Below are 72089 nucleotides of genomic sequence, written 5' to 3' on the forward strand. Positions count from 1 at the left end.
GCAGTCATACGTGGCCGAAGGCACCTTCCTTTCCCTCTTTCGTACACAGCCCTTTCTACAGAAATTTGTTTGCGAGTGTGCCATGAGAAATATGACATGTAACAAAGTTTGAGCATTCATTCATTGATAACACAATAATTAATGACAAGCAGTATTTCTGCTCTCTGTTTCGCTCCTGGCGCATAGTATTCAAAAGAACTTTTCAGATTCAGTGGAGAAATAAACAAAAACTTGCAATGCTAGGGAGGAGGATAAAGTGGCCGAGGACTCAGCTTGCTTCCCAAAAATCATTAGTTTTTCTTCTGTTCCTATGTAAAATATTACCGTAGGCTCACCCCCGCCCCGTCCTCCTAACAGCAAAGTTGTCAAGTGCAAACTGCATTTAGGTTATTTAAGCACTCGCAACATGGACTGATGCAATACGCAAACCATGAATGTCCTACAGACAAACGTGAGCTTATGATGTAAGTGTAATTACACTAAATCAAGGCCCGCCGACCTTGTTGTTACGTGCAGCTGAGCGCGAGGTGTAAATATTGCATTTTCTTGATAATGGACACAGATTAAATGCGCATAGAACGTGAACGTAGGAGTTTATCGTCACATCATGTCATATTAAAGCATCGAATATTTTTTGTCGTACTAGAAATAGCCTATAAGAAAAAGAGCTCTAAGGATTTGCATTCTGTTTTCAGCATAGACTGCTCAGCTTAATCTTTTTACTTGATGCATTTGCCACACAATAAAAATGGACCATTATATACGTTCTTCGCCGTCCCTCTATGAAGTAGAACGTTCTTGTGGCCTAGTTGGTTCATTGCAGAAAAGCACGAATGGGACAAGACAGGAGAACGAGGAACACAAACGACAACTCTATGAAGACGCACTCCGCACAAAATGCTGCACGAGCGCCCCGTCGTGGCACACGAGCAAACTATAGCCTTCCCGCTGTTTTAGGGGCATGAACGGACGCGTAGTTATCAACACTGGTAGAGAGTGTAAGTAGGGTGCAAGTTTTCTAAAAGGGGGTAAGTGATCGGGAGCGTGTTTTTAACGGGTGTAAAGTTACTCCTAGGGCCCTCTAAAGGGTGTAAAAGTCCATGCTATGCCCTTTTTACCCCTTTCTCACACCCTTTTTTCTAAGAGTGTATATATATATATATATATATATATATATATATATATATATATATATATATATATATATATATATATATATATATATATATATATATATATATATAAGCACACAAGGGAAGGGGAATGAGGGGCTCGTTATAAATATGAGAGAAGCCAACAGCCACAGAAACCAAGGAGCACAGGGGATTTTTTTTAAATTAATTTTTGTTTGTGGTGTTGATCAAGTAAGAATATTACTGACGCTTAAAGCCAATTGATTAGAAAAGCAGAAGAAAAAAATTACCGACGATTACGTTACTTCCTAATGCGAAATTTGAGCGCAGCAAAAAGCTGTTTCACCTTTTCGATAGATTGAGGCAAAGAAATCGAGCAACACATGTATGCGCTATCACAGAGTTTTTTTTTATTTTTCACACGTATTCCTTTAACAAAGATTCCACTAACAGTTCTTGACAGTCATGAAGGAAGCTTTGTGGTCGGAGAAATAGACTGATATATGTTCGACTTGGTACACCAATGCTTGATTCTCAAAGACGAGATCTATACAAGTGCCTCGCGAGGTTGTCACAGCCGTGGGACGCGTTACGAGCGAGAGGAACGGGATGTTCTCCCGCATAAGTGTTAGGAAATTGCTGTTTGTCTTTATGTCAACATTAAAGTCCCCCACTACTAACATCGGTGTGGATCGATGGACGGTTAATGCGAGTTGCAGGAAGTGCACGACGTCTTTCGTGAGTGCGGTAGGGGCGAAGTAGGCAGCTACTACCAGCAAGCCGTTGGGCAACTTTGCGGCGCACAGTTCGCTAAGTTCATGTGACGTGCCAAACATTTCGACTGGTATTGCAGAGAGACCTGTGCGCAAGTAGATAGCGACTCCCGCCGCTGTGTTGTGGTCTCTGCGAGCACCACAGCAGTATAGGAAATGTATGATTTCGAGATGCTCTTCGGGATCCATCCAGGTTTCAGCAAAGCAAAGTACAGAGGAATGGCGCAGAATGTGATCGTGGTGTACGTCCTTGGCATGTGCGGCAAGGGAGCGTACGTTAAGAATGTGGTTGTGAATGATGAATCAAGTGCTGCCAGCGAATGACGCGTCCATTGGCTGTCTGCGTGTGTTACTGATGTGTGGTTAACATGTTAAGCTTCGCCTGTAAGAGTGGAACGCGACAGCGTCTTGCAACGCTGCCAGGGAGTCCACAGAACGCCATCGCCAATTCGGCTGTACGCCTTGCTGGACGGTAAATTTATTTTTTGAGGAAAGGAAATGTATCTCTCTCGCATATCTGGGTGGACACCTGCACCTCGCCGAAAGGGGAAGGGGGAAGATGGGAGTGAACGAAGACGCCGTATTAGCTAGACGCGCCTTTGTTCATTCCAAACCATTCAGCTGGCATTACGGAGTGGCTAGCGTGCTCGTATCGCACTCCGGAGACCCTGGTTCGATTCCCCAACTCGACCAATTTCGTTCTCGGTTTTATAGATTTATGCGGTCTAACTAGAAAGGTTAATTAGGCTATTTCATATTTACATTATTGCATTTCTATCCATCGTGTTCTGTCATTAACCTGTCAATTGTTGGAACTGTCTAGGATGTTCGACACAACGTATATGAAACGAGCAACGTCTTACTGAGTGGGGAAGTGCGTGGTGGTGGAGGGAACGCGGCTTCGCACTTATCTGTTTTTTTTTCAGCAGCGTCTCCTTCCGCGGACGCTGTTGTCGCTGCGGCGCGCGTCTTTCTTTTCTTTTCTTCTGACCTCTTCCTTCTCCTCTATATTAATTAGGCTAATTGATTAATTAAGCAATTAACTAAACTTAGTCCAACTTAGTTGCAGCATCACTATACGATCCCTTTGATTGGTTGCATGGTTACTAGCCAAAGTACAATTGGCCCCATTTGAAATTCGCGCACTGTGACGTCACGAGCATTTCGACCAATTGAAAAGCATGACATTGGGGGCGGAGCTGGTTACGAGGCCGACGCCGACGCCGACGACGACGCGAAACCCAGGAACGGACGCCAAAGAGCTGCGCTCTAAAACAACCACATGCCGCCGGTGGGATCCGAACCCACGACCTCCGAATTACGCGTCCGGTGCTCTACCTCTGAGCTACGGCGACGGCTGTCAAACCTTCTGCTTTCGGGGGTATTTATGTTTACAAATAACCTAACCTTGAGAGTGTTCATCAGCGCCACCCACGTTCGTAAGCGGCGGACGTGGAACGTCCTGAGTTACCGCTGGTGTGACGTAGAACGCCATCGAACGGCGAGGGTGGAAGCTGTGTGAGAACCCTCTTATGCTTCCTATGGCATCAAGGCTGCCAGAACCGAGGCCCTCGCTAAGCAATTAAGCAAACAAGGGAAGGGGAATGAGGGGCTCGTTATAAATATGAGAGAAGCCAACAGCCACAGAAACCAAGGAGCACAGGGGATTTTTTAGAGCGCAGCTCTTTGGCGTCCGTTCCTGGGTTTCGCGTCGTCGTCGGCGTCGGCGTCGGCCTCGTAACCAGCTCCACCCCCAATGTCTCGCTTTTCAATTGGTCGAAATGCTCGTGACGTCACAGTGCGCGAAATTCAAATGGGGCCAATTGTACTTTGACTAGTAACCATGGAACCAATCAAAGGGATCGTATAGTGATGCTGCAGCTAAGTTGGACTGAGTTTAGTTAATTGCTTAATTAATCAATTAGCCTAATTAATATACAGGAGAATGAAGAGGTCAGAAGAAAAGACGCGCGCCGCAGCGACAACAGCGTCCGCGGAAGGAGACGCTGCTGAAAAAAAAACAGATAAGTACGAAGCCGCATTCCCTCCACCACCACGCACTTCCCCACTCAGTAAGACGTTGCTCGTTTCATATACGTTGTGTCGAACATCCTAGACAGTTCCAACAATTGACAGGTTAATGACAGAACACGATGGATAGAAATACAATAATATAAATATGAAATAGCCTAATTAACCTTTCTAGTTAGACCGCATAAATCAATAAAACCGAGAACGAAATTGGTCGAGTTGGGGAATCGAACCAGGGTCTCCGGAGTGCGATACGAGCACGCTAGCCACTCCGTAATGCCAGCTGAATGGTTTGGAATGAACAAAGGCGCGTCTATCTAATACGGCGTCTTCGTTCACTCCCATCTTCCCCCTTTTCCTTACGGCGAGGTGCAGGTGTCCACCCAGATATGCGAGAGAACATTTCCTTTCCTCAAAAAATAAATTTACCGTCCAGCAAGGCGTACAGCCGAATTGGCGATGGCGTTCTGTGGACTCCCTGGCAGCGTTGCAAGACGCTGTCGCGTTCCACTCTTACAGGCGAAGCTTAACATGTTAACCACACATCAGTAACACACGCAGACAGCCAATGGACGCGTCATTCGCTGGCAGCAATTGATTCATCATTCACAACCACATTCTTAACGTACGCTCCCTTGCCGCACATGCCAAGGACGTACACCACGATCACATTCTGCGCCATTCCTCTGTACTTTGCTTTGCTGAAACCTGGATGGATCCCGAAGAGCCTCTCGAAATCATAGATTTCCTATACTGCTGTGGTGCTCGCAGAGACCACAACAGAGCGGCGGGAGTCGCTATCTACTTGCGCACAGGTCTCTCTGCAATACCAGTCGAAATGTTTGTCACGTCACATGAAGTTGGCGAACTGTGCGCCGCAAAGTTGCCCAACGGCTTGCTGGTAGTAGCTGCCTACTTCGCCCCTACCGCACTCACGAAAGACGTCGTGCACTTCCTGCAACTCGCATTAACCGTCCATCGATCCACACCGATGTTAGTAGTGGGGGACTTTAAGGTTGACATAAAGACAAACAGCAATTTCCTAACACTTATGCGGGAGAACATCCCGTTCCTCTCGCTCGTAACGCATCCCACGGCTGTGACAACCTCGCGAGGCACTTGTATAGATCTCGTCTTTGAGAATCAAGCATTGGTGTACCAATTCGAACATATATCACTCTATTTCTCCGACCACAAAGCTTCCTTCATGACTGTCAAGAACTCTTAGTGCAGTCTTTGTTAAAGGAATACGTGTGAAAAATAAAAAAAAATTATCTGATAGCGCATACATGTGTTGCTCGATTCCTTTGCCTCAATCTATCGAAAAGGTGAAACAGCTTATTTGCTGCGCTCAAATTTCGCATTACGAAGTAACGTAATCGTCGGAAATTTTTAAATTAATTTTTGTTTGTGGTGTTGATCAAGTAAGAATATTACTGACGCTTAAAGCTAATTGATTAGAAAAGCAGAAGAAAAAACAACCACATGCCGCCGGTGGGATCCGAACCCACGACCTCCGAATTACGCGTCCGGTGCTCTACCTCTGAGCTACGGCAACGGCTGTCAAACCTTCTGCTTTCGGGGATATATATATATATATATATATATATATATATATATATATATATATATATATATATATATAGATATATATATATTACCCGTGAAACTCATTGTATTATGGCATCATCAGCCTTCATTCGCACTTCCCTTTTCCTCCTCTTCCCTTTCCCCTGTGTGGAGTAGCAGGCCAAGGGCCATGTTACCACCGGCCGACCTCTCCACCTTTCCCTCATTAAAATTCCTTTCTCTTCTCTCTTCTCTGTCGATTATAATTTTTAAACGAGAGTGTAGCACGGAATGTCTGGAAAGCTTTTGACGGAAATGAATGCACGAAAAATCAGCTTTCATAACAAAGTGTCACTTCGATTTCTGTAGCCTATTACAGCTGAGAGCCAGCATCTAGGGTTTCAGCGCGAAAATTCTCCGGCCGGCGGGTAGACCCCGCCGAAAAAATGCTTTACTGTGCCGACAGCCGGCAGAAAAAGCATCGTTGTTCGAAAATTAAGATTTCGATGTGCTCAAAACGGCCGAAATTTAGTAAAAAGAACGGTAATTGCCATCCAGATGCAGGCAATTGTTTCTATGTATAGTGATGGCTGCGTTCTCAAATATAGCCCGCGTCCTTTGGTCATGTGCTACCCGGTCTCAAAGTCGCCAGTCGATCCGTCAGCCTTTTCCGATTTGCGCTTTTTTTTGTTTTTGGGCTTGTAAGGGGTTAGTAGACTCCAAGTAAACTGCATTGCGCTTGATGTTTAATATGTATAGAGATTCCACGCTGAAATTTTGTCACGCTGGGGCACTGGTGGTGTGGCCCTGTTTTTGAACCTTTGATATTTTGAGTTCTGCTTGTCATCGACCAAGATTTCTTCATCCAGTGGATGAAGCAAGTGTGTGCCATTATGTTTTATGCTGTTCAATGAATAGCTTATATTAACTTTTTTTTCATGAACCAATATCTCTTGTAAGGTACTGTCGATGATTGCTTACCATAGAGGAATCGTAAGGCTACATGTTAGTTTGCGCTTTCCAACATGAAAACTAGCGAAAAACACAAAAAGACAGCATAGCCTGTATTCGTGCTGTTCCCTGCAGTAAGAGCAGCGTTCCTATTCATTAAAGTTAAATTCTAAGTTCGGTGCGCGTCTAACGTTCGATCCACCGAAATTATCGTCAAGAAATACTGTCAAGGGACTAATTGCTAACAAGTTAGGCTGTCGCAAGAAATGATTTTCCAGCCTGAATACCAATTACTCAATAAATGCTGATAAAAACCTTTTAGAAAGTCTTAACTGGTATGACTGAAAAGTCAGAGCTGTGCATGGTGACACCGAGACTGCTGGAATGTAACTGTTAAAAGAAATTGTTGAAAGCGCGCTGGGTTATCGTCTCCAGTAAAAGAAAACAGGACCCGGAAATTGGTTCCCTCTTCTTGTTTAGTGGGGCTGCATTGCATCAAAAGTGATGTTGGAAGAATACAAGCTGTTATGATTGCAAAAAGATCAGCCACCTTGTTGATTCCTTCCGCTCCCCCATCTCCGGCTGCTGAGTAAAAGCGAAAATTACTGGCATTGCTTTTGAATTTCTCAATTCATTGATCTTCGAATCGTACTACATTGTATCGATGCAGGCATCAGGTGACTGCAGTTGTGACGCGGCAGAGTGCATACAAAAACTGGAGCAGCAGATCGAATTTTTATAAGAGAGGCTTGCCTCCGCTGAGGATAACTACAGTAAGTCGCTTCACATCGTCCTTTCTTTGCGAGCTTTTCCGCTGAGCCTTGAAGTCTTCTGGCTCTCCACGAAGTTTTGTGTGTAGCTAACCAGAGCTGAAAATAAATTTAGACCACAATGACATTCAATTGATCAACTACGCATGATAAGCAGCTTTCATGCATCTGAGCGCAGAGGCTCATGCATGAATTTGTGCTTTGTTCCTGTGCAGATCTGTTCAAGATTATGGTTCCCACCGAGTTGTAGAATATTTTCGACTGCTAGTATATTTAAGCTTGCTCCTTTCCTATCCTAGGGGATGCAGTGCCTACATCACTGCCGGCAGCATCATCGAATGAAGAATTTTTTTAGCAGCCTAGGAAACATTGTAGGGATCTGGTACAGCCTTTGTCAAAAGTTTGGAGCCCAGGGGGTTTGCTTCTGAGCCACACTGTCTGGTTCGTAATGCATCTCCAGCGCTCCAAATTTGCTGAAGGTAAGATTTCTGGTCCTGCCTCCTCCAATGGGTAGGACTACCATGAATGTTACAGGATAGGTTTAGGTTTATGGGGTTTAACGTCCCAAAGCGACTAAGGCTATGAGAGACGCCGTAGTGGAGGGCTCCGGAAATTTGGACCACCTGGGGTTCTTTAACGTGCACTGACATCGCACAGTACACGGGCCTCTAGAATTTCTCCTCCAAAGAAATTCTAGCCGCCGCGGCCGGGATCGAACCCGCGTCTTTCGGGACAGCAGCCGAGCACCGTAACCGCTGAGCCACCGCGGCGGCGAATGTTACAGGAGTCCCACTGCGAGGCTTAGAAGCAAACACCCTGGGCTCTAAACTTTTGACAAAGACTGTACATTCCGCGCATTCCTTTCCAACATGATTACTGCCATGATTTGCAGTAGTACTGTTCAAGTGGCATAACGTCTACTGTTGAGTACTTTATCGAAATCCAGTCTTCCTAGGTCTGGTTAAGTCAAACGTTCTGGATATTGCCACGAACGAATCTTTGTAGCGTTTGTTTTTTGTGTTTATTTTTTCATGCTTCAAGGCTGCCGGCACGCCGCTTTATCGCTTCGTTTCTGACGCAAGACGCGCCTAGAATTATCTCGATTGATGGCATCCAGGCGGAACCGATTCTACTTTGTGCCAGAATGTTCTAGTAACTTCCACGCTTTATCTCGAAGGTTCGCTATCAGCTTTAAAAAGAGCACGGCCGGCAGCGGCGGCCATTCTGTTCGACGACCGCCGAGCACGCTTGTCGCTACGCCGCCGCCGAGTGATTCAGTTCTTTGCGGGCGCAAGTCAGCCCAAATAAAGAGTTCCGTTTCGAAGACACTCTCGGTTTTTCCTGTTCGCCGGACTGCAGTCACCACTGCGTGAGAATACGTTATTGCTGTTAGTTACTGTAATAAATCTGGTGTATTTAAGGCGCAAGCTAGTAATCCGCCGCAGTCCTTAGCCATTTCATGTCGCCCTCCTTATAAGATTTCAATTTTTCCATGCTGGGTACACTTTTGACCATGAAGTATTTAGTATTGGCGATTTTCACACCGTGGGCGTGCCCGTGTGGATACAATATGGCGAGGATGCAACAACCGAACTTCTTAGTCAAGCAGTCTTTTCTTGCAGAATAAAGTAAATAGAAGTCAGGAATCGCTGGTGTCCTTTTTAAACCATTTTCGTTGCATTTATTTACTTTTTCTTGCTTGTATTCATTGCCCAGAAAACATTTTAAAACTCTGCAACATATCGTGGTCTAATTTGCGCTGCGTATTGAAGGGCTTTATAGGCTGATTTATGAGACCTCCCAAAAGGATGTTTAATGATCGTTTCTCTTTTTGCAGAATCATACAAGGTGCTTAAAAAACAAGAAAAAATTCTGACGCAAAGAAGTGAGCCACATACTGTTGCGGTCCCAAAGGTAAATGGTTAATTTTTTTCTCGCATTGTGGGTCTAAGTCTATTGGAATATATATCTTAACGTCTTTTGAGATAATTTCATACTGCTTTGAAGTTAGAAGGGCCTACTTTACATGCTGTGTGCTGGGAGACTGCAATCCTTATGGACGAACGAACCAGCAGTGGGAGTTTTAGTAAGCAGTAAATTTAATGGCATATGGTATCTCGTGGTTTACCTAACAAAGCGACGTTTCCTATTAGGGACGTCGTAGTGGAGTACTCGGAATTAATTTCGACTACCGCTAGTAGCATAGACCTTAAAACGGTACACGGCATCCTGTATTCCACCACTGGCCAATCACAACAGTAAAAAAAATAAATTTTTTAATGTTTTACTGAATTAAACAAGCCTGGTATCAAAATTTCAGGCCTTACAATTTGTTTATTGTGATTAGCTTCTTGCTTCGGTAAAAGAAGAGCATTAAAGGGCTATAGACACCTAATTTTGGAGGCATGTTTTCTTCTCTGTAATGATGCGTATGACACTACTATGCATGTATCACCATGTGGTATTCGCCTAGGACCACTAAATAATTCATAATTGAATTTTTCTCTCATTCTGTTCCGGTTTCAACAGCCGAACGGTGGCTGTGACGAAAAAGTGTGGTTATAGGTCACCTGAGACATGAAAAAACTGCGATATAATCACTATTTCGTCACTTTAATTCACTGCAGTGCTGAAGCAAACCTTCTTCGGGCCTTAATGACAGCGTATGGAGAAGCACCGATTAAATTGCAGTTTTTCATGCCTCACGTGACCTATAACCTCTCTTTGAGGTGACAGCCGTCGTTCAGTTTTTAAACAGATACCGAAACAGCACGAGAAAGAAATTCGATTGCAAATTATTTATCGGTCGTGTTAGGATACTACGCGGTAATCCGGGTTTGTATAATAATTACCAAGAACTTACCAAGTATATAATAATTAATTACCAAGAAAAAAACACGCACCCAAAAGTGAGGTGTATACATTCCTTTGACTGTGGACTTTTTGTCGTAGACAAATTCTCTGGGGCGGTCCTCAATCTGGTCGGAGCTCCACTGCGACTTAAGTTGTATCCTCTATCAAAGCGCGGCCTCCGCGGCCCGAACCCGACCCCAAGTCCTCGGGCTGAGCAATATGCGGGTTCGATCCCGGCCGCGTTTCGATGAAGGCGAAGCCCAAGGCCTTACTGTTCTTTGCGGTGTCGTGCACGTTAAAGAATCTTATGTTAGGGAAATTTCGGAAACCTCCTGAACAACGTCTCTCATAGCGTGAAGTGACGAGAATTTCAGCAACGGCTGGTGGCCTGCAAGTAATAAGCTACAGGTAGCGTGACCTCCGATACTGCCCACGCTGGGTTGTTGCCGTGAGCGTAGAACATGGCTACTCTGTCTCACTGCTCTTCTTGGTACCTCTCCATAGTTTTCCTGTCACGAGAAGGAAGCACACATTTGCTCGTACCTCCAACTTGCTGAGCAAACAAGCACCTTTAATGATCGCTCTAAATAACAACCTAGCTGAAGGAACAAGGTTCACAATTCATGTCCCTTTTTGCAAGTATGCTGACTTGCTTATCAAGGTATTGTTTAAAACTTAATTTCGCAGTTGGAAATCGGCAGCGGTATTTGTGTGGAAAAAACGGTCATCGAGCGTGTGCTGGATCACTGCCCAGGCCAACCCTGCAAGTTTTCCCGCCACCTCCTGCGTAGTGTCTTCACAGTCGAAGAACTCCGTGGCAAATCACTGACTGGGAAAGGCAGCAAAGCCAACAAGGACGCAAAAAAAAGAAGCACTTGATTCGGACCGAGTTGACGCCATTATCGTTATGTCTGTGCATTTCATTATTTTAGCCTCGCGGCAGGAGCATTGCAAAGGAGACGCAGAGTTTACTCTTAAATAACGAAAATATGTATTAGGGCACCTTACTTACCTCTTAAAGGAATAAATTTAAGGAAGGTAAGTCAATGATACTTTGTAAGATTTCTTTGTATATAGAAGGTTCTCCATTTTGGCTTTTTGTTCGTCGAAGATTAAGTGATTAAATGAAACCACGCGAAATGTTACAACCTGCAGCATATTGTGCTGCATTTAGTGATAACCGGAACTTCAGAAAATCTCTACTGTGGAGCATGCAATACGAAGACAATTAATTCTTCTTTCATTCTGGAAGGCACGGAAAAGTTGTCAGGGAAGGATCCATATCGATTCAGGAAAAGTACGCACAATTCGTTTTAGAAACTTTAATTACGTTGAGAAAAAAGGATTCAAGGGAAAACAGGACACTAAACAACGTTTTGCCCTTCTGCGATAAATTAAAATGTCATCTCTTTGGTGCCGTGATTATTACGTGCAGTGAAATGCACTGTAACCAAATTAAGAATACTTAATTTTTTTCTTGGAACGTACGGCTACGTTTCGAGCAGTGCATGTTCTCTTATACTCGCCGAACGAAGACTGTAGATGCACAGGTGCCAGAGATATTCCCTCCTCTATAGAAGCAGTGAGCATCTTAGCGGTCCCACAGACCGATGTGCTACACTAATGATCTGATGAAGATGGGTCGATGCAGACACTTAATATTAATTTGGTTCTGCACTCGTCCTCCTCCCAGCGCTTTTTTATCAAATTAGGTTTGTATGTTTCCCTTGTGTTCTTCCTAAATGGATGAAATGTTAATGACGTGTAAAATGCACATTTTGCTTCTTCAACTTTTTTTATGATTACCTCATTCCATAAATGTTGCTTATGTCCTTGAACCACAATCAGAGTCCGATGCAAGGACATAATCCTTTGAAATTGAATTCAGAGCATGCGCATGATACAACTGCTCTACACTGTGTTTTTCTTTTATTTTTTAGGCTCGACATGCTCCAGAATTTCCACAAGCGGCGGCGCAGCAGATAAGGACTAGACTTTCATCAATGTTGTCGCGAGAAATAAAATGACAAGGCCATGGACAGTTGTTCTTAACAGTTGATGTTACCGTTTTGGAATAAATTAATACTTAAAAGTTATACCTGCTCAGTTTAAATGTTGCCTGAAGCATTCATCTATTTTTTGGTGTTTATATCGATGCATTCACGGAGTAATTTACTGCTGATGAGCCGCCGCGGTGGCTCAGTGGTTATGGTGCTCGGCTGCTGACCCGAAAGACGCGGGTTCGATCCCGGCCGCGGCGGTTGAATTTCTTTGGAGGAGAAATTCTAGAGGCCCGTGTACTGTGCGATGTCAGTGCACTTTAAAGAACCCCAGGTGGTCGAAATTCCCGGAGCCCTCCACTACGGCGTCTTTCATAGCCTTAGTCGCTTTGGGACGTAGTAGTGGTAGTAGTATGTTTATTTGGCCATATTATATACAATATGCCCTCGAGGTGAGGCTAAAGGAGGTAGACCAAGCATGCCTACTGACAAGGCCTACACCCCGATCACACATCATGGAAACGGGGGCCGAATGGACAAAAGATAAAAAACAATGAGCAAACATGATCACAATAGAAAATAGTTAATGATAGACAATAATAAATATCAATTAACAATAAACAAAACATTTCATAATATGCTCATTAAAAAAAAGCAGAACACAAATACACACTAAAAAAAACTAAGTATGCAGAATTAGCTAAATTTAACCGGGGGGGAAAAGAATTGTCAGTTTTTTCTTGAATACAGACACACTAACTTTCTAAAGCAATCTGAATAAGAGACTGGTAGGCATTACACAATGTTATAATTTGATAATCGGTTGTTTGTTTACCATAATTTGTTCTGGGTCTTGCAGTAGATAGGGCAACAGAACGCAGACCATACGCAACGTTTCTTGAATTATAAGTATTAGAAAAAGAGCTAAAGTCATGCTTGACTTTATAAAAAATGTGAAGAGCCAAACTAAAATTGTATGAATGAAAGAAATTGCGAACATGAAATGTTTCGAAAAGATTTGCTTCAACAGATGAACTTGAACTTAACAAACGTAGAGCTCTTTTCTGGAGAGAAAGCAATTTGTATGAATCAGTTTTGTTGCATGTACCCCAAACTAGGTTCCAGTACACCAGGTGAGAATGAACAAGAACAAAATATAACTGTTTTTTAACTTGTAGTGGGAGGAGATGTCTAACACGATAAATAACAAATAGATCTGGCCATTTTTAGTCTAATGTAGTTTATATGAGCAGTCCAACCCAAATCGCTACTAAAAAACACACCAAGGAACCGGCAACTATGAACTTGTTCGATGTTAAAGTCATTAAAAAATAGTTTGATGTGATGATCTAATGGTTTGTTTTTTGGATGGAAGAGCATAAACTTTGTTTTGTTTACGTTTAATTGAAGTTGATTAACATAGAGCCAAACCGTTAACTCCTCAAGCCAGACATTACATTGGTGTTCAATTACTTAAAGACTGGAGCCGGAAAAAAAGACATTAGTATCGTCGGCATACATCATGATATTAGGAGTTAATGGAATGTTTACAATGTCATTAATATAGAGAATAAATAAAAGTGGTCCCAAAATTGAACCCTGCGGGACACCGAATTTTATCATACCAAAACTGGATTTTAAATCATGAATCTGAGTGTATTGTATCCGTGCAGTTAGATAGCTTTCCAAAAGTGAATTTGCCACTCCACGGATCCCGTAAGTTTTTAATTTATGGAGCAGTATTGTATGTTGCACAGAATCGAAAGCTTTGCGCAGATCAAGAAAAATTCCAACAGAAAAAAGCTTAGTTTCAAAATTGTTTATTATAGACTTCTTAATATCTAACAGAGCAGATTCTGTTGATTTACCGGCCTGAAAGCCATACTGTTGGGGGCAGATAAGATGTTTAGCTTGTAAGAAATTGTTTAGTCGCCTATAGAGTACACGCTCACCTAGCTTCGAAAACAGAGGCAATACCGAAATACGACGGTAATTATTTGGGTCATTTTTGTTGCCTCCTTTGAATAAAACGGTAACGCGCGCGACTTTTAATTTGCTAGGGAATACACCAGAAAGTAGCATTCTGTTACAAATATGCGTAAGACGGCCAGCAATAATATTTACTGCACATTTGATAGGAAAAGCAGCAACTTCGTCATCTCCAGGTGAGCAGGTGTTCCTAAAAGAATTAATGATAGAAATAACTTCATCCACTGAAGTAGGGGACAAAAATATAGATTCAGTACTGCAAGAGGGTAAGTATGAGTCTACAGTCCGAGTTGAATGACAGCTAGCAGAGGGTCGGTATGCTCCGGCAGCTAAAAAGTGTTCATTCAGCATATTGGCAAGTGAAACTCCAGCATAATTCACCCCATTGACTTTCAGCTCAGAGGGAAGACAATCCTTCCTGTTCCCTATAATAACTTTAATACCTTGTCAAAGTAATTTAGGATTGTGTAAGATTGACGAAAACTTATTAATATAGAAAAAGGATTTAGCTTTCTTTAGATCTGAGTTTAATTTATTTCGAAACCTCTTAAACTTAACTAAATCATCCGGGCATCGCGTTTCCAAAAAACGAGAGAACATTTTGTTCTTTTCTTTAATTTGTTTCAAAAGTGCTCCTGTCATCCATTCTTTTCTAGCCTTTCTATGTTTTTTTATAGTTTGAGATGGGAACGCAGCGTAATAGCATTCAAGCAGCTTCTGAATAAATATATCATGAGCACGGGACGAGTCATTTTCACCATATACATCTACCCAATTAATTGTAGAAACAAGTGACAAAATCTGGAGATGCTCTTTTCATCATTAACTCCACGAGCGTGAACGGGTTTATTCAATTTGGTCGTATCAGGAAAAAGTGAAAAGAAAGGCAAGTGATCACTAATCCCGGAAGAAAAAACACCGGATATGAAACTCTGAGGTGGGAAATTAGTGAAGCACAAATCAATTAATGTTTCAATGTGCAAGGATATGCGAGTAGGCAATTCAATAGTATTGTCACAACCATTAGACAGCATTATTTCATTTAAATTCATCTTCAGAGCGTTATCCTCCAAAAAGTTAATATTGAAGTCACCTAGCACAATGATACGCCAGTTGTTTTGGTTTGCAAACTTCAGAAAACAATCAATGAAGCGAAAAAAATTGTCAGAATTTCCTTGAGGGGGCGATACACAACCATAATAGCAACTCTATGAAAAGCAATGCAGACAGTTTCAAAATCAGTACAAACAAGTGAATAATCCGACAAGACCTCAAAGCACAAGTGATTTTGCACATATAAAGATACACCACCACCACGCTTTCCATCTCGAAATACTGAAATGGGTTTGTAACCAGGAACCTCGCTGACATCTTGCATTTGAGGTAAACCATGTTTCAGTGAAGGCAATAAGGTCAAAATTAAAGTTCAGTTTAGTTAATTCAGCTTCTACTTCTTCTGATTTATTTTTTAGGCTTTGACAGTTCAAGTGGTAAAGAGATAGTGTGTTGCGAGGATTGTAAGCACCGTCCTTTAGAAAGGCGGTGAATGACTCGGCAGTAAAATAAGCCATTGTTGAGCAGGTTTACTGCGCAGTCTCGCAGCAACAGTGATTAAACCATCTTATCAATGTCCTCCTCACAAGCGATCCTGATGGCTCGTGCACCAGGTTGCTTTCGAGCGTAGATCTTTCCTTCCTTTGACCAGACGAAAGCGTAATTCATTTCCTTAGCCTTCATTTTATCTAGCCACAGTAAATTCCTGCTAGAAGCCGTCAGGTTATCAAAGAATCGAATGTCATCTTCGCAGTCTTTGCGCTTTGAAATCCAGTCTGTTTTTGTGGATCGGTTGGCAAAACGGATCAAAACCACAGGCACCTTGTCAGGTTGAGATGGAAGGCGCTGTAGCCCTTCAATGTCCTTTGCTACAAGTGTGGGCAAGTCAAGCTTCACAGCAAGGCTGTTTACTTTGCTCAGTAAATCTTCACCATCTGTAACAGGCATTCCATGTATTTCCATGTTTTGCCGCCTACTGTACTACCTCAGGTTGTTCAATTCCTGACGCAGTTTTCGAATTTGCTGCCCGTCCTGGTTTGCCTCAATGTCGTCAACTCTCTTACGCAGGAGCGCGATTTCCTTGTCATGCCTATTAGATACTTCGAGAAATTTGTCATACGTGTCAGACATATGTTGTACGGACAATTCAATGCTTGAAACGGTTTCTTTCAAAGATGTCAGATCATCCACTTTGGCCGTGAGATATGCCAAAGACTTACTAATCTCAGCAAGCTGTTTGCATAAGACAGCAGAAGATGCATTACTGCTGCTATCATGACTGCGAGACGCCGAAGATCGACATGTCAAGCATTGCAGGGCTTTTCTTAATTCAGAATTTTTTGCTCTGAAACTCCGCTCCCCAACCCCTGCACACTTTCCTATATGAAACCTTTGACAGCAATCCGCACAAGTCATAAATTCTTCACCATCTATAATGTCTTCGTAGCATGCAGAACAAGGATCAAAATTTTCAGATGACATTGCAAGCAAGACACTAGATCATGGGCAGCAGTGGCAGCAGTGGCGGCAGTGTGCACTGGCAGCTTAACAACAGTAAGAAAAGACAACTAACCTGCAAATTCAAAACAGTTGTTTGAGCACTCTTGTGAAGCAACGTGCCACCGCCACCGCTGCCCGATGTGTGAAGGCTCTCGACGACTTGCGCAACTTTATAGCCAGAAGTAAGGGGCGTATCTTCACGTGATGACAGCAACGATAGGCAGCCGCACACGGTGCGTCAACGAAGCCAGCAGAATGCAGATCGGGCTTGATACGGAAATTCTTGCAGACGGACAGCAGCGAAGGAACTCCAAATTCAAAACAGTTGTTTGAGCACTCTTGTGCAGCAACGTGCCACCGCCACCGCTGCCCGATGTGTCAAAACCCCATAAACGCGTTAAACCCCATAAACCAAACCAAACCACTGTTGATGAAAGGTACAGATCTGCACATGTACCGCCGTTATGCGCTTCTTGCTCGATAAAACCATATGGCGGCACTTTTTCTAAACTTATTTCTCATCGCTAATCTCATCAAAAAATCAGACATAACACCCACACTACAAAATTTGACATCACATCCGCATCAAAAAATCCGACATCACATCCAGATCAAAAACTCACATATCACGTCCATATCAGGAAATCAGGCATCGAACCACATCACAAAATCTAACATCACATCCACATCACAAAATCCGACATCTCATCCATATCACAAACTCAGACATCACGTCCTCATCGGGAAATCTGGCATCGCACCACAACTTGAAATCAAGCATTACATCCATATCACAAAATTAAGCTTCACATCCACATCCCAAAATGAGACATCACATCCACATCAGCAAATCGGACATCACATCCACATTATGAAATCAAGCATCGCACCCACATCAATAAATCAGACATCACATCCACGCCACAAAATCGGACATCACATTCACATCACAAACTCCATCACATCCACATCACAAAATCGGCATCATATTACCTTGATACCTGCCACCAAACATCATCATCAGAAATCCCTTAAAAGGATTCATCATATCCTCATCAGATATTTATTCACCACGCGCACAAGACAATCGGCGGCAAATTGTCTGGAAACATTCCACAAAACATCAACACAAGTCTTCACCATAAACCGGTCTCAGGATGCATCATATCCTCATCACACATTTATTCAACACATGCACATCAGACAACCGGCGGCGAATTTTCTGGAGGGCCTCGACAAGGGCTCTACACAAGCATCAACACGAACACCACAGAAAGTACGTTTAGTGTGATGCGATCGAGCAATAAAAATTCTGCAGAAGCACCTTAAATTTTTTTGTAAGAAATGCTTGCTGTGTACGAGACGGCAGAAGAATGGACATGGTCATAGGCGGCGTGACGAAGCGTCCAGCCCGTATGTGAGGGTACCAACAATCCTTAATCTGGCTCATTCTTTGCTTCGAGGGCTTTTGCAATTGCCATCCCCTTTTGTTCAGTTGGCGCATCAAGATGCGGACACAAGAGAGGCAGCTAAAAACTGAACAGAACCTGATGTCGCGGTAGCAAATTGAATTCAGCACCACGCCCCAGCGCTTTGATACGGCACTCGAAAAACTCTACCGTGGTCCACGATTTTTCCAGACTTTCCGAGCTACTGAATAGATGACCACAAAATGCGTGGCGAGCGGTTGATGGATGTTTGCTTTGTTTCTCATTTAATGCAACAAATACTCCGCTTTTATTTTTACCGTTGCGTCCTTTACAGCTACTAGGTCGAGGAAGAAAGAAGTGTGTAAATTCTACCTGCGAGGCAAAAATGAGTTCGAGACCCCTGGTCTACATCATTAACGTCATCGTGATTGGGCACTTACTTAGCAGCGACTAGGGAGTAGCGAGGTCCTCGCCAAGTTCAGTGCACTGCAGATCATGTGCATCATAATCGGGCCGGACAGTTATTCAGAACACTCACTTCACTGTTACAACAATATTAGAAGCACCGCATGGCCATGCGTCGTGTTTCCACTTAACATTCATCTCTGGTTGCCCGTCTCGGTCTCCCGCTACAGTTTATTTATTTATTTATTTATTTATTGTACCCTCAGGGCCCGAAGGCATTACAGTTGGTGTATTTGTAGGATAGTTTCAGAACGGGATGTGTAGATAAAACTGGGACATGCAGGACTATAACCTGCCTAAAATAGATTCAAATCTACAAAAATTACGCGGAGTGTAATACGCTTCTTATCTTTGCATGTGTAGCACATTTGCGACCGTGGTCTCAGGCTCCAGACGATTATTACATTGGAACCAGAAAAAAAAAGAAATAAGAGTCGCCGGCTGTATTATATTCGAGATTTTAAGAGAGCACTACTCTCTGAGAATCTGCATGCTTGCATTAACTCTCTTATGCTCCTGCATGAATAATGAAACCATTTGCTGCATTAGTGGCCCGCGACGCGATCATAACAATAGCGTGAAGAGTACGAACGGTGACTCCTTGGCAATACACTGCCATCAGTGTGTGTGTGCAGGCGTGAAGGATGTTCATTATTATTGTGTTGGCCGCAACAAACAACAGAGTGCATATTTTCTAATGTGTACATATTTTTCTTTTCAATGCAGTAAAAGATGCATCATCGAGGTCCGTGCAGGTGCATTTTGCTCAAGGCGGGCATTATGTCCGTGATAGAGTTCATTTAGAAGGCTGTTAATGAACTATAAATTCGATGCCGTCAACATCGACGGTAAACCTAGCCTTTAAAATTCTTTAAAAGTATCCAATGTCTTTAAAAAGATCCCATTCCGAAAGTCACTCGCGCAATGTGCCTGTAGTAGCACATCTCCACTTCACGCTGTGGGGACGAGTTAATGGCCGCAAAAACTAAACAGCAATCCTTAATCGCCGGGCCGGCCAGCCGGCCTCGTTTTTTTGCGCCACGAGAGATTTGGGGCTTTGGGGAGGCAAAGCAACTTGCATAGTGTCCATATACTGTCTAATGTGGGTAAGGGAATACTTACCCACATTAGACAGTATATGGCAGACGCGCCTGACAGAGTTCCTGGCAGAGAGACAGTTTACACAACAAATAAAAAACGCGATGGACCAAAAGAGCAGACGACGCGCTGGGTGTACCACAGTTGCCAGATTATTTTAAAGTCTTTGGCAAGGCTGCTGGAACCGGTTTTTCCTCCCAACCCGTGACTGTGCGGCTGAATGAAAGAAAAACTTGCGGGGGAACTGCGGGGAAAGTCCTGCAGAGTGGGTGCGGCTTTTTGTCCAATTCCTCAATAGCCTGGGCCGTCTTGCTAGCTGAGTTGCGAGAGCTAGTGCAGGCATCTTCGTGGGCCGCCGCTAATTGCCGCGAGGGGAGGGGCACCTGTGCTTCCTTGCTTGACCTGTCCGCGGGCCGACAGCGCGCTTCTCAATGTGGTGACCCATGAACACGTAATGTGCGGGCCGCGGACGAATCGCCCGTGAATCGGCCTTAAATGGTGGTCATAATCCACACTCATCAATGCGCCATATAGAGTCTGCAGCGGCGAAGCGCCGGAAGACTGCTGCCAATCGACGGCCAGACGCGCCGCGGTGCGTGGTTAGCGGTGTACTAACTACCATGGTTAGAAGTGCACTGGACCAAAGGAACAACTCTCCCCACCCTTGTTATCCGCCGCGGCCAGACGGGAGAGTGTGCTCAGGCACCTGTACTTCTATCAACAAATGGGCCCTTCGCCTTTTCTCCATCTGAAAGCATCTGAGAAACGGTGCTTTTAGAAATAAAGATCAAAACAAAATTATGTGTCCCGCTATTTCTACCCACTGTTCATCACCTACACTCCGAGCATTTTGTTAAGCAGCAGCGCTGCATGCAGCTTTAAAAATCATGTTCTTGGCGGTGATACTCTCCATGCAGTGGATGATATGCACTGCTTATTTCTCTTTTCAACAAGTGCTTCACTTTGGGTATTTGTCCAGGGATGCTCGTGGACTCAAAAAAATTGGTTCTGGGTTGTCTTTCTATCCTTGCATAGCGGCTAAAGCGGCGCAATGGGTTTAGAGAACTCGGGAGATAGTAAAGGCAAATAAGACTGACAAATCAAGCGATGACTGTGTTAACCAAACCTCCTCACTGCTTTCAAGAAAGCAAATTCGGTATTTGCAGAGTGGATCGTGGACTTTAGTCTTATTTTTTCTTGTCATAGTTTCGCGCTTTTTTCCTCGTTTTCCAGTGCATGTATCATCTAGGAGCATTGCAATAAAACCCTCTTGTTGTTTGTTACGGGTCCTCCTATTGTCTTCTCTTTATCTGCGATTTAATTTTTGACACCGCAGTATCCGAGATTGAAGGGGACGAGTACGCATGACTTCCAGTCTGTCTTAAGTGTATTTTTATCGGTTGTTATTTCCTTGCTGGCCGCCACTTTCTCTCCGTCAATCCATGATTCTGAAGGCCGTTCGGCAAATTCGTCTAACAATTGTATATGCGGAAAAATCCTCCCTGCTAGGGGGTCAAGGGTGCATCGTCCTTGGAATTCCACTGAGATCCCTCCAGCTGACACCAGACACCGGAACAGGAATCGAAAACACGTGTCCGGGTGTGGAGCGCTTTATGAGGAAGCGTCAGGAAACAAGCTTCAGTGAAAGCAGCCAGCCGAGTAAAGACTCGTGTCTGTGTACGCATTTTCCATGATTGTTTTTCACAACACAAAAAAATGAGAGGAGTCTGTAGCGCTGTTCTGTATTCTATCCCGTTGAAGCCGGCATGAAGAAATGGAATTCGTAGAAGGAAGAGGAATAAACATTATTTCAATGAGGGAAGGAAGCTTGCAACAATGCGACCATCATGGTGCAAAAGTAAACATCTCATCTAGAAAATTCGCCACGAAACTTGTGTTAAAGGAGCACTGTCAATACATGAAAGGTTACATTCCGTGTAGGTATTTCCTCTTAATCGAATAACATGAATATTTTAGGACGCATGTCTGGTAGCCTTTCGCCCCCTTCAAAACGCCGCCTCAATTGTAGGAATCGGACCCATAGTTTCCTGCTCAGCAACACAGCTCCTTAGCAAGTCTGCCATACTGGCGGATCAGCCAAAAAAAAGGGGGATACATGAAAGACTAACACACCCAAATATAAAGGAATGCGCAAGAACCACGAAAGATATTCCCTCTTAAGTACTTACACAGATGATAAATATTGCCACATATCATTGTAGTGTTTGTTCGTTCACGCTCAAGGCTGCAGGAAAGGGTCGTTATCACTTTTGTTCGTGACGCGAGAAGCGACCAGACTAATCTCGATTGATCGCAGCCATGAAAGGCTGCATCTAGGTTTTTCCAGATTACTGTAGAGGATCTTGACCTGTTATCTGGAAGTTTCCTTGCCGGCTTTAAATTGAGCGATGCCGCGAGCAGCGGGCATTCGTAGTTCGACGACCGACGAGCACGCTTGATGCTTACGCCGCCGCCGAGTGATTCAGTTCTTTTGCGGGCGCAAGTCAGCCCAAATAAAGAGTTTCGTTTCCAAGACTGGTTGGTGTCTTCCTGACCGCTGGACTGCCGTCACTACAACGTGATAATATACATACGGGCTCTATCAATTAACGAATGAAGAGTGCGACTGCCATATATTAATGCATCCGGAAGAAAGAACAGAATATTTTCAAGCTTTCTAATATTCATCTTTATTCTTTTTCGCGGGTGTCTAAAGAAGGCAATGTCAAGCCATATATTAATGCATCCGAAAAAAAACAGCATATTTTCAAGCGTGCTAATAGTCTGTATTCATCTTCGCGGGTGTTTAAAGAAGTTAATGTTAAAACCTAGGACGCGTACGAGGTCAGCCCATTTAAAGAGTTTTTCTTTAAAGCTTATAATTTCCAGTATACTGTATACTGGCTACGGAACAGCACAGCCAAACTGGTGCCAGCTAGAAAGTACTGATTTATAGCAAATGAATGTTGTGTTGATTGCTGAAACCGCATAGAAAGCTTTTGTGCTGAAATGCGAATCAAACTTTTTGACTGCCTGGTAACCAAAGTGTAAGACAGGGGTTTATTAAAGGCACTGGGACCATATTAAAGGAGCAGCGCAGCAACAGTCTGCGGTCAGCCAAAGCGAGCCCAAAGCACGCGCAGCGATGGCACTGCCGCCGCTGCACAGAATGTTCGTCTTCGTCTTTACAATTGTCCCCGCAGGGGGGCGTCTGCAGCATGCAGACGTTAGTGAGTGGCGACACCACGGGGTTAACCCGAGCATCCGCAGGGACATCTCCGCAGGGGGATGATGGTGAGCAATGCGTCACCACGGACCCGAGCATCCACGCTTAGCCGTGCGTGGCATCGCCGTGTCCGGGGAAAAGGGGATCCTGGTGGTTGAGCCGATGCCGAGCGTTTGAACCTTTAAGGCCCCTCGGCGGAGGCAACACACAACTTTGGCCCCAGTTTCCTGTAGACGGCACCTCCGGCCTGACCCGACCGGGGGAAATCGGCAGTCGCCTTTTCCTGTTCTTCTCTCCATCTTTCACTTTCCTATCTTCTTTCTTACAACTTTCCTGTATCCTCTTCCCTTCTTGGTTTTTTCCTTTTTTTCCTGGCGGCGAGGGTTAACCTTGTGTGACCAACTACCCTGGGTTGAGTCATATTGGGTTATAGTTGAGGTGTACAGCTGGCGTGGGTAGGACTTGCCCCAAGTTCCTGTCCCGCCCCCTTGTTGGGCTCCATGGTGGGTGGCTGGCATCATGACCGAAAAACCTCAATTTTTTACGGCTCCCCCCCCCCTTTCAAAACCTGATCGCTCTCTCAAGAGAGGGCGGAACGAAGCAGAGAACTTTTTTTCCAAAAAGAAACCAACATTTTCCAAATTTCATGTCGTCCACAGTGAAGTGCAAGATAAACAGGCCAGAATTCTATCTCCATTCATGGTATCGAAATGCTTAGCAGAAGCTTTGGGCCCCGGCTTCAAAGTATCCAAAATGGCCAGTGGCGATTTATTGCTGGAACTCCGAGACAATGTCCAAACCACCAAACTCTGTAACATAGTGTCTATTGGGGACACACCTGTCTCCATCACTGCAAACCGATCACTCAATACTGTCCGTGGCGTCATCTCAGAAAATGATTTTCTACACCTCACCGAGAAAGAAATGCTAGAAGGACTCTCCGATCAAAGTGTAATAGATGTCTACCGAATCAAAATCTGCAAGGACAACAAAGAAATAGATACCAAACACCTGGTCCTGACTTTTAACACACGCACATTGCCTGAAACCATCGACGTTGTATACCTCAAAGTAAATGTTAGACTCTATATCCCTAACCCCCCAAGATGCTTTAACTGTCAGAGGTTTGGCCACGGCTCACAGAGTTGCCGCGGCCGCAAAACTTGCGTGAAATGCGCGTCAAAGGACCACCATTCTGAGGAATGTGACGCAGTTCTACGCTGCGCTAACTGTGAAAGAGACCATGCTGCGTACTCCAGGGCATGTCCGTCCTGGAAGAAGGAGAAGGAAATAATCACCATAAAGACAAAGGAAAATATATCATTTCGGGGAGCAAGAAAGCGATTCAACCTCACGAACACTTTCTCTTTCACAGCAAAATCCAACTTCGCTGATGTGGTGCGCAGGGGCGGTGCACCACGCAGCACTCCGGCACCTGTCGAGGCTACTTTCACCGAGCCTAGGGCAGGGCCATCCACGCCCCAGGCAGGGATAGCGAAGGCTGCCCTGCCATCTTCAAAGCAGGGAGCGCCGGTCCATGGGTCGGCATCCCGCAGGGCTTCCCCCCGTCAGGGGGGACCTGAAACCCACACACCCGCGGCTTCACCGCGGTCTTCCAGCACCTCTGACGAGGTGATGGATCTAACCCCCAGCCCGCCTGCTTTACAGCGGCGGAACAGCTCTCTTGAGCGAAAGAAGGACAGGGCCCTCATAACTGGCCCAGAAAATAAGTAAACCCTTTATCGTTCCTACCCCAAACATAAACATGGCTTTTCTAGTTCAGTGGAACTGTAGAGGACTGTTGAGGAATTGCAATGATATAACAGATATTTTAGCGTCAATGTTGCCTGTAGTTTTATGTCTACAGGAAACAAATCTTGGTCCACAACACATGCATATCTTGAAACATAATAAAACATTTAGACGAGATCGCGAGCAGGCAAATAGACTGTCACGACGCGTCGCAATTGTCGTTCAAAGCGGCGTCCCTGCTCAAGAGATCAGACTCAAAACAAAACTACAGGCAGTTGCCGTCAGCATTGTCAGCTACAAAACCATAACAATCTGTTCTGTATATCTTCCTCCGCATATAACATTAAAACTCCGCGACCTACAGGAACTCATCGATGACCTGCCAGAACCATATCTAGTAGTAGGAGATTTTACCGCTCACTCCCCTTTTTGGTGAAGCGAACGCTGTGATGGTAGGGGTCAGATGATCGAAGATTTTATTCTCACAAATAATGTATGTCTTTTAAATACAAAAAAGGTCACGTACTATTCCCCATCGTCTGGAAAAATGAGCTGTTTAGACTTGTCTTTTAGCTCACCATCTGTTTTTAACGATTTTAAATGGGATGTCTTAGAAAACCCGTATGGGATTGATCACCTCCCTATTCTAATCACTTTATCATCTCCACTGGAAATAACCCCCACAAAGCCACGACGCTGGAAGCTGAATTTAGCAGACTCGGAACTTTTTAAAACAAAAGCCACCTTAGAAAATATAGCTTTAGATAATTTAAGCATTGACCAGATAAACGAATTGTTCACAAATTGTATTGTAACTGCCGCACAGTTAGCTATTCCTCAGTCTTCAGGAGTGGTGTCACAAAACCGCAAAGTGTGGTGGACAAAAGACTGCAAGGAAGCAAAGAAACAAGAAAATAGAGCTTGGGGTAAGTTTCGAAGGTATCCGACGCATGAGAACCTCTTAAATTTTAAAAAGGCGAGAGCTAAAGCTCGGTACGTGCGTCGTAGTGCTGAGAAAGCCTCATGGCAGAGATATGTTTCATCCATCAATAGTTCAATAACATAAAAAACGATGTGGGAACAGGTGCGTAAATTAGACGGCAAACTCTTTCCCTTTACAGTACCATTTCTAACAGCCACAGGAACACAAACAAGTATAGATGAACAGGCTGACATACTAGGACAACATTTCTCTGACGTTTCAAGCTCTTCACACTACACACAGTCATTCTTAAAACACAAAAACACAACTGAAAAGCAGAAACTTCCAACAAGTGGCAGTACAAACGAAACATACGTTATTTACAATTCAGGAGATCCAAAACGTACTTTCTTCCGGTAAACAGACAGCACCGGGCCCGGATGGTGTACATTATAAAATGCTTGCCCACCTGTCCGAAGCTGCTGTAGGGGCACTTTCGCAATTTTTTAACAAAATATGGGTATCCGGAAAGATGCCGGAGGCTTGGAAAAAAGCATTTATAGTACCGTTCTTAAAACCTGGAAAGCCGCCCACCTCCCCTAATAGTTATAGGCCCATAGCTCTTACAAGTTGTATCGCAAAATCATTTGAAAGTGTGCTTAACGTTAGGCTAATGTTCATTCTTGAATCACGTGAACTCCTTGACACCCACCAGAGCGGATTTAAAAAAGGATGTTCGACAACTGAACATCTCGTCCGATTAGAAAACACAGTCCCAGAGGCGTTCATACACCACCAACACTGTCTAGCAGTCTTCTTTGACATGGAGAAGGCGTACGATACCACATGGAGGTGTGGGATTCTACGCGACTTAGTAGATCTTGGCATCCGGGGTAGGATGTTGAACTGCCTGAAGGATTTCATGTCAGACCGGTCTTTTCAAGTGCGCCTGGGTGCAACCCTTTCGAAGAGCTTTGTCCAGGAGAATGGGGAACCGCAGGGCTGTATCCTAAGTACCACTCTTTTTGTCGTGAAAATGATTTCCATAGCGAAAATAATTCCCAACTCCATTATGTATTCCGTGTATGTCGATGACCTTCAGACTGCTTGCACGTCCTCCAGCCTGTCAACTTGTGAGAGGCAGGTACAAATCACATTAAATAAGCTAGCAGTCTGGGCCGACAAAAATGGGTTCAAGTTATCTCCACAGAAAACAGTGGCTGTTGTTTTCTCGCTTAAAAGAGGCTTGCAGACCGATCCGAACTTACACCTAAATGGAGCCACTCTTCCGGTAAAACAAGAACATAAATTTTTAGGAATAATATTTGATAAAAAACTTACATTTCTGCCGCACATAAACAACTTGAAAGTAAAGGCCTCCCGTGCAATGAATATCCTTAAAGTACTCTCAAGGAAACGCTGGGGATCTGACAGAGCATGCCTCCTTCATATCTACTGTTCTCTAGTGCGCTCATGTCTAGATTATGGGAGTATAGTGTACGGCTCTGCAAGGCCTTCATATATAAAAAGATTAGATCCAGTTCATAATCTAGATGTCCGCCTTTCTTGTGGAGCATACAGAACGTCTCCGGTAATGAGCCTTCATGTTGAAGCAAATGAGCCATCACTAGAAGATAGAAGAAAAGCCCTTACATGTGCATACATTCTTAGAATTAGGTCGCGAACAAAACACGTGTGTTATTCAATTGTCACAACATGCCCTTCTCGAACAATATTTACAAACAAGCCCCAAGCAACCAGGCCTTTGCTAATGAGGTTTGAGGAGATCTGCCGAGAACTTGACTGATCAGAAACACTACCAAATGTTGCAGAAAGTTGTGACGCATTCGCCCCTTGATACAGTTTTCCGTCGGTCTGTGATATGTCTTACACAGTACAACAAAAGACAAACTCCACCAAAACGTATCATACAAAAGTTCCTCACACTAAAGGAAAAATATGATAGCTACACCGAGTTCTACACAGACGGATCGAAAACTACAGGTTATGTTGGAAGCGCAGTAGTGGAAGGGAACTGGGAAAAAATAGTAAGGCTTCCTCAGTGTGCATCAGTTTTTACATCTGAGTGTTATGCTGTGTTTCTTGCTACGGAGAAAATAATAAGCAGGAAAATCGAAAACAGTATTATATACACAGACTCCCTCAGTGTACTGAAAGCACTACAGTACAGAAATGCAGTCATGCCATCATTAGGTAAGGTCATACATAACATAACAAGGATTGTAACACAAGGGCATAACATAAAATTATGTTGGGTTCCAAGCCATGTTGGAATTGATGGTAACGAGGCAGCGGATACATGTGCTGCTCAAGCCCACAACAAGGTAATACAGAAAATAAGAATGCCACATAATGATTGTATGAAGCTAGTTCAGAGCAGACTGAGGAACAAATGGCAGAGCACATGGAATAGTCAGATAAATAACAAGCTGCACTTAATAAAACCAATATTAGGAGAATGGAAATCATGCATACATCAGGAACGCTCTTTTGAAGTTAGTTTATGTCGTTTACGTATTGGACACACACACCTTACCCACAACTTTCTACTAACAAAACAAGACAAACCTACCTGTGAAAAATGCGGAGATGAACTGACAGTAACTCATATCTTAATCTCATGCACAGAACTTGAAACAGCCGCCGCGGTGGCTCAGTGGCTATGGTGCTCGGCTGCTGGCCCGAAAGACGCGGGTTCGATCCCGGCCGCGGCGGCTGAATTTCTTTGGAGGAGAAATTCGAGGCCCGTGTACTGTGCGATGTAAGTGCACGTAAAAGAACCCCATTTGGTCGAAATTTCCGGAGCCCTCCACTACGGCGTCTCTCATAGCCTTAGTCGCTTTGGGACGTTAAACCCCATAAACCAAACCAAACCAACTTGAAACACTCAGAAAAAAGTTTTTTTACCCCGTTTTACAACCGGCACATCCCTTTTCATCCGTCATTGATTTTAGGTGAAGAAGCTCTTATTGATAAGTCAAGCGTTTTTAACTTTTTAAAAGAAGCCAATGTACTCTCAAAACTCTGAATAATGGCCAGTTTTTACAACTTCCGAATTTTTTTTTAACCACACCTCAGCCACCCTCTCGTCGTGAGTAGAGGGCTGAGGTCACTATTCTATCGGTTGGGATCCTCGACATCCTTGCCCAGCCAAGGATGGACGCTGAGGCTACCTGACCTTTTTAATGTTTTTTCCTTTAGCCATTCCTAAATCTCTTTTTCTCTGTTATTAGTAGGTAGGTAAACTTTTGGGCCCTTTACACCACTGATCACTTTTCACAATTTTATTAAATCACGCAGAAATTTTTTTCTATACCTTGTTCTTGGCGCATGATGGCCTTAGTTGCCTAAGTGCCATTAAACCCAACACAACACAAACACTTTTTACAATTGCCCCCGGGGAGAAAAGGAGCCAACCTGGCGACTCAGGGTGCAGGCAGGACGGCTGGGTCGTAGAATGGCGTGAGGCGCTGGACGTGAACAGTCTCGCGTCCACGGCGGCGGCGATCAGAAGATGGGTTGAGAGGTTCTACAGTGTAATTAACAGGATATGTGCGCTGCAGTACGCGGTATGGGCCATGGTACTTGGCAAGAAATTTTAATGACAAGCCCGGAGTATTCGTCGGAATCCAGAGCCACACAAGGGAGCCGTTGTAGAAGTGTGGTGTTGTTTGACTGAGGTTGCGGCGGGATTTCTCTATGCTCTGGGTGTCAGTCGTGAGAGCACGGGCGATGCGGGGACAGTCTTCGGCGTGCCGGGCGGCTTCAGAAAGAGGTGGATACTCGGAAGCATCGGGTTGGTACGGGAGAATGATGTCGATAGTAGCAGAAGGGTGACGGCCGTAAAGGAGAAAGAAAGGAGAAAAGCCGGTAGTGGACTGCGTTGCGGTATTGTACGCGTAGGTTACATACGGAAGGACAAGATCCCAGTTTGACTGATCTGTAGAGACATACATAGACAACATGTCACCGAGGGTACGATTAAATCGCTCGGTGATACCGTTGGTTTGCGGATGATATGCGGAGGTGGTTCGATGAATTATATTGCACTTGGTGAGCAGTGCTTTCACAACATCCGACAGAAAGACGCGGCCTCTGTCGCTCAGCAGTTCGCGAGGGGCGCCGTGACGAAGGATGAATCGGTTTAAAATAAACGAGGCCACCTCTGAGGCTGTGGCGGCTGGAAGGGCTGCGGTTTCGGCATACCTTGTCAAATGGTCAACCGCGACGATAGCCCAACGGTTGCCGGCCGAAGTGTACGGGAGGGGACCGTATAAGTCAATGCCGACGCGGTCAAATGGGCGTGGCGGGCAAGGTAGCGGCTGCAGTTAGAATTTAAATTCTAAAGTGTTTTTAGGCCGCTACTAGAATCGACGGGTTGTGAGCGTTATTACAGCGCCGCTGATAATGGGGTGTTTGCCAGCAGAAGGTCGGTGTTGGTGCATGTAACAAGATCAGATGAATAGCCCGAGCGTTCCTCACGCGATCGTGTCCGCTTAGCCTTTATTGCTGCTTCAAGCCGAGGAATACCTAACATGCTAACTAACAATCTGGCTCGAATTGGAAGTGTTGGGATGGAACGTTGCACGACAGTTAGTGCAAATAAGCGTTCGTCACCGAAACAGCTTTTTTCGAAAATGAAGACATGCTTCAAGTCTTGCAAAAATAGTTGATCAATAAAAAGGAAAGGTAAAACATGTTCTGTGCCTTAATAAAATGTCCCAAATGTATCAACTAGCGAAAGAAAACACAAGAAAACTTTACCACTGAATGGTAGCAGTCATGCACAAGAGTTGGGCTTAATTTAAGTGAGAAATGATTGAACAAACAATTAATAACCCCGTCACACGGGCCCTTTCGATCCTCATGGAGTCAGTCAATGCTGATCGAACTCAATGCCGATCGACGGTTGTCACACGGCCGCTTTCAAGCGCAATCGAGCTCGATCCTGCTTGACCCGATGCCGACTCCTCAAGAGTGCTTGAGGTTCCAAGCACAATCGAAAGCACTCTCGCTCTCACGAAGCTATAAAAATAAACACTAGTTAACAAAACACAACCACAGTTGTTGTTATTGTAATTGATTTACATGCAAGACATAACATTTCTAGGCACTATGCCTGCTTATATGCAAACATATCTGTAAATAATCTCGACACCACGCCAACCACGCTGCAAGCTTCGCCGTCAGTGTAAACAAAGATGGCGTCCTCCTGCTCATCGACGCGCAAACTGTGGAGCGAGCCAGTGATAGCCGCTCACATCGACTGCTGGCAAGATCGCCTAGATGATTTGCGGCGCCAGAACAGAAACGCCGCAGTCAACGCAGAAATCGCGGAGGCCTTGCCGACCCTCGGGTTCCATCGCACAGCAGCAGAGCACAGGTGCGCCCATTTCCTCCATTGGTGCGCCACACGTCTGGATATGGATTTGGCTGCGGCTGCCCCCGACTGCACAGTGATGCCGGACATCACCATGTTCTGGCTGTTGGAGGAACATTTGGCGCCACCTGACACACATGAGGGAAGCTTTTCAAGAAGCATTGAAAATCCCCGTGTAGCACTACATGTTTCGAGCGCGCTCCAAAATCTCGGTGCAGATAGAGTTCAATGAGGACCGAAAGTGCCCTTGTGACAGGGGTATATGTTCTTTTAAGATAATAAGACGTTCCGAAACCTGCTCTGTTTCTCCATTAAGGTGTGACTGCGTGAGAGTTGCAGCTTGGCCTTTTACCCCACGTATTCTCAACTGCGGGGTCACTGAACGCTAAGTATGCTTGTAAGAAGAGGAAGGGCTTCCAGGGAGCGATTAACATTCTCATGCGTCTACTGAATTTGTCGTGACTCAAGCATCGAGCCTCCCGCACGATTTTGGCTCGGAGCGCTCGCTTAGCGCACTGCCTTCTCTGTGCGTTTGTCTACCGTGCGCTTCGTGCTGTTCCATCCCTTGCGTCGAATTCTGACTTTCCCCAACCAGCTCTGCATCTGGCGAGGGTGTAGTCGAAACTCCTCCTCTCTCTGGACTGTCGGAAACAGGTTCCGCCGAGTTCTATGCGACGTCGAGCACTCGGCGAAGGAGTTTTTGTGTACCACGGTTTGGGCTTTTGCTTTAGGATGCCCGTCTGTGGCGCGGGGGCCGAGGCGGGGGTTGTAGTTTTCGTCTTCTGAGTTCTTTGGTTTCCTTCTATGTCTCACTTTAATTAAATTTTGCATCCTTAAGCAGACAGATTTCTTTATAATGTTTTCCTGTAGTCAACAGCTGTTCTGTAGTAACGAAGTATTGAGTATGGCGTTCGTACCGCGAGTTTTTCTTTTTTATCGCAGCGGGAGTGAATTAAGGGCTTAAGAGAAATGTCCGATCCCAAATGGTTGAGTAGTTCACACGTGATTCAGGCATTACCAGATTTACTGGTGTAATGAACACACCCCTTGCCCTGGCTGTCAAAAAGTACTATTTTTCCTCTCGCGCGATGAAAGCACCTCTGTTTATTTTGCCGCGCAGCCTGCCAATAATGACACTGAATGCAAGTAAGTGCAATTTTTTTTTAACATCGAAACAACTACGCTGTAATATCAACCAGTACCTCTCGAATGTTAAGACTGCTATACCTCATTTTACAAAACGAATAGTTAATGGTGCTCCACTCCTCGACCGGCAAATTAACACTTAGGGCACTCAGAAAACGGTCGATCAAATACATCAGTAGTTTCAAGAAAGCAGATTTCACTAAGACCAGTTCCTAGCTAGAGAAGCTTTTTTAGTACTTCTGACTAACGTCTTCGTATCGAACATTGGAACGAAACTGACTGCTCTATAAAAACAAATCCCCGCAGGGAGGCGTCTGCAGCATGCAGACGTTGGTGAGTGGCGACACCACGGGGTTAACCCGAGCATCCGCAGGGACATCCCCGCAGGGGGATGATGGTGAACAATGCGTCACCACGGACCCGAGCATCCGCGCTTAGCCGTGCGTGGCATCGCCGTGTCCGGGGAAAAGGGGATCCTGGTGGTTGAGCCGGTGCCGAGCGTTTGGACCCTTAAAGGCCTACTTGACTGAAATTTTTCAAACCGTAAAAAGGTTGTTTTTTCATAGTACGCCCCCGTATTATGCTACCCACAAAACATTACGCTCCGGTTTCAAGCAGTTACGGTGAAAAAGGCACGCAAAAATCGGAGTTTTCAATACCGAAACTGGAAAACGGGCGCCATTGCCGCCCGCCGGAAGTGACGCATGTTTGAGACTACTCCGGACGGGTTCGGAGCGTCTGCTCGTTGCGGCTCGAGCAAAGCGCTGGTAGCGGTAGCGCGTGCAGCACTTAGTGCGATAAATACTGGTCATATGTGAAAACACACATCTTGAAACGGATGAAACGACCTAGAAAAAGTTTTAAACGTGTTTTATATGCTGTAGTAGACTAGAAAAGTCCTGGCTCAACCTCAGTGAAGATGATCGCGCCGCAATGCTCGAGCGCTGTTTGCCTGGCAGTATTCGATTACAGCTTGCGCAAAGTTCGGATATATAGCGGAGGAAGGAAGCATATTCAAATGGCGGCCAAGTAGAAGTGCTTGTATTATAAAGTCGGCTTTTTTGAGCGGGCACGCGCGTGCCAACAGCACATGTGCGCTCTGCTGTGCGTGCAATATGGTTGTCTTGATAAAAAAAAATGACCTGCCTTCTCCTTTTCCTTCTCATTTTTTCCCCCGTCGAAAGGTATTCCTGCCTGTGCACAGAAATTTGGAACAGGTGCTGTGAACGCCAGTTAAATCAATAAAAACAGATGGATGTGTAAAAAGAGAGCTTAAGAGAATTAAGTGCTGCGTTAAGCGAAAAAATATGCCAGAAGCAAAATTTGTGTTGCAAAATAAATATATATTTTTCTCTTCGAGGACCGTGGCATCAGTGCGGTGCCGATGGTGGGCTGGTTCATCTTTGCGCGTCTTGGTCGGGCAAGCCACTGCGCGTTGCGAAATACTTGTCGATTCAAATGAACAAAAACTTATGCGTTGCGTTCATTACAGTATTTACCTAGAACCACTTAAAGCCCGTGTACTGCAGGGACGGAAAGGTCTTTCTAGTCTTTTCAAACCACACAGCTGGGCAGAACGACGTGGTTGCCGAACCCCAGTCGACCGTATACGCCCACCGCGCAAATTACCGTAGGTGTCTCTAACCAAACATATAAATTTGATATTTATATGTTATGGTAGTTATATGTTATGGATCACCAACTAGCCCGCACCCTTACCCTACTGAATAAAATCAAAATTCTTTGAAAAGATTATCATTCAAATAACATGGGTGCAGTTCTCTGGGGTCTTGGAGACGCGTCTCGAATGGTAACGCTGAAGCTTCCTGTAATCGACCTCAAGTGTGAATGGCGTGAGGCAGTAAGAAAGTCGACGTTTTCAATAACGCTTGTGTGGCCTTCCAGGATTATCAGCCCGGCCTGCAAATCTTCGAGGCAGAAGATACACTCGGCGCACGACGGCATTATTGCGCATTGGGCAGAGCTGTACCTGCAATAAACGGGTGTGCATATGTTGATTCCTTTTCAGACGAAGCAGACCTCTCCTAGACTTCTGCCTGGTGTAAATAACGTGCCGTCAAAAGGGCGTTGCTCGATGAGCAAAGCCGTCCACTTTAACTTTTGGACCGGCTTAGCTAGCTTGTGACAAGCGGTTCCCCCCTCCTCTTTATTCTCCCGATTAGAGACGCCTCGAAGCCTTCGGTTCGTGGCATGCTTTGCCGATCAGGCCAGAAAGACGTAGGTGCTCTGATGCATGATGTAGACCGGGACCGGTCTATTGACAAAGCCCAATCCACAAAAGGGGTTAGCGCGAGGCAGAAGCGTCAGTCACCCACCATTATCTTTTTTGAAGAAGAGAGGGGAATTTACGTTAAAACCTGAGCTCCAGACAGCTCACACCAGCTTTCGAGATCGGGGGTGAAGGGTAGTGGCCGAGAGGTATACATGGTGCTTTCCGCATTCCTCGTATTCCCTTCCCCCGCCATGCACTTCGTCTACATGATGCCAGCAGTTTATTTTTCTTGGATACCATCGAGCTTCGCGGTGAAAACAGCCAGAAACGCGCCAGAAGAACAGCTTACAAGGGGCGCGCACTCACTTCAAAACGCCTGAAACTGGCGAGCCGGCGATGCCGGTGTCTCAAATGTGCGTCATTTCCGGTAAGGTTTGTTAGTTGTTCAGCACACCGCTAGGGGTCTGCGTCGTCTGCTACAGAGGTTTTTGAACGCTTCTAACTAAAATTCTAGACGCTTCACAGCCCTAATATTAAATATAGATATTGTTAATAACATGCACACTATATCGAGCGCAAAATTAGCCGAAGTAAAGTTTCGGTCAAGTAGGCCTTTAAGGCCCCTCGGCGGAGGCAACACACCACTTTGGCCCCAGCTTCCTGTAGACGGCACCTCCGGCCTGACCCAACAGGAGGAAATCGGCAGTCGCCTTTTCCTGTCTGCCCCTCTATCTTTCACTTTCCTATTTCCTTTCTTACAACTTTCCTGTATCCTCCTCTCTTCTTCGTTTTTTTTCACTTTTCATAGGCGGCGAGGGTTAACCGTGTGCGACCAACTACCCTGAGTTGAGTCATATTAGGTTATAGTTGGGGTGTACAGCTGGCGTGGGCAGGACCTCCTTGTAAGTTCCTGTCCCGTCCCCTCGTTGGGCTCCATGGTGGGTGGCTGGCACCATGACTGAAAAACATTAATTATTTATGGCTCCCCCTTTTTCCAAACCAGCTGGCTCTCTAAATAGAGGGCGGAACGAGGCAGATGATTTTTTTGAGAAAAGAAAGCTCTCTTTCCCAAAATTTCATGTTGTCCATAGCGAAGCAGAAGGAAAACAAGCAAGACCGATATCCCCGTTCCTAGTAGCAAAGTGCCTTACAGACACCTTGGGCCTTGGGTACAAGGTATCCAAAATGGACAGCGGTGACTTACTGCTCGAACTTCGCGACACTGTCCAACACTCTAAACTCTCAAACCTATCGTCCATTGGGGAAATCCCAGTCTCTGTCACTTCACATCGATCTTTGAACACTGTCCGAGGCGTCATATCTGAAATCGACTTTATCCACCTCTCTGAGAAAGAAATGCTTGATGGCCTTACTGACCAAGATGTCATAAATGTTCAGCGCATAAAGATCCGGAAGGATAACAAGGAAACAGACACGAAGCTCCTGATCCTCACTTTCAATACCAGCACACTGCCTGAAAGCATTGAAGCTGGTTACCTGAAAATAAATGTAAGACCATATATACCCAACCCACGAAGATGTTTTAACTGTCAGAGATTCGGCCATGGCTCACAGAGTTGTCGCGGCCGCAACACTTGCGCAAAATGCTCGTCAAAGGAACATCAATCTGAAGAATGTGTTGCTACACCGCGGTCTCCAAACTGTGAAGGAGACCATGCTGCCTACTCCAGAGCTTGTCCTTCTTGGAAGAAAGAAAAGGAAATAATTACTCTCAAGACTACGGCAAACATTTCTTTCAAGGAAGCAAGAAGGCGATATGCTCAAACGAACACATTCTCTTTCAGTGCAAAAACAAACTTCGCTGATGTGGTGCGTGGGCGCGGCACACCACACCAGGCTTCGGCAACCGTCCAGGCCACACACAGTGTGCCTGTGGCGGGGCCACCCGCGCCCCCGTGTGGAGTAGCTAGCGCTACTCCGCAAACCCCAAAGGAGGCAACGCAGACCCCCGGGTCGGCGGGCCTCAAGAACTCTTCCCACAGGTCGAGGTCAAACTCGAAAATCAACATACCTCCTGCACGGTCGTCCAGCGCCTCCACAGAGGCGATGGACACGACCCAGGACAGCTCCGTGCCGTCCACGTCGGACGGTCGGCAGAGCTCCCTGGATCGGTCAAAAAAAGACTGGCCCCGAGTCACGGGGCCATCGACAACTTGATCTACCTTTTCACCCTATAGAAGCACAAAATTAAGATGGCTTTCATAATACAATGGAACTGTAGAGGACTTCTAAACAACTACAGTGATATAAAAGACATACTAGGAGCGCACGCTCCTGTTGCCTTATGTCTACAAGAGACAAATTTAGGTCCCCAAAAAAAATAACTTTCTTAAGAATTATACTGTTTTCCGCCGCGATCGAGAGCAGGCGAGCAGGCTGTCTGGAGGCGTAGCCATCATAGTGAAAAACGGTGTCCCAGCTCGAGAGCTTAACTAAAAACAAGACTCGAAGCTGTTGCGGTCAGTGTCGTCAGCCATAAAACAATTTCTATCTGTTCTGCATATATTCCTTCACACTTTACATTACAGTCCACGATTTACAGGAACTTGTCAATGAACTTCCAGAGCCGTATCTAGTAGTTGGGGACTTTAACGCTCACTCCCCTTTTTGTGGAAGCGAGCACTGTGACTCTAGGGGTCAAATAATTGAAGATTTTATCCTCACAAATATTGTATGTCTTTTAAATACAGAAAAAGCCACATACTGCTCCCCTACCTCAGGGAAAATAACCTTTTTAGATTTATCGTTTAGTTCACCTTCTGTTTTTAACGATTTTAACTGGGACGTTATTGACAATCCATATGGCAGCGATCACCTCCCTGTACTAATCACTTTAACATCCACACCGGAAATAATCCCCACAAGGCCACGGAGCTGGAAGCTTCACCTCGCCGACTGGTCACTTTTTAGAGCAAAGGCAACTTTAGAAGATATAGTTTTAGGAAATCTTACCGTTGACCAGATAAACGAAAAGTTCACTAATTGTATCATAACTGCCGCACTCACAGCTATTCCTCAGTCGTCAGGAGTGGCGCGACAAAACCATAAAATATGGTGGACAAAAGACTGTAAAGAAGCGAAAAAACAACAAAACAGAGCTTGGGGTAAATTCCGTAGGTATCCGACGAATTAAAATTTCCTAAATTTTAAAAAGGCGAAAGCTAAAGCTCGGTATGTCCGTCGCAGTGCCGAAAAAGCTTCATGGCAGAATTACGTTTCAAATATCAACAGTCAGATCCCATCTAAAAAAATATGGGAGCAGGTTCGGAAAATAAACGGCAACTTTTCACCATTCACAATTCCTTTTTTAACAACACCCGGAACACAAACAAGCATAGAGGAACAGGCAGACATATTGGGGGAACATTTCACTGCAGTTTCAAGTTCATCACACTACACGCAGTCCTTTTTAAAATACAAAAATACAGCTGAAAAACAGAGGCTCCCAACAACTGGAGGTGCAAATGAAAAATACAATAGTCTAATTACCCGCCAAGAAATAAACAGAGTACTGTCTGCCGGAAAAAAAACTGCTCCAGGACCCGACCATATACATTATGAAATGCTTGCACATCTTTCTGAGCCTGCCATAGAAGCACTTTTGAGATTTTTTAACACAGTTTGGATGTCAGGGAAAATACCTGAAGCCTGGAAGAAAGCTATTATTGTCCCGTTTCTTAAACCTAGTAAACCCCCAACCTCTCCTAGCAGTTATAGACCCATAGCCTTAACCAGTTGCCTCGCCAAATCCTTCGAAAGTGTCCTAAATATGACTAACCTTTGTTCTGCAATCCTGTGAACTGCTTGATATCCATCAGTGTGGATTTAAAAAAGGATGCTCCACTACAGATCACCTAGTCCGTCTCGAAAATACAGTCAGAGAAGCTTTTATACACAAACAACACTGTCTTAGCGTCTTCTTTGATTTAGAAAAAGCATATGATACAACCTGGAGGTTCGGGATCCTCCAGGACTTAGCTGAGCTCGGCATCCGTGGCACAATGCTGAACTCCATTAAAGACTTTTTGTCTAACCGCTCGTTTAATGTCCGCCTAGGCTCGACCCTTTCGAGGGACTTCATTCAGGAAAATGGAGTTCCTCAAAGGTGCATTTTAAGCACAACTCTCTTCGTTGTAAAAATGAATTCTATTAGAAAAATAATCCCAAGGTCCATTATGTATTCCATGTATGTTGATGATCTTCAGATAGCGTGCACATCTTCCAATATATCCACATGCGAACGACAAGTACAGCTTACAATCAACAAAATGGCAACATGGGCAGACAAGAATGGTTTCCAGTTCTCACCACAAAAAACAGTGGCCTTACTTTTTTCACTCAAACGAGGCTTGCACACAAATCCAACATTACACCTAAACCAAACCGAGCTGCCTTTAAAAAAGGAACACCAATTTCTAGGCATCACTTTCGACAAAAAACTTACTTTCCTGCCTCACATAAACGCACTGAAAAAGAAGGTGTCGCTAGCACTGAACATACTGAAAGTCCTTTCACGCAAACACTGGGGTTCTGATCGGGTGTGCCTTCTACAGATTTATCGCTCTGTAGTACGTTCTATTCTAGATTATGGTTGCATAGTGTATGGATCAGCAAGGCCATCATACTTGAAGCGACTGGATCCTGTGCACAATTTGGGATTGCGTCTTTCAACTGGTGCATACAGGACGTCACCCATAAAAAGCCTTTACGTGTAAACCAATGAACCACCAATTTCAGACAGAAGAACAACGCTCACATGCTCATATATTTTAAAGAACCGTTCCCAGCCTAAACACATATGTTACCCACTTGCTACAAAGTGCCCATCCCGAACACTATTTACCAACAGACCCCTCGCAATCAGGCCATTTCTCCGCTTTGAAGAGAAATGCCAAGAACTAGACATAATGAACATATTACCTAATATTGCCTGCAAACCTGATCCACTCCCGCCTTGGTACTGCCTACCATCTGTGTGCGACTTCACATTAACACAATTTCAGAAGAAACATACACCACATGAACAGATATTATAAGAGTATTTAGCACTAAACGAAAAATACGGAGAATACGAAGCATTTTATACTGATGGATCAAAATCAGCACAATATGTCGGAAGTGCTGTGGTTCAGACTAATTGGGAAAAAGTAGTACGCCTGCCTGAGTGCGCATCCATTTTCACCGCCGAGTGTTACGCAGTCTCGGTGGCTGTAGAAAAAATAATAAATGAGAACATTCAAAACAGTATCATTTACACTGATTCTCTGAGCATACTAACCTCACTTCACCATAGAAATGCAGTGACACCACTAATTGGTGACATCATACACAACATAACAAGAGCCACAATACAGGGACAAGACATAAAATTTTGCTGGGTTCCCAGTCACATTGGAATCACTGGCAATGAGAAGGCAGATGAATGTGCTGGAAAAGCTCGGAACAAAGAAATAAAGAAAGTGTACATTCCCTACAAAGATGGTATGAAGTTGGTACAGTACAAATTAAGAAATAAATGGCAGTCGCAATGGAATATCGAAAGAAATAATAAGCTGCATTTAGTAAAACCCATTCTAGACGTATGGAAATCATGCTCACGCCAAAAACGATTCATCGAAGTTATTTTATGCCGTCTCCGTTTTGGACACACACATCTCACCCACAACTTCCTGCTAACAAAGACAAACCTGTTTGCGAGCAATGCGGACATGAACTTACTGTAAACCACATACTACTATCATGCACAAAACTTGAATCATTAAGGAAAAAATATTTTGCTACATTTTACAAAGAACATATCCCATTTCATCCAGCGTTGATTTTAGCTGAACATGCACCGTTAGTATACTTGATGTTTTTAGCTTTTTAAGGGAAGCCGGTGTTCTTCAAAACCTGTAATGTTCTGACCCTGTGCTTCTCTACTTAGAACGAGACACCTCAGCCACTTTCTCAGTCCTGAGAGGGAGGCTGAGGTTTTTATGAGTAGTTGGGGGCCTCGAGATCTTTGGCAAGCCAAGGATGTCCACGGAGGTTAACCAACTTTTAAGAGCTTCTGCAAACAGCCATTTCTAAAAAGTTTGTATTTAATCAGCCAGGTAATAAAAATAACTTTTAGGCCCTTTACACCACCGTTTTTATCAACTTTGCTTTCACACTCTGCTCAAGCCAATTTTTCCATACCTTGTTCTTGGCGCATGATAGCCTTAGCTGCTTATGCGCCAATAAACACAACACAACACAACAACTATAAAAACAAAATACTCTCACTCGTTTACGCGCATGTTCCCCTCATCCGTATTTGCGGTGAAGCTGGAAGACCGTGGTTCTAACGCGCTATCCTCGCAAAAATTTTTACCAAATTTTAATTAGCCGCTTATTCACTTCTGGCAATAAATTTTTTCATATTCAATTAACAGCTTATATACTTTTTGTGTCGAGTTTCGGTTTAAAATTGGCCACCGTATTCGAATTAGCTGTTTATTAACACAAGTCGATAGACCGACAATTCATATTTGTCGCATGTTTATGAACTTTCAGTTCACATTTAGTTATGTTTGTTAACTCTTAATTCATATTTATTTGATATACGGTTCACACTTAATTGACGGCTTATTGATAATGTAAATGCATGCAATCGAGAGTTTATTAACTCTCAGTTCTCATTTTGTTGCATGTTTATTAGTTCTGAATTGATACGTCATTGATGTTCAGTTCACACTTTACTGACTGTTTATTCTTAATGTAAATGCGTGCGGTCTAGAGTTTATTACCTCTCAGTTGACATTTTGTTGGGCACGTATTAGTTCTGAAATCATATTTAATTGATCTGTATTTCACACTTAATTGACTGTTTATTGATATATGCAAATGCATGCAGTTGAGGGTTTACGAGTATTAACTCTCAGTTCACATTTTGTTGCACGTTTGTTACCTCTCAATTCATATTTAATTTCCTGGAAGTTAACATTTAGCCTAAGTTGCTTCGGGACGTTAAACCCCAATAAACCAACCAACCTAGTTAACATTTAATCGCCTCTTTATTACTTTCCATTCTTATTCAATTGACCTGAAGTTCACAGTTAAATGACTGCTTATTGATAGATCTAAATACATCTAGTCGAAAGTTCATTAGCTGTTTATAAATTGTTCTGAGTTACAAAGTGCATCCCTTATATGCATGTGCTGTGCTCAAAATCGCAATAGAGTGGTACTTTTGCAAAAAAGAAAATTCGTAAAATTTGTTGGTCTTATGTCCACACCTCTGCTCAAGATCACTTGCTGTGCAAATTTCGCACAGCATTCATGCCCATAAGGCTTTTTTTCCCGCGACTATACACTTGCTGATTGAGCACATTTTACAAGAATAGCGAGTGAAATCTAGAAAGGTAAACAAGAAACATTACAACAGACTGCATCTCTAATAAATTAATAAAAAGTCTCCATAGAGGCAAACAAAGAATACAAGGAAGGGACAAAATTGTAAAGGAAAATTACGTATCAGATAGCAGCCACAACCATACAAGCATTTTTTATAGAACTCTGCAATATCCCTCTCACAAATAAGTGGAACAAAAAAGGAACGTGACTCTTCATGTTCTACCATATTTAGTGAAAATTTCGGGCAGCAAAAGCCATTCTTCACAACGAAGTGCACATGTGGTAACATTTCAAATCTGAAAGGTGCGAGGGAAATCATTTGCACATACCATGACAACACAAACAGCACACGATTTTGAAGAATGTCCACAGTGTATGACGTTTAAGACGTGTTCACGATATTGGGTACCGTAAGTTATATGGCAATTTAATGTAGGATGCAATTTATAAATCTAGCTCACATTTATACCTTAACCCTGTTGAGAACGGAGGGGTCCTGGAGGAGACTGACTCGTTCAGCCCCGCAGGTCCCGGCTCCGAATGACGGTGTCGGACTGCGTTATCGAGGAAGGTTTATTTTACATATTTGCAGTCGAGATGGGAGTGCTCGGCCACCAAACAACATCCTCTTAAATACCCTTCGTAATCCCCATATCCTTGATTCGGGAATAAAGTTCAGATATCAATGTCCAATCAGGTGCACAGTTGTGGGCACTGGCGTCCCACCCATGTTAGAGGGCGGTGCTGGTCTCTCCCGCTGTCTTGCGGCTCGGTCGGTGGGAAGGGGAAAAGCCAGCAGACCCCGAACACTCTCGTGTCGAATTGCCAGGTGCAGCGCCATCCTGGGAAAGGATTGCCATGCTGTTTCCCAGCCGGTGGACAGGGGGGGAGACGTCATCGAAGGCTGTCGCGTCGACTTCAGCACTGTGTTGAGATCGGTGCCTCCGTGGGAAAGGAACTGCACTGCGTCTCCCAGCAGGTGAATGAAGAGCCTTGTACGCCCCCGCCTGATGTCCGAAACGCGGGAACTCTGTCAATGTCGCAGTCACCTTTCAGGTAAAGTCCACAGCGTGACCTTTCACCGCGTCACTCTGTCCAGCGACCCGAGGCAGATTCGGCCTTCTGACGCCGCCGCCCTCGCTGCTGTTTCGGTCGTCCGCAGTTCGCGCCGCATCTTTGTTGCACGACTCGTATTCTTGGAATTACGCCCGGCCCGTGTTCGCCGAACTCAACAGCTCCTCCGCGGCCCGAAAAATCTCGAATGACCAGTGTTCACGACCGCTGGGCAGGAAGAGATGAGTCTGGAACGGGCCTGAAGGGTTGGTCTCCAGAAATTTCATCCAAGCTCGAACAATAAACAAAGGAAGGCATCAGTGAACTGCTTTCCGCGAGAGGGCACTGACCCACAAGCAACCGCTCGGAATTTGCCAAATACCCACCAGGCTTTCTGCAATGACAACAAGTGTTTACTAAAACATGACTGAATTTTGGCGTAAATTTTGTGCCGAGAAAGCCCAAAATATCCCCTTTGAATTCGCCAAAGACGGACTGCTTCAACCAAGGTTTAAAAAAAAGAAAACACAGTAGGTTGTCCTACCAAGTACTCCTGTATACAACAATCGACTGAATCCATCAGCACTTCTGTGCGATTTTCCCTTCCTGAAACGCACCGAGAAATTGAGCTTTTGGAGAGGACTCCTTCTAAGCAAGCCACCATTTTTGGCGGACAACTGTCATAACCACGTCGGAGACAATGGTCAGTCTCAAAGGCGAACCTCGCCCTATACAGGTAACCCTGGTAACCCGAAAACTTCTATGCCGCCCAAACCAATCACGCGCATTCTTTCCTGACGAATGCGCGTCCTGACTATACAGGTCAGCTTGCGGCTGACGTGTTGAATCGGGTGACTTCGTGGCCGTCACCAACATGGCTTAAAACCGCACCCAGTTGTCAATCATTGACCCCACACTTGACTAAAAACTCTTTAACCTAATCAGTGGCCCGAGCAAGAATCGGACCACGATAGCTTCCTTCAGGCTCTTAGGTCCTCCCAGTGTACGTCAGTGAGGCTCCCTTTTGTAAGGTGTTAGTCTAGGAACGAACGCTCCGTCTACGCGACGCTAAGCGTAGTTCTACGCGAGGCGCACTCCAGTGAGTGCCCTCATCGCTTGGTAGCATGGGAAATCGACACCTGTGATTTCTAACTCAGTGACGCCATAGCCTTTGTCTAAGCTAGGAGAAAAAAACAGTAACCTCCAATCAACTCGTTTTAACTGCTATCAAAGTAGCCTTTTTTCTCCCAAAATTTCATACACCCACAAAAACAAAGAGAAATAAAAAAACAGCTACTTCGAATCGCCATGCCTGGGGCGTTAAAGCTGACTCACCGCCGCCGCGCCCGCCGGGGTCGCGCTCTGACTGGTTGTGCTGCTGCCAACTCCTGACAAAAGGCTACAGAAAAAACATCCCCGACTCCCACTTTCGTCGCTGCGCCCCCTCGAAGCTCTCAGAAAGCCTTGGCACTGCATACAATGTCGATAACCGACTGGGGTTGACGAGCAGCGGCCAGTGCGGGAAGCTGCTGTTTGTTTTCGCCCCAAGCACGAAGCTCGGCTATCCTTCCGCCCTGCGCGCTTCCTAGAATGCACTGCTGAAGGTGAAGGACGAATCCTTCTCAAGTGCACCCGCTGAACACGCCTGCATGCGTGGCCTCTGTTCGACCCCCGCGCTCGCATGCGTTTAGTGTCGTGCAACCTGGCGCCTTCGGTTTTGTCGGGCTGCCTGTTCTGGTCGGAAAACGCTCTCTTCGCTTACCGTCGCTGCGTTAGACCCACCTGTGCGTGCCGCCTGACCAGTAACTGCAGCTGCAAGTTTACGAGGTGCAACGCGGGTAGGTTTCGCCTTTCCTTCTACCGCGTTCCCTTCTTTCGCAGCGGTCCGCGCTTTAAATTTGATGCGTTTTCACTTGGCCCTTTTCCTTCTCCGCCTAGACTTTTTCGTGTGCGCCTCTGGATCCCAACTAGCTCTCTCTAGTTTTTCCGTCACCCGTCGGAAACGTTCCGCTAAATAAAAACTGGCCTCTTCGGCTTTGCAGCAGTGTCAGGGTCATACAGCTAGCTGCTCCCGAGTTCCCCGCCTCATTCCTTTGGGCGCTCTCCTCTACCGCTTGCCTGTAGCTTTGCGCGCCATTTTCTGTACTGCAGTGCTCAGCTACAACTCAACCCGCCTGGCTGTCGCTCTGCGCGCCATTCTCTGTACTGAAGTGCTCAGCCACAATTGAGTCCGCTTCTCTGCAAGCTTGGCTTTTATGGCTATCCTTTTCCTCCGCAGCCTCGCACTCTTCTTGTGCCAGTATTACCAAGGTAGCCTCTCCCGAGCCTTTGTCACTGAAGCCACTGTGGCATCCCAACTCGCTCTTACCGCGGTTACTACTCTCAAAAGGGGTTTCCGCTGTTTCTACCTCGAAACCTTTTCCGATAGGAAAATCTTTCTTTTCGTGGTCCTGCCGATTTGACGCCTGTAACGACTATACTGAAAGGGTCCCGCTCTTGACAGCCCTGACAAAGGTATTCGTTGCCACTCTTACCTCACTTGGAGGAGAATCCTCGCACTCGTGTCGTTTAGACGCTATCTCGGAATGCTCTCTCTTAGCATTACGTCTAACCACTCCGGACACGGTCTCGGATTCTGCGGCTTTCCTTGGACCACCGTACCGGTTGCACACGCTCTCTGCCACTTCCCTCGTGTTGTCGCGATTTACAAACTCGGCTACGGCCAGAGACTTTGCGGACCTATTTCATAAGCATCGCGTGCTCCTTCAGGAGTTCTGGCTCTCACACTACCGCCCTCTTTTCGTATTTCGTTTTCAAGTTCTAAAATCTTTAGTTTCCTGATTTCATTTTCAGCCTTCCACTTTTGCCGTTGCCGTTCCTTCATTTTCCCACTCCCGATCAGCTGCCTTCTTACGTGCTTTTTTCTCCCGATCGGCTTTCTCTTTAGTCTCCTGGTCGGGTTTTCCTTTGCGGGCTTTTCCCCCCTGTACCAGGTTCCACATATCTACCAGCAGACGATCGTTATTCTTGACTTGTTTAAGAATGAATTCGCAGAGTTCAATTTTGCTTACTTTACTGGGTACTTAAACCGACAGTTCCTCGCATATCAACAGCAAGTCCGACTTCAACAATTTCATGGGGTCCATCATGACGCTTTCGCTGCTTTGGCTCTGCTGACTGAACAATGCCCCTCTCAAATGACAAAGCCCTGATTCCCAGTCAAGATTATTCTCTGAATCTAAAAGCCTGGCGAATCCCATAGCAAAAGCCAAAACGCTCACCCGTGGAGAAAGTACGATGTCGCACGGTCCATCCCAGCTGCTGCCAACCAGTGCTGAAAACGGAGGGGTCCTGGAGAAGACTGACTCGTTCAGCCCCGCAGGTCCCGGCTCCGAATGACGGTGTCGGACTGCGTTATCGAGGAAGGTTTATTTTACATATTTACTGTCGAGATGGGAGTGCTCGGTCACCAAACAACATCCCGTTAAATACCCTTCGTAATCCCCAGATCCTTGACTAGGGTCTAGGGATTAAAGTTCAGAGATCAATGTCCAATCAGGTGGACAGTTGTGGGCACTGGCGTCCCACCCACGTCAGAGGGCGTTGCTGGTCTCTCCCGCTATCTTGCGGCTCGGTCGATGGGAAGGGGAAAAGCCAGCAGTCCCCGAACACTGTCGTGTCGAACTGCCAGGTGCAGCGCCATGGTGGGAAAGGGATGCCATGCCGTTTCCCAGCCGGTGGACAGAGGGGGGGGGGACGTCATCGAAGGCTGTCGCGTCGACTTCAGCACTGTGTTGAGATCGGTGCCTCCGTGGGAAAGAAACTGCACTGCGTTTCCCAGCAGGTGAATGAAGAGCCTTGTACGCCCCCGCCTGGTGTCCGAAACGCGGGTCCTCTGTCAATAGAGAGTTTTAGTATAGCGTACGTAGACATACGCAAAGGCGTAGCATACGCTATAAAAAAGCGTCAGTCGTACTGCGCATGCGCCAAACGCTATTTCAAACCGATGTCTTACGTACGTTCGCGTTACGTACGCTATTTTTCGAATTTAGCGTGCGTGCTCTTGCGTACGCCAGGAAAAATAGCGTTTTCAACATGGCGGCGCCCACGTCGCCCGCTTCAGACAGAAAATGTCAAGTTATTGGGTTTTTAGGCATATTCATTGCCCTTAAATGGAACGTGTGATATTCGCTTTGTCTCCTCTCGCCGTTAGCAGAACGAATAAGTGATAAACTTGCCCTGTTTTAGAATCTGTGTAACGATTCGGCCGTTGCTAACCCTAACAAAACACCGCCGACTATGGATTGGCTTGATTTGGATATTTATACCAAGGTAGTCATAGCCTTGCCAAAAGTAGCCGTTTCTGCTGTAGCGCAGTACGGGCCCGAAAGAATGCTAGTATGTACCATGACGTTCTTAAAAAACCTTGCTCGGTTCGGTTACCTAAAAAAATAGTTTAAAAAAGCTAGGCCCTGGCTCGACTGCGCAGTGGGCGACTCATCGGGGACGCCATGCAACCGGCTATCTACGTGATTCGACTTGGATCGGCTTGGCCAATGCCTTAGCTAAGCGTGAAAAATACGGCACAAAATGTTTTTACATTATAACACCAGATGGCGCCACTGCGGCCTTAGCTATCGTTGCGTTCGGGCGGTTGTACGGTAAACTAAAAGTGCTCTTGCGACTTCCACAGTAACCTCCCGCTAAATGCTTGCGTATAGCGTACGTAAGTGCTCATACGCTATACTAAAACTCTCTTATGTCGTAGTCGCCTCTGAGGTAAATCCACAGCGTGACCTTTCACCGCGTCACTCTGTCCAGCGACCCGAGGCAGATTCGGCCACCTGACTCCGCCGCCGTCGCTGCTGTTTCGGTCGTCCCCAGTTCGCGCCGCACCTTTGTTGCACGACTCAAGTCTTCTTGGAATTACGCCCCGGTCCGTGTTCGCCGAACTCAACACCCCCAAATGTATCACTATATTAGGTTGGAGCATTTGTACATCATTTTTCTTCATGAAAAATCACACGAGCATCAGAATGCACAGAGGTATATGCAAAGAGAATGCAACTGTTATACCACATTCATCAGTTTCTTCCCCACACAATTAGGTATCACCAAAAGACAGATCAAAGCACTTCGCGGTTGTTATTCCAACAGATGGGTGATATCACACAGGCAGCTAGCGCCGTGAAGGTAAAGGAAGTGGCCTGACACAAAATTTGTGCCTGAAAACATTCACTTTAGTCATTTACTTGACTTCCCTGGCCAGCAGCGTTGCAATACTGGTCTTCAGGCGAGCAGAATCGCAGCCCTTGTACTCCCTTGCTTTGAAGCCTAAAAAAAAGGTTGACAGCCAATTTCAAACCAATCCGTGCCCTCCAGAAACGCCACAGTACACTGTTTGTATGAGTTTGATGCACAAGAATAAATTATATATGCAGCAGATTAGTTTTAACATCACGACTGGATAATCCAACAGCGTGGTGTAAATGCCACAAATGTATAATTTAGGTAATTTTAACACAAATGCTATATCAACAGTACGAATGCTTTCTTTCCTGAAAACAAAATAAATGGAACCACCAAGTCATGTAACTATTAACACCTACACATGCCCAACAAGTGCTCCATAAGCGCTGCAATGATAGTAGCTAAGGACAGTGATTAGTCAGTGGCAGCGCCACCGCCAAAAAGTGAATACGTCTGAAACAAACTGATTTGTCAAAGAAAACAAGCACTCGCCATTGGTGCACAGAAAACAAAATGAATTTACGTTTCGTTTCAGCGCCCGTACGGGTTGCTTGATCAAAATGAAGCGAAGGACGGGAAGGAGAGCTTATACATGGTCTGTTCTGAAAGTGGTAGGACTGATTTTTAAAACAAATTAATTGAAGAGGATAGTACAAACGATTACAATTTTTCAAGGCAGCACCCTTCCGCACCTACACGATGCTGCCAACGAGTTTTACAGTTTTCGTACGCCTCCAGGAACGCCTGGACCGGAATGCTGTTTAGCTCCCTCATCTCAGCCTGTTGAACCACCTGTACCGATCCGTGATGTTTCCCCTCAAGCGTTGATTTTATTCTCGGGAATAGAAAAAAGTCTGGCGGGGCCAAGTCGAGGCTGTAGGGGGGCTGGGCTGAGGCAGCGTTGCCGCCTTGTGCTGGGCAAAAAATTGGGGTCCTCATTCACATGATGAAGAATATCCTACCGCTGGGCCTTTTCCTCCTCTGACAACACTCCCGGCACCAACTTCGCGCACGCTTTCCTCATGGATAAGTTTTCTGTCACGATCTCAAAAACTTGGGTTTGAGGAATGCTCAAGTCATCAGCAATCATTCTGATACTCATTCTACGATCACTGTTAAGTAAATGTTTTACTCGCTCTACATTTTCGTTGGTCATGCTGGTCGAAGGGCGTCTGGAGCAGTCGTCTTCCTCCACTCTTTCCTTACCTTCGCGGAAAAGCTTGTGACACGCAAAAAACACTTGATCTACTCATGGAAGCGCCACCGTAGGCCTCCTTAATCATGTTGTGAGTCGCTTTGCCCGTTTTACCAAGATTTACTCAAAATTTGATCGCGTATCGTTGATCCAGTAAACGCTCGACGATTCTGCGAGACGAGACGTTTCGACAGGGGTTCACAGTTCAAGCGACCTCCTCTCTTCAATGGCCGAGAGCCGACTGCCGATTTTCCCCAGAATTCCCAATATCCCCCTTCAACGATCGTGCACGCGCAGACCACCTCTCGTCCGCCCGTTCACCCAGGAAAAGACCAGTCCTACTACTTTCACAAGAGACCCTGTATGTTCGGTTTTTCGAAGGGTGCGCAGGTATATCTGTGGGAGATTTCCACGGGTCCGGTTAATCGTGTGTGGCGTTGATTCACTATGCAATGATTCTATCAGAAGGCTTTTTGGTAATGATATTTCCTTTGCAATCACCGGTACTGCGTCCCAGTCGATGGTATGGCCAGTTTCCTGATGGTGTTGCGCTAAACCGTTTGAGTTAGTTTTCCCTCTGGCGACGTCATTTCGGTGCTGCTTGAGCCTTGTCTTGAATTTTCCTGTTTCTCCGATATAGGAAGCGTCACAATCACGACAGGGTATCTTGTAGATCACACCTGGATGGATATCAAGGTCAAGAGGGTCCTTGACTCGCAAGAGTCGTTGCCGAAGTTTGCATGAAGGAACGTGGGCCACTTGAACGTCATAATCTGAAGAGATGCGAGCAAGGTTCTCACTTACTCATGTAGGCATACGGAATCGGCACCCGCTTCTATGCGCATGCCACGGTTCGGATTGTCGGAGCAGAGGCGCGTCGTTCCTGTGATTGTAGTATTTAGGCTGGATAACCGTTCCGTATCAGGTCTTGCCTGACCTGTTTTACTTTTGCTCCTCTACGCTTAGGACTTCAGCATATTCTAAAAGCGCGGTTGACATCGCCAAAAGAAAAACTAACTCAAAAGCTTTAGCGCAACGCCATCAGGAAACTGGCCATACCATCGACTGGGACGCAGCATATGTGCTTGCAAAGGAAAAATCATTACCAAAATGCCTTCTGATAGAATCATTGTACATTCAATCAACGCCACACACGATTAACCGGACCCGTGGCAATCTCCCAGAGATATGCAGTTTATCAAAGGCCACACAAACCTTGTCACCTTCTTTTTTACTGATTTGGCGTACTTCAGCAGTTGGTTGCGTTTCTCACGAACCGTTTTCGAGCAATCTCGCGAAATGCTAAAATCGGTATTTTTGAGTCTATAGCCCCTACTCATAAGCGTTTCGACTTCTTTTTCGTTGAAAAGCTTTGCAATAATGGGTCTCTTTTTTTTCCTGAAAAAACGGCCTTACGGTGAGCAGGGGCTAAGGAAGACACAGTGATACAAAGTTTGCTAGAACAAAATTCATTCACAAGACGCCCAGAGCCTTCCCAAGTTTCAGACTCATCAGTGTCCTGAACACCATGAAAAACAATGTTAGACCGGCGGCAACGGTTTTCCAGGTCGTCAAGTTGTACACACATCGTGTGTACAACTCGTGGGAGATACTGTGCTAGGCACTGACTGTTTTTTAAGTTCCAGTTCCTGCCTACGGGTAGCTAAACACTGTAAGTCACTTTTGAAGAACTGGAATAGACTCGAATTTAAAGGGACACTGAGGAGAAACTGAAGTTGGCTTGTATCGATAAATTACCCGCTCCTGATTACAAAACCACCACTCATACTGACAACAAAGCTCTCGTAACGTAGAAAAGAGCAAGAACCAAAATACAGGTATCGCCGCCACAGGACAAGCTCGCAAGTACAAGCGTGATGACGTCATAGGACAAGACAGTGTTGGTAGAACCAATGGTTCTAGCAACACTGGGACACGAGAAGCCACGAATCACCGAGGCTGACAAACGAAGGTTGCGCGATTGAATACGGAAGAAAGGTTAGTTTGAAGCCAATAGTGCGCTTTTATCACGCAAGGAAGACCGACAAAAGACAACCTGAACGTTGTAAACCAAGAAAATCAATACTTAGCGGCGACACAGGCGACCACATGAGTTTCGGTATCTCATGGCGCTTCGCGTCTATGCGCTCTGTATGCCCGCGTGGTTTTGACGCGCATCGATTTACAAGCGCGGAACAGCAGAGGAATTCCAAGTGACGCTCCAAATCCTAGTTTAATATTGAAGGAGCCTGTTAAGGTTGGTCAGATGATCGCGACGGTCGATGAAAAACTATGTTGGCACGATTTTTGGTGATCGTACAAGGTAGTTTGCAGTGTAAAGAGCACCTTGAGTCTTCGTACGCTCGCCCGGCGAAACGCTCCCGGTTGTGCCAGTCAACTTCCAACTACTTGACGCTCTGTGGGGCTGAGGTCGCTGAAGTGCAGGCCGAAGTTATTAGACACTTTTAGCATACTGTGTACCGTGTTGCCGTTACCGGTACCTGAGTTCCGGGAGCCCGCGCGCAGCCAACCCAGGTAGCACCGAAACATTGCGATAATGTTACATTTTTGTTATGCTCCAATGTTATTTCAATGTACTTAATGTCCTTTTTTTCTAACGTTTTTGTAATGTTACATATAAATGTTCGAATACCCTTCCCCGAACATTCATGAAACATGTAAACAACATAAATGGAACTTTCTCAAAAATAGTGAAGCAGCCCCGCACAAGCATGCAGGCCCGCCAGTGGTGACGGCAAACAACTTACAACACTTTGCAAGAACCAACAAGAGCGACACCTTCTCCACTACACTACAGCACAACATGCAACTTTTATTCCCTCACCTCCAAACGGATATCGTGCCGTCGAGCTTATGTACCCTCTACTGCGGGATGTCCCATGAGTGATAGTGGAGAATGGGCAATAACTAAAGTTTTGTGACAAAATAATGGGGCTCTTCATATAATCTATGGCGAGTATTATCAAGAGATGTGGTTACAAGGTACTGTTAGTTGAAAAACATCTTTACTCTAAGAATGTTGTATTATAGTTGCGTCTCTAACATTATAATAAACTTTAGATGATTATATTAAAACAATATTTGTTTACAACGTGAAAGTTGGTTGGTTTATGGGGTTTAACGTCCCAAAGCGACTGAGGCTATGAGAGACGCCGTAGTGAAGGGCTCCGGAAATTTCGACCACCTGGGGTTCTTTAACGTGCACTGACATCGCACTAGAATTTCTCCTGCAAAGAAATTCCAGCCGCCGCGGCCGGGATCGAACCCGCGTCTTTCGGGTCAGCAACCGAGCACCATTGGCACTGAGCCACCGCGGCGGCGCACAACGTGAAAGTAACGTTTCCTATTAACTTATAACGTTATGTGTTAATTTTTAATGTTGATGTAAACTTACAATGCAATATGTAACATTTCTCCAACTCACATAACATTTTTATAACACTATTCTTATGTTCGGTGCTGCCTGGGAATGCATGCGCGAATGTCCTTGACGTCGCCAGATGGCGCCACGTACCCGGCAGCTACGCGCGCGCCTGCATCATCGGGACCAATCAGCGCCAGCTCACCGGCGGTAGGCGGGCTCCCCGTACTAACGGTAACAAGGTCCACGGTATGCTGAAGGTGTCTATTTGCGAGAGCTGACGACTTCGAGAACGGGTTCCATCGTAACGCTGGCAAAACGCCGATGCAAACGTAAACGAAGCGACGGTAGCGACGGCCGCAATAGCCGATAGATGCCTTCAACGTGCGGCCCGCGGTAGCTTCATCTCGGCTGCTGCTAGGCCGCACTGCTAGCCGCCAGAAATCACAGAGTCTGCGTTACGTCATGTGCACGTCATGTTTCACGTCACTTAGTCCTGTGTCTTCATAAGAGAGTCTCAGGTTTGAATCAACGGCGGGAAAAACTTTTTAAACTTCGAATCCAAATTTCTTAGAAATAAATGCATCTTTCGCTGCCGGCCAAGTGGCAACAAGGCCATGACATGACGAACTATCGGATTTTGCTTTATAAAAAAATTAATAGAGCTCTCCTCACTGTACCTTTAAGTTCAAGTTCATGCGCATACGATCAGTTAAAGTCTCCTTTCATTTTGCAAGCCAGAATCTTGTTAACACTATCGAGGATGTTCGTGCGGTTCGTCTCCAGTCTATGAACAGTTTCATAGACCAGTTCGAGCTTTTCCTCTTGGCCCTTCATCATAGGGGCTGGGTTTGTTTCAACGTCACATCCCCAGGACCAAAATGCGCCAAATGTACACTGCCGCCGTGCGGAAACGTTTCGGGATATGGGGTAGCCACGACACTGCTACAAGACGGACAACATCATCTCGGTAACAAGAACACTTGTAATAACCTACCTGGAACAACAGGGACGATGAGTGACTAGGCAATTCGTGAGCACTGCCGTGGCCCAAGGGGGCGGTAAAATCCGGGCGCTTTAGGTAGGTGTCCTCGTCAGCTGATAATGTAGCACGTTGCCAGGCCCGAAGGTCGATTGTGTCCGAAATCGGCAGGGGTGCGCACATATAATCTCATGAGCAGCCGCAGCCGTCCAGAAACCAGGTAGCGCCGCAAGATTGCGGAACCGGTCGGCAAGTCGGTGAAACAGGCAGGTGATAGCCGGTGAGCAGCAGCACCTGGACCGACAGGAACGGTGAGTTTCGAGGCATTTCGTGAGCAAGGCCGTGGCCCCAATACTGGGGCCATGAGCAAAAGGTCTGTATACAGACCTTTTGCTCATGGCTGTACGATCACATCACAGAGTTGCAGAATATTTTTCACGGCCGGCCTGTTCACACTGGTCCAAAAGTCCGGCGAGCGAAGCGGATTCGGCCGCTTTTGACGCCGAGCGAGGCGGAAAGCGGCGTAGCGAGGGCGATCGGGCTGGACCGGCGCCCTTCGAAGCCGGACCCCTCGCTTCGGAGTGAATTCTCGTTGTTGCTGCCTTTATCAGTGTGTTCAGTGGCAATAAACGGGGCACCGGTTTTTGGCTTCGTCTCACCCTGCCTATAAGATAACGTATAAGTGATCAATTTGCTTTATTTTTTATATTCGGAATGACGATTCTGCCGCTTCTAGGCTTAAGAGGAGAGTGGGCTTGTTGACAGTAATGGTTCCCATCCTGACAACTAGATGGCGCCACTACTGGCTGGGTTTGTTTTTGCGTCTGTGCTAGCATGCGCTGAAGTAAAACTTGGAATGCGCCAGAGTTTAACGTACGTAAGCATGCATACGCTTATGGTACGTAGTTAGCGTACATTTATGCTCTTTTCTCACTCTACCTGTGCATGCCGCCAGCAGCGATGTGGTGTGGAAAAGCGAGAAACAGCAGCAAAACTGGGACCTGTTTCCATCTGTTGACGCCCGGGCGAGGCGGAATCGCCGCGCCGCTGCTGTTTCTCGCTTTTGCACACCACGTCGCCGCTCGCGGAACACATTGATACAGCATTACACACAGATACACTAATTTGTTTTTGTTTCATGTGCGTAGTTTAGTTCCGCAAATAGTGCATTTTTGATGCTAACGTACCCCCTTCCCCAACCCCGGCTATCGGGTGCCCCCCCCCCCCCCGCAAAAAATTCAGGGGGCACTTTGACTGTCTAAAGTGGGTAGAGGCGGAAGCGTTTTCCGCACCACCTTCGCTGTTTCTGTGACACCGGTGGCGTCACATATAATTGAGTACTAATTACTAAGTGATAACAAATCACTAATTAATGGTTAATTACTGATTAATGCCTGGATACTAATTAGCTGCTAATTAATGAGGCTTAAGCTTCGCCTTTAGGAGTGGAACGCGACAGCGCGTTGTAGCGCTGCCAGGGAGTCCACGGAACACCACCCGTTCAGCGCGATGCCTTGCCCTTTGAACGCAACGCTTTTTCAGGAAAGGAAATGGCGCAGTAATTCTCTGTCATCTCGGTGGACACCTGAACCGCACCGTAGAGGAAGGGAGGAAGTGGAAGTGAAAGAAGATAGATAAAGAGGAGCCGTAATGAATAAAATGAAAATTGTATTTGAGGAAAGGAAATTACGCAGTAACTGTCTCACAAAATTCAGGGGGGGCGCTTTTTTGACCTAAAGTGTGGTCACTGATGCCCCTAAGAGTGGAACGCGACAGCGTCTTGCAACGCTGCCAAGGAGTTCATAGAACGCCATCGCCCATTCGGTTCTACGCCTCCCTCGTCAGTAAATTGGTTTTTGAGGAAAGGAAATGTATCTGTCTCTCATTTGTCGGTGGACACCTAAACCTCGCGGGAAGGGAATGGAGGAGGATGAGAGTGAGTGAAGACACCGTATTCTCTAGACGCGCCTTTGTTCATTCCAAACCATCGAGCAGGCATGGCGGAGTGGGTAGCATGCTCGTCTCTCACGCCGAAGACCGGGGTTCGATTCCTGATCTCTACCAATTTCTTAATCGGTTTTATTTATTTATATGGCCTGACTAGTAAAGCTAATTAGGCTAATTGGGTAATTAATCAATTAACTAAGCTTAGTCCCACTTACTTAAAGCATCACTATACGATCCCTTCAATTGGTTGCATGGTTACTAGCCAAAGTACAATTGGCCCGGTTTGAAATTCGCGCACTGTGACGTCACGACCGTTTCGACCAATTGAAAAGCGTGACATTTTCTGTCGACAACTGCTGCTTACAACGATGAGACATTAAAGGCTTCCGCCTTAAAACTTCTTCGTACGCCCTTGGCCCCAGAATAAATGGCCATCGAGCTGACACAGTAGTGAATCCACAGAAGCAGTGGTGGAATATTTTAATCAACGTGGTCACAAGTTCGATGAACTTAATCTATTCATTCATCAATAAAGCTTCAAATCTGCAAGGGACAGAAAATAAAGAGGCATTTCTGATTCACAAGTTTAAGACCTTACAACCAGCAGTGGTTAACATATCTAGAGGAAACTTAGAATTTCTCAAATACATTTACTGGCGTAAATGTTTAAACAGGTCTAGCACACGGTCACAGCATTTACCAGTGCTTCATACCACCTCATAATCGTTTAGAAGAATGTCAATTTGGGCTAGATGGTGCATTATTTGAGACAGAAAAGGAAAATAGCGCTGCAAAAAGACGTACACAAGAAAGACTGACACAGGACTTGCGCTAACTTCATCTGATTTTATTTACTGCAAAGCCAGCAAATATATAGAAAATTCAAGGCATGCGCAATAGAAACACCGGTAAAACAGCATCAACTATTTTCCTTTTCAGTCTCATAATCGTTTCTTTCACCCTACCCTTCCGCCAGGACCCGGCCTTTACACCCTCAATGGCAATTTTTTATATTTTTTATCTCTTCTTTTTCATTTTACCGTTATCTTGTTCTCGGCTTCTCTTGCCATCACTTCGAAGGAACAATTGTGTCCCACGTTCCCTTCCACCCCCTCCCTTTCTTTTCATGCTTTCTCTGTTTGCTCTCTTTTTATTTAAATACTTTTCCCGGTATTTCGTTCAGCCAAGCTGACTAATTCCTTATCTGAGTTTTTCGGGTTAAAGCAGCCAGTCATACAAAGACACTGGTCACAGATGGACACAGCCTTTCAAGCCCATGCGCGCTATGTCGCCACGCACCACAACCCCATATTCCTTTCTGCTGAGCTGCCCTTTTTTCTTTTAGCAGTTTTGCAGGTCAACCAGTTAATCAGCTTTACTAGCCATCATTCACCCTCCCCATTCTAAAACTAATCACACTTGATAACCTCCTCGCGCACACGCGACCTTCCTCCTAAGAGGGATCACCCTTTTTAGACCCGGCCAATGATCAACGCTCCTCCTGTCAAAACGTTGTCAAGCACCCGTCGTCACTTGAGCGCAACAAATTAAGTTAATATTATTGATCTAAATGGGTGCCGAACATACTTCTAGATAAACCAACTTACATAAAGTACAGGTCACATCGAAAAGGTAGTTACAGAAACACCGGTCCTACGCGGTGTCAACAACCTGCCTATGAAGCGTTCCCTTTAGTCTGGCAGTCGCATTCTTTGGCGACTCTCGCAGTTACCGCACTGCGTAAAAAAGCGAACCCACAACCAGCGCAATAGCGAAGACTGTTTCATCTCAGCAGAACACAGCTTGCAAATCATGCCGAACAAACGCGCAACTGCTGCCTTCGTACAGATGCAGATATATGTAAACAAAAGTGGAGCCCATTTGCAGACGTCGGCAAGGGTGCATTACTGAGGGAGTTACATACTCGTGCGATAAATGCGGAATCCTGCACAACTGTCTGGAAGAATTCATTTAGCGATCACAGGGACTGTTGGCTCAGTAAGCAAGAGATATCGTAATCAGCAGCCACGGGACCCTTAGCAGTCTCGCAGCGCGGCTGGGCGGTCGGAGCGATGTGAAGAGATGGATATCAACCCATTGACGCGCTGTGAGCTACGGGCCACCGACACAGACGTCCACCGAGCGTCGGTGTAGCAAGGCGAATTACAACCCAGAAACCGCGGTGGCATCAGCGGTAAGTCGACTGAGGCTGGCCGAAGCGAGCCACTTGGTATCAGGACTCGGTGTCGTCCCTCACTCGCTTGGCGTATGTTAGCGTCTCGCAGTATCGACCAAGCTTGCCGGCACAGGATTTTGAAAGGCGCTGTTACACGCCGCAGTAATCCGTGCGTCACAGCTTTTGGGGCGCATGTGACCAGGATTCCTTGATAGTGACGTCGTAGCACACCCCTGCGCTCAACAACCGAAACAGCTCAATATAAATATTGCAATAATATTTTTTTTAGCGTGGATATATGCTTTTCCGTGTATATTTGCCTTCGTTTACCCATACTCTGAGATATTTGTATTCGGCCAGTCTGGGTATTTTATGCCGTTACATTGTAATCACCTGAACAGCTGTTGTATCGTTGGGAATTATCACATCTGACTTAGTTGGGCTAAAACTGAAATATAGGGCGTCTCCACTACAATTAACCAAAGGACTCAAGCTATGAGGGGCACCAAAGTGAAAGGCTCCTGAAATTTCGACCACCTGGGGTTCTTGAAATTGCGCTGAGATTGCACGGTGTGCTGTTTATCCCTTCCCATGTAATTTAAACTTCATCATCACGGTAAATTTCCGCGATAAAATCAACAATTTCAGAATAATCAATTACACATTCATCCATTAATATGTTCCACTGGAGTTCTCTATTCACGTTGTCGTATGGATCGCCTATGTTTAGGAAGCTTAAATACAGAGGTCTGTTATCCGACTTAGCTACTTCAGTGCATTGGCGCAGGGTTGCCAGATGGCTCCGACCTTAGGTAGCCAAATTGGTCTCCGTAGTAGCCCAAACGTAGCCAAAAGCGAAATTTTTGCGTAGCCCAAAAGTAGCCAAAAATATTTGTTTTTGTGACAACATTTCTTAAGCATATTGAATTAATTTTCGACAGGAATATTTACATGTCAGATTTCTTTCCCGCATATGATGTCTGAGGGGGTGCGCACGGCGTGTTCTTTCCGTTGTTACGTTTCGCACCCGTCATGGGCGCTAACCAGTGCGGCTAACCAGCTGCGCTAACCAGGTCCTAAAGATGGGGCCGCAGTTCCACTTTGCAGGCGCGGGAGTAGGCCATATCACCTGAGGCGGGTGACGGGCCAGTCTGCACGCGGAAAAGAACGGCGGCGCTATATAACGCAATCGCAGCTCTAGTTAGGAATATTTCACCTTTTAAATGTTCGCGCGCAGATTCGACACATCGACAGTGAAAATACCTTACTGTATACTTACGCAGCCTCACATTTCAATTTTATGCTTTAATAGAAAGGTTCTCACTGAGAGCGTCACCTCAAAGCATGCGCCTCCTTGAAGCTACATTCTACGATATGCATGAGCTCAGAATAAATCAAGGATAAATGCCATTAGATGATAATCTATGACGATTTTATCTTCAGTCTAAAAGCACGTTCACAATAATGATAAAAACATATTACCCTTCAATTCGGGCTCATTTTTCCATTTCTTTTTGTAGTTCCGGATGTACATCGCCCACTTGCCCATTCTGAAAGTTCTCGTAGCGACGGATCTAATGCCAAGTCATGCCACTAACTTCCGCCGCCTTCGTGGGTTCCGCGCCGCGCCGAAGGATGGCTCCATGGCTCCGCATGAGTGCATGCAGATTACGCAACGAACACGGCGATCTCGCGCCGCTCGCAATGAATCTCGAGGGCTGCACGTGTGCCGCGCGGGCTGCAGAAAAAGCGTAGGCTCTTGCGAGTGGCGCGCTTGCTGTGTCCACCACGGGAATAGGAAGAAAGAGAAAAAGACCTTATTAATGCGTAAGCATTACTTGCCTCATGCGTATCTTTGCAGAATGTGTCCGCAGAACCAGAATAAACAATACAATAAAAGGACATGCCTGGCGGTGGGTTTCCAACCAGCCACCTACCGCAGCCGAAGCGGACGCCCAAACCACTAGGCCACGCCTAAGGTTAACGGTTAACAGGTGAGGATCACGAAACGCAACAGAAGCGAAGCAGTATCATTTAATGCTTACGCATTCGCACTACGTAGGGAGACTTGTTCTCTTAGTGTTTTGCCTCTATTCTGGTACCATGGTCACCCGTGGTGCACCGTCAATGAACGCTCACATGTGCAGACGGCAACAGTCTATGTTCGGTGGCGCAGGCGCGCGGGTGGCATTAGTTCGCGGATTAAGTGGAATCTATTGGCCGTGAAGTGTTTCCGGGGGGGGCAACTTTCACGTAGTGTCCACTCTTTATAAAATAAATCGAAAGGCCATGATCCTTGACCGCCTGAAACACAAGTTTTCTCGAACACACCGTTTACAAATTGTCATTTTGTAGCAGACGCGCTCAATTTCTTTAGCCTGCATTTTGATTCCAGCATGCCTTTTATTTCTCTCACTGTATAATTGTAACAGAGCACATTATGACCACTTAATTTTTTTTCGCGCATGAAAAAGATGTAGGCCAAAAGTAGCCACATAGCCAAAACGAAATTTCTGACGCCAACTCGGACAAAAAGTAGCCCAAGTTGGATATTAATAGCCCAATCTGGCAACCATGTGGGGAAGTACAGTCGCGGGTAAAAAAGATTAGCACACATGACGGAACATCAGAGAGCCGGAATGACAACGCGTGGCGCTGTGGATGGTGAAGAGGCTGATAACGAGGGTGCCGGGCCGTTCCCATTCTACAGTATTAGGGGGGTTCAGCGGACTGCCACGGACAGCAAAATTACTGGTTAAAAGCAGCGCTATCAACTATTGTTGCCGCGAGTTCCTTTTGACAAACCATCGGGGACATAAAAAAAAACAGTAATAATAAGAAACCATCTTTGCTCATGATAACCGAGCCAAAATAAATGCTGCAAGCAGTCACGTAGTGTCGACACTTGAACGCTCGGGCGGTGCACGCTTGATAAAGCTTACATCCTACTGTCCCCCCCTAGGCTGCAAACATGGAAACGGCCCGTTAGGCAGGTCTGCGTACCGCAGCGCCGCGGGGTGAGGTATACGGATTCTAATCGCCAGTGATCTGCGCTAATATTTTATGCTCGCGACTGTACGTACAGTCGAGCGCGATTTGAAGGTTATCGCGCGAGCGTCGACCAGCCTAGCACTCCAGGCACCTGGCGGCCGGTTTTGGAAGAGGAAAAATCGTGATTTCGCACTCTTCTCTCCCTCGTTCGCTGTTCCATACAGCAACCATCACCCCCGCGACGAACCCACCACCCTTCCTCTCTATTCTAAGCTTTCAATTTGTTGCGATAAAGTGTGGACTTGGTTACCTCGTATCTTCGCGGGCGATAACAAAATTGGTGGGGAAGATCTGGTAAAGCCAGTGCTTGGCACTTCTTGATTTTGACGACTTTGAGGTTGGAAAAAATATATCAACGCAGCATCGCCTCGCAATAATGTTAACCGAGACGTGGAGCACAAGTGACTGTGATGTTTTCAGGTTGAAGAATTATACGACATATTATGCAAACCGACACGTTCGCGGCGGTGGTGTTGCATTATTGCTTCAGGATGACGTTGAAGGCGAATTACTTGAAGCATACACTTTAATTACCCCAGATTATGAAATTATTTCAGTTTCTACACAAAGTGCTGTGTTCTCTGTGTGTTATCGCCCTCCTAACGGTAGTATTGTATCATTTTTACAGTTTTATGACATGTTCCTGGCTTTTGTTGTTCAGTATCACAATAAGAAAACCTTAATAGCTTGTGGTGACTTTAATATTGGCATGGGTAATCCCATCCCATCTGCTAGAGATTTTAATATGACTATTATGTCTAATGGCTTTGTTAACCTGATCAATACACCAACCAGAGTCACAAGCGAAGGCCATTCTGTTCTCGATTTAATTATACTAACTCTATGCAGCTGAATGCTTTTTCTGGTGTTCTATCTTGTGTTAGTGACCATCTTCCTGTGTTTGCTTGCATTGAGGACGCTAGTACAATAGGAAGTAAATCCACATCAACCACATACCAAGCTATTACAGAATCATCATTGAAATCCTTTAGGGATGCGCTCATGAAAGTATATTGGAGATAGATAGCTGAACTTCATGATGCAAATGTTGCCTATAATACGTTTGTCGATTGCTTTAAACAGATATATCACGACTGCTTTCCTCTTGTAACGCGTGTGAAAAGTCGCAGAATCCGCAAGCCATGGGTAACGCCAGAGCTTCGCAGAGAAATACAAATGAAAGACAAGCTGTATAGAAAATTTTTGAGCAGCCGGAAGGTTGAGGACCTTGCGGTATTTAAGAAATATAGGAATAAACTGACTAAAAAACTGAGGTCTGCACGAACAGCCTATCACGTGTCACTTCTAGATGCTAAGAATGCTCGAAATGGTGTACTATGGTCGAGATTAAATACGCTTCTGCAGCGGGACAGTTCACGCACTGCATTGACAAAATTAAATATTGATGGAAAGGAAGTTTCTGGCGTCGAACTGGCTAATGTATTCAATACTTTTTTAACGAGCTTGGCTACCCGTGCTGTAACACGTGCTGCCGGATCTGACGCTTGCAAATATGTTCGAATTCAGAATGATGAAACAATTTTTCTGCACCCAGTCACGGTAGACGAAGTAGTGTCGGTGATAACAAATCTTAACAATAGCAGTAGCTGTGACATTGATGATATCCAAATACGGCCAGTCAAGCATGTAGTTGACATAATTGCTCCCATACTTGCTCACATCTTTAACATCTGTTTAGAAACTGCAGTTTTTCCGGAAAAAATGCAATTAGCAAAAGTTGTTGTTCTTTACAAAAAAGGAGATAGCAACGCCCTCGCCAACTACAGATCAATCTCTATTTTGCCAGTGTTTTCGAAAGCATTTGAGAAAATGCTTCATCTAAGGATGTCAAATTTCATGCATAAATTTAACTTGCTAACACCATTTCAGTTTGGCTTCTGCAAAAGCAAATCAACTGAAATTGCATTACTCCAACAAAATGAATATATAGTAAAGCAACTTGAAAACAAAGCTATTGTCATTGGTGTATTCGTGGACTTCTCAAAGGCTTTTGACCTGGTAAATCATAAAATCCTACTAAATAAATTACACTACTATGGTATCCGAGGAAAAGCGCTCTCATTGTTAAATTCTTATTTGTCGTTTAGACAGCAAGTGGTGTACATAAATGGTATACGGTCTGAACCGAAGCCGCTCTTCTGCGGTGTCCCCCAAGGCAGTAGGCTAGGGCCTCTACTCTTCAATATTTACCTAAACGATATTGTCAACATTAGCGATAATACAAAGTTTTTCATCTATGCTGACGATACGAGCGTATTTTTTTGGGTGAAAATGTTCATGAACTTATCAAACAATGTAATGTCACAATGAAAGCTCTTGAGGTCTGGTCTACAGTTAACCTGATGCAAATAAACGAGAGTAAGACCAAAGCTGTCATATTTAGGCCGAAAAATAGTTATCCCACCGCACGATAATATTATATTAAACTCGCGGGCTGTAGAAATTGTTGAGCAGTTTAAATGCCTTGGGGTCATATTTTCTGCCAGTATCATGGGATTATCATGTCAATTATATCTTGAAAAAAAAATAGCTGAAATCACTGGTGTTATAGGCCGTCTAAAATACATACTTCCCACAAAAACTAAGATGCTGGTATACAATTCAATATTCAACTCTCATTTAAACTATTGCCAGTTGGTGTGGGGCACTACAACATTCACTAACCTTGAACGTATTCATTTAATGCAAAAAAGATATCTCCGAAATGCATATAATTTACCGTTCCGACATCCAAGTGCAGCTTTCTTTTGTCATTCCAGAGTTATTAAAGCACATAATCTTTATAAATATCGCCTCAGTGTTACTTTTAAAACAGAAATCAAGAAGAATGTAACAAATCTTAAAAATTTAGCAGAACTAAGGGAAAAAGAATCAGTCTATCCAACAAGACGTGGCGAAGAATGGACAGTGCCAACACCTCGACTAAATCTTGGTAGGGAATGCCTTCAGTACACACTTCCATCTCTTCTAAATAGGTATATCCACATTAACCTCGATTTGTTTTCTTTTTCACGTCGTGAACTACATAATTTGTTTTTGAATATCATGGTTTAAGTTTCATTATGTATACATATTGCTGTTTCGTGTATTCTCCGGTGCTTCCTTGATGTGCTTGTTTTTTTTAAAATTGTGTAAACTCTTGTGTTGCCTCCCTGTCAATAATTAGGATTGTAGACTCCTCAAGCTGCCCAAGGGCAGCTTTTTTCTACGATTCCTCCATCTGTACTGCTAGATGGGAAATAAACTCTGATTTGATATATAGCCTTTGTTCACCAGATAATACCGAAGAATACGTCGTGCGCACTACAGTCACTGCCTGTTCGCAGAACCAAAAAAGAAACTGATAGCCCAGCAGGGAGTGACGGCTGCTGAAGGAACAGCAAAAAGAGTGAGGGAAGCTGGCCGGATACCCTCCTCGTCTAGGCAGCGAATTCTGGGCCATGGCGCTGTTCATGTTCCCGGTCGACGCTAGCACGATAACCTTCAAATCGCGCTCGACTGTACAGGCTATCAGCTCCGCGGCAGCCGCTCCTACGGGTGGTCGAGTGGCCGTGTCCGTTCTTTGCCTTGTACAAAATGTCAGTGAACTTGTACAGTCTTCTCCGGCACGCTCCGGCTCTCGCTAGTTCGTCTCCGGCCGCGTCGTTTCTGTAACGCCGCAACGCCGTCCAGTGTGTCTGCGTGCATGCCTCAAAGGAACCTCCAGTGATGGGCCGCCCTTTGTGCGTGTGCGCATACGCTGTGCGGAAGGGGGAGGGGGGGGGAGAGGGTCATAGGGTGCAAAGGAAGAAGGGTGGTGGAAAAACCGGTTACTGCGGGTAGGCCAATGGGCCACGCGTTTCCTCCTTTCCTTGGCGAGGATCTTTACTTGCCCTCTCTCACTTCGCCTCTCTCTCCGCGCTCGTCAGCGGTGAAGCCACCCAGCATACACATCATTCAGACAGTTCTCAAGCGCGCAAGGCACGCCAGCAGCCGTGTTTGCAATGGAGGCAGGCGGCGATGTCAACGACTCTCCGAGTGCTGAGATGCTCTGTGCGCATTGCGGCGTTCACGCTGGTAGTTCACGTCAGTAGTGGACTACGTCGGCGAAACACGTGCGTCCGCTGCCACAGCCGCGATGTGATGTACAGGTTTTTCGGCCAGCGCCTCCCTTGGAACCATGAGGAGTACACCTGCTTCCCTGACTGTGCCTGGTCCTCACGTGAGTGAAGCAACCCATTTATTGTGCCTTAATTAAGAGTTAGTATTATCATTAATGCAAAAGCATTAGAAGGCTATGTTGACGCCGGCAGTGTCCGCAATATATGTCGCCGGAAGTTGGTGCCTTGTGACGTCATGAGACACTAGAAGCTACAGAAAATTCAGTAAAGATAAGACAGCGTCTAGGCCTCCACCGAACTCGGGTCGCCGGCGTGCGAGATTACGTGACAGGATGACGCAAAATTTACAGAGTGATGACATCATACCCGAGCTGGTTCACAATCGTTGCCACGTGGAGATAACAAAAATTGATAGAAAGACGCGCGGCGCAAAACCACGTCCGCCGAGGCGACGACACTGGTTCGAACAACAGATGCCACAGTTGATGAAAAGGAAAGTTCTTGAAGGCAATGGTGAGCGCTATCACAATACGGAGAAGGGACGAACACAAAGGACGAAGCGCTTCGTCCTTTGTGTTCGTCCCTTTTCCGTATTGTGATAGCGCTCACCAATACCTTCAAGAATGTTTTTCCAACTAGCCACAGTTGTAGCCCTTTTGACTTAAAAGGAAAGTGCACGGGCCTGCCCAGTGGCTCGAGCTGCGCCACAATCGCTGCCACGTGCAGACAGGAGCGCTGAGGACGAGGGAGGGTCATTTTGGCGTTTCTGTCCGGGCACGTCGCCGGCGGAGCGCATTGAGCCAGCAGCCTGTCGGCTGCTCCGCGTATGCTGCTCGCGCCGCTGGCACTCTTTCATTGTGAGCAGGTGCTGTCCTGCTCGCGGGCGCACAAAAGTGGTGTTTCCGCTCGCTGTCAGTCATGGCTGGAATTCTGCGACGTTCTAAGAGTGGAGAAACTTGCGTCCGGGGCTTTCACAATAGTTCTCTGAACATCACTGGCCAAGGACTGCCCGTGGAATTCTGCAGATTTCCTGGACATGTCCTACATTCTTGGGAAAAAAATTAATATTAACGTACAGTAATAGAAATATTGCAGGTAATTGTCTACCCTTTCTATATGTAGCAAAATCTTGATTTTTCGAACTTAGCAAAGCGCAATAAAAAGACAGGGACAAGAAGCACGCAGGACAAACGCTTGTCCTGCGTGCTTCTTCTTGTCCCTGTCTTTTTATTGCGCTTTGCTAAGTTCAACATGTATTACCAACTCGCCCGACTTTCTGCATTGCTTGATTTTTCATCGAGCAGTTGACGATAGGAAAAACTTTAATAGGGGAAAAAAAATGCAAGCCTATCGATGGGAGATTTGTATGGTGAAATCTTCCAGCATATGAAAAAAAAAACTGCGTTCATACACTGTTTCCCATTTTAAAATGTTTTTGTCCGGAATTGTTGGGTATGAAATGGATGAGAACGAGAAACGGCAGGCCTCGATAGCTGTTGTGGGGCAGGGTGAAGTAAGCTTTCTTCTGTTATACGTTTGGTATGTTGCACGCGTAATATTATTTCCGAGCAGTTTTTGCTGTAATTCACTAAGCATGCAGTGTTTAGTGAAGCTCGCGCTAACGAAACTCATTTTTCTACATTTTTTATTTCGGCGACTGACGACTGCCAGCGCCGTTATGCAGACGCGTGTGAGGCGAGGTCAGTGATCTCCTCAATGTTCCGACTTGTGACGCCTGGCTCAATTTTCGAAGTTGCTTTACATGTAATAAATCTATAAAAGTAATCGAAATGTTTCCTTGCACATGAATGAGCGTTTGCATATGAGCAATGGCTCTGCAAATAAATTGTTTTGAAGATGAGCGTGCGCTGTAATCGGTATTAAAATAAATATACCAACCGCTTATATCCGTTGTAGCGATTGACCAAACTAGAGCATTTTTCTCTTAGGCGTATATAGCAAGCAGCTGGTAGGCGCATTTCGTGTGTGTTTTCGTTTTTCTCTACAGCCTCGCGTGTCGCCTTTAGAGGGCTCACCAGCTACAAGGCAACTCAGATTTGAGCGAAGTTCTATTGCCCCTCCAGGTGTGTAAACTACACCGCGACACGAAAGTATTCGTTTTTCCGCGTACAAAAAGTAGACCCAGAACTTTCTGTAGGTATGCGGCCAAGGTTCCGTGGACCGAAGCACAAAAAAATTAACCCATCTCAAGCCATTGAGCACAGAAGGATGTGGGGGTCATACAATGGACCATTTCCCAGTAACCCACCAATTTAGCGTTTCCGGTTTGGGTTGCTTAAGCTTCCTTGAGTCTTTTCTGCGAAAATTCTTTTACAATGGTAGGGTGGGGTTACTGGTTTGGCCTGAGCAGACAGGTGTGGTCAGTTAAAATGGCGGAAGAGAGGCTTGGTGCATCCGCAGGACATTACCCGAAAAGGTTCCATTGTGTTGAACACCTATGTAGTCAGTCTCTAAATAAAAGGAAAGAAGGGAGCTCCTAGCACAAGGCATTATGACTGGTTTTCCTCCCAATCCCGCGTAGCCTTCCTTACATAGCTACAGAAGCATGTCCTCGGTTGTAGTGACAGCCTGTAGCTTACTTTGCCTAGTCTCGTAGGAGCCTTCCCAGCGCCGAGCACCCATCTTCCGCTTCTCAGCACCAACAAAGCACCAAGCAAATCAGTTGGATGAAACTTAAAAGGACGAGAAGTGTGGTTTGCAAAAGCACCGAGAGCGTCCTGTAGCTATGCATGGTGACTGAACGCAAACTTTGGCATTGCATAAGGGAGTGCTTGCTTAGCTCTGTTTAAATGAACCAATAACGCCAGGTTGAGTCGGGCTGAGGGAAGTCAACCCAACTCGACCGATGCGTATTTACATGAACTCGATTTTTGCTAGTCGAGACCGGTTCATAAGTAGTGACACCAAGCGTCGAGCACCGCATTGCGAGCGAGCAGTGGTAGCATCCAAGATTCAGTGTTGTGGGTAACGCGTTACAAGTAACGGCGTTACCGGTAACGCGTTACTTTTTTCGGTAACTTAATGACGTACTAGTTACCATTTCGGAACTGTAACGGGTAACGTACTTACGTTAACATTTTTTGGTAACGTGAGGTGTCACGTTAGTTACTATTTGATGTCAATTGTACCCTCCGCCCCTTTTTAAAAAAAAATGGCCTGGCTTAGCTTATGGTTAAGCCTAGGATGCGAAGCATACCGCCGGCAGAGGCTGCGCGTCCGCAAGCGAGCGCACGAGTTGAGCCCCAGCTTTCACAGCTGTTGTGACGTCAGCGCCCCTAGAGGAAGGAGCGGAAGTTAGGCCGCCGGTGGAGGCTGCGCGTCCGCAAGCGAGCGCACGAGTTGAGCCCCAGCTTTCACAGCTGTTGTGACGTCAGCGCCCCTAGAGGAAGGAGCGGAAGTTAGGCCGCCGGTGGAGGCTGCGCGTCCGCAAGCGAGCGCACGAGTTGAGCCCCAGCTTTCACAGCTGTTGTGACGTCAACGCCCCTAGAGGAAGGAGCGGAAGTTAGGCCGCCGGTGGAGGCTGCGCGTCCGCAAGCGAGCGCACGAGTTGAGCCCCAGCTTTCACAGCTATTGTGACGTCATATCACGTGGTGCTCCGATGTAGGTCAAGTGGTAGCTACGCGGCCGCGCGCCCGCAAGCGAGCGCACGAGTTGAGCCACAGCTTTCCCAGCTGTTGTGACGTCATATCACGTGGTGCGCCGATGTAGGTCAAGTGTTAGCTACGCGGCCGCACGCGGCGCAGCAAGGAAGAGCTCAGTTGTGCGGCTAGTATGCTTCGCATAAAAACGCCGAAAATTATGTTGCAAATAAAAAAAATGTACCGGTGTTCTCGACGACCATTGTTGTGGCTCGCATGCATGGCAAAAAACACCTGCCCTTGAGGACGCACTCAACTAAAAAAAAAAAAGCACGAACACGCAGTCACACAGTAGTCTTCACCCCCAAACCACTCACATACACAACTCTCTAAAGAGTGGACGCATGCCGAGCCACCAATGGACCATTTGTAGAAATCTAAGTCAGTTTCTGCGTAAGCTTGTTTTCCAGCCAAAAGGTCTCGTTCCCACGCGACACACTCGCATTCCCTCTTCTGAGCAAACTCAGGAATGTCGGCAGTTTACTTCAAGATGCCCCCCAGGAAAAGTTGATTATGTGCGCTAATATATTTTTTCCGGAACTATGACATGTAAGCATTTCTTTATTGCTACACAATTTCCGCGTAATTTCGTAAGCAGAAGCACACCAAAATTACTGTAAATTTGTTGAGTTCAGCTATGTTTTCTATGTGAAGTTGGAATTAAATGAAGTGTGAGCTTTATAAAATTGTTATCTTGAGTTCTGAGAGCGAAGACGCACTCAATCAAATTTATTGCCATGGAGTAACGGCAAAGTAACGTGCGATACTTTTTTCGGTAACGGTAACGCGTTCTTTTTTTTAGTGTAACGAGTAGCGTATTTAGTTACTTTTTTTCGGTAACGCCTACAACACTGCCAAGATTGAGGCACACCACCGCTGCTTCGGAGGTGCGACAGCGCAAATGAAAAAAATGGCTGAGGCTTAAAGGGTCCCTGAAAGGGGTGTCTGAGGTTGGCAAACAAATACTTGCATTATGTAGAGCGTAGGCCACTGAACGTTCATGCCGCGTACAATACATCAAAGGCGAGTAGATAATTTACAATACATTTTCAAAAACTACCTCTCCCGAGCCTCGCGGCGACCAGCGGCGGTGAACTTCCGTCCGAATCCGTTCTCATTACGTCAGTTTGTACTCTTTACGTCACAAGAGCTGGGCTATGATTGGTTCGCGGTGCCAACGTGAAATCACGCATTTAACAAACTAGAAGCTCTAGATACTTCACACTCTTACTCTTTTCGGAAACATTTCGCATTTCAGCAAGCAGAGTTGTCGTTTATATGCATGTTTACGCAGTTATTGTGTGTTTGGTGTCAGAAATTAGTACTGCACTTCCGGTTTACAATGTTTTCGTCTGCTCGTGCCGCTTGTGTCACTCCGCCGGCGCCGCCGTCGAACCGAATCGAGAATCTAGGTGCGATTTGGAGTCACCGCACTACTGATTTCTGTCGCGACCTCCGTCGCATGCGCAATCAAAATGGACCGGCCGTGCTGTGTCGTTGGTTGCAAAGCCAGGGTTCGGCAAGATGTTGCCCTTCGGCACAGTCTGCCGAAAGATGGAAGTGAGCGAGCCGTCGTCGTCGTCAGGATTCAGCGCTCGATTTCTGAACGGCGTGTCCTTAAAAGCTTGGCCGACGCGCTGCACCGATCGTCGCTTGCGAACTTCCGCCCCACTACAAGCAGGGAGACACGGAGCGGTGAGCATCGCTGCGCCGCCCTACCCAAGCTCCGCTCACAAAACGTCACACCATGGGGGTTGGTACACGGCTGCCGTTGTCCACCAAAACAACCCAGTTCAGGGCCTCACCTTCCGTGCCCCCAACATTACATTCGCGGAGGAAGTTGCTATCGCACTTGCAGCTGCGGATCCAGCGTCCCGAGTCATTATCACCGACTCAAGAGAAGCTTGCCGCAATTTTGAACAGGGCCAAATTCCAGATCGTGCTTTCCAAATTTTACACAGATGTGAGTACCGGGATTTCCCAACCCGGCGCACCATCATCTGGGCCCCAGCACATGCGGGGATAGAGGGAAATAAGGTAGCGGACACTACCGCCCGCGCGCTTAACCACCGGGCATCGCCTCTCTCGCCGCCTGATCCGGCTACTGATTTTAATCCGGCTATAACTTTTCGGGAGATCACTCTCCTGTATCAAAACGCTCACGGCCGATACCCACCCCCCTGTAAAGGCCTCAATAAGTCAGAGGAGCGTTGGCTACTTCGCCTCTACACCAACACGGTACTGTGCCCGGCAGTGCTCAAACATTTCAATTCGGCCTTTTCGGGCGAGTGTCCACACTGTGGGGAAGTGTTTGCGGACACGTATCACATGGTGTGGGCATGCCCGGCGAATCCTGCTTTCCCACCTCACCCCCACCCCACCCGAGAGGACTGGGAGGCTGCCCTGCTCGGCTGCTCAACTCTCCAGGACCAACGAGCCCTGGTGACAAGAGCCCGGGCCGCCGCGGAGGCCACAGGGGTCCCGGACTAGGGATCCCTCCTAGTGATTGTGAGGGCCGGGCCCTTCCGGCACGGTCCAAGCAATACCTCTGTATATAGTAGAAATAAATGTTTTACACCACCACAAAACGTGTCGCACTTCGCCGCCGTGCAGCAATGCCTGAGCGCTGCTTGGGATGGTGTACAAATATCACAAGGAAGGATCGCCTTGTTATCAGAAATACTTCTCGAGCAGCGACAAAGCACGCCTGCTTATGTTGCGGGCTTTCGGCAACGGCACCGCTCGCGGGCGCTCAGGGCGACGAGCTCTGCTGCTGCCTGGCTGCCGTGGTCGTCGTTAGGCCTATTGCCTCTTTGGCATCGAAGCTGCAGCGGCCGGCGCTTCGGAAGTCGCCTGAGCTATAATACAAGGTTTACTCTACACATCGCTTTGCAGTCAACAGCATCATCTCACAATAAAATAATAGTATGGTCACTTTCCGCGACTCCTGCAGCGAAGCGAGCGGGCGCCAGGCGAGCCGGACCCCACGTCGGACCAGCGGCAGCTGCGAGACGGTTGTGGCAAGAAATTTGCTCGTATCACAGTCGTTACCTTTACCAGCAGCTCAGTATTGGTCAGCGATCCTCAAAAATGACACCTTTTTAAAATTTCTTATCCCAGGGTTTATTATTTACGTCAAGAACACACTTTAGCTCGTTTTTATGTCGCCGGCAGACGGGATCCAGGCTGGCCGGCCGGCCGGCATGCTCGGCGTACATCACGTTCGCACAAGAAAATGCAAAACAGCCATGATACCAGCGAGGATGCTTCCTAGATTCGAGCAACGAAAATATGTCTGTGCAAAAGTGGATCTTTCGGCAACGCCGCGCGACGAACTGCGCGCTGGTCCCAGGCTGCCCTAGTCGTCGCTAGACCTATCTGGTTTCGCATTAAAACCGCAGCTGACGGCGCTTCGGAAGTTGCCTGCGCTATAATAAAAGGCCTACTATTCACATCGCTTTACTGCGAACTCGTCCCATAATAAAAGATATGTTTGATTTCCACGATGCCTTCAGCAACGGAGCTAGCAGACGGTAGGCGAACTGCACTAAGTAGCAGCAGCACCAAATCGGCTGTTGGA

The 72089-nt window shown here is 45.9% G+C and overlaps 1 protein-coding gene across 1 annotated transcript; it reads left to right on the forward strand.

Moving 5' to 3' along the window:
• Window positions 1–23360: 23360 nt before the first annotated feature.
• Window positions 23361–24719, forward strand: LOC149369784 (uncharacterized). Its single transcript, XM_089576418.1, has one exon. The coding sequence runs from the start codon at window positions 23361–23363 to the stop codon at window positions 24573–24575; it is 1215 nt and encodes a 404-aa protein (XP_089432544.1). The 3' UTR covers window positions 24576–24719.
• The last annotated feature ends 47370 nt before the right edge of the window (window positions 24720–72089 follow it).

The sequence above is a fragment of the Amblyomma mixtum genome, chromosome 1 (assembly GCF_055824585.1).
Source record: "Amblyomma mixtum isolate Tamu chromosome 1, ASM5582458v1, whole genome shotgun sequence".
Lineage (NCBI taxonomy): Eukaryota > Metazoa > Arthropoda > Arachnida > Ixodida > Ixodidae > Amblyomma > Amblyomma mixtum.

Bases quoted from the DNA above. Each gene is read 5' to 3' on its own strand.
- LOC149369784 (XM_089576418.1), top strand. From the start codon at position 23,361: ATGACCGAAAAACCTCAATTTTTTACGGCTCCCCCCCCCCTTTCAAAA.